General features: G+C 52.3%; 1 protein-coding gene across 1 annotated transcript; it reads right to left on the bottom strand.

Moving 5' to 3' along the window:
- Window positions 1-37,664: 37,664 nt before the first annotated feature.
- MB21D2 (Mab-21 domain containing 2) lies at window positions 37,665-64,360 on the bottom strand. The gene is made up of 2 exons (XM_081329563.1): window positions 64,100-64,360; window positions 37,665-39,571 (listed from the first exon to the last, which is right to left on the bottom strand). Exons 1-2 carry the CDS (start codon window positions 64,347-64,349, stop codon window positions 38,307-38,309), a joined length of 1,515 nt encoding a protein of 504 aa, XP_081185689.1. The 5' UTR covers window positions 64,350-64,360; the 3' UTR covers window positions 37,665-38,306.
- Window positions 64,361-70,612: the final 6,252 nt, after the last annotated feature.

The raw sequence follows: 70,612 nt of genomic DNA, 5'->3' as shown, positions 1-70,612 counted from the left end.
TTCTTAAAAACCTCCAGGGACGGAGCACCCACAACTTCTGGAGGCAAGTCGTTCCACTGGTTAATTGTTCCCCCTGTCAGGAAGTTTCTCACTGTCTGGGCTGAAGGGAGCCCAGCAGTGCGAGATGTGAAGCTCCCCAAGGGAACAAGCACATCCAACGTGCAATAAGGCACCCCTGTGCAAATCAGGGAAGAACACAAACCATTAAGGAACTGTAAAAAATCTCCGCATAGAGACGCACGCTGGGCAAAGCCTCTTATGCTAAGGCCACTGCAGAAGATAGAAGAAGCACGTAGTTACTTTTTTAAAAAGATCCTGTGACAATAAACATCACTGTATCTTTAAAACACAGCGCGGTGGTCTAAAAATCCTTGTCTCTTTTCTAGCCTCCAAGGATTGAGGGCTTTCCAACTTTGCTGAAAGTGGAGACTAAGAATCTTGACTCCTTTCTCTAAGCCAAAGCTTGCTAGATGGATTGGACTACAGCACCCATCATCTCTAGCCAGCATGGTCAAAGGGTGGGTGGGTAGGACTCATAAACCAGCTGAAATCCTTTGGGTCAGAAGAGTGTTGTATTCAGCTGGCCCAGCCTTAAGCCATTCGTGGTGCACAACGGCCAGATTGGGTTGATCCCAAAGCAAAAGACCCAAGAGAAGACCCCTCTCCACTCATGGGGGGGCCGTGTGGGACCATCCAAGCTTGCAGGCAGGTTTCAAAGCCAGCTCTTGGTTCTGGGAACCCCTTCAATTAAAGCTCTGTGCTATTCTTGGACTGGATAAAATGTTAGCGACTTCACACAACAGGCTGAAACAAACCTCAACTAGCCCTGTCAAGGTTTAGCAGGAGCCGTGGAGTCAATCCCTGGGAATCTTGCAATTCTCAGGGTTTGGAGCCTGGTCATTGGCGGTTCAGCCAGCAGAGCAATTTTACTTGGACTGTGGACACTTTGCATTTGTGTGTTTTTATCGTTGATGGCTCCGTTCGTGAAAATGCTTCTAACTCAATTAGGAAAGGTTTAAGAAGCACATTTGCATGACGCGCTGATCTTAATGCACCTCATCCGTAGTTGTTTATTGATCTGGCTTAATATGCTGGGAAACCCATCCCATTTCTCAGCCTGTCCCAAAGATGCTTTTTCACGAGACAACTGGACTGTCTTGAACGGGACAAGAAAGTCCAGTTGCCTGGTGAAAAAGCATCTTTGGGAGGACAACAACGAGCAGGACGGCTGAGAATCTCCATAGCCATTCTCAGCTTGTAGTCAAATGTGTCACGTGAACCCCTCACATTGGGCTCATCCAGAAAGCAGGCTAAGCCTAAGGTCAGCCTATTCTCCAAGGCCCCTGAAAAGGCAGGACAAGAAGCCAAGGATGGCAACTCATCAAGGAGAGAAGCGACCTGGAACCAAGGAGGAATTTCCTATGAGTGAGAACAATCAACCAGTGGAACAGAAGTTGCCTCCAGAAGTTGTGTGGGTGCTGCAAGAAGAAATTGGACAACCATTTGTCTGGAATGGTTTCCTCCCACAGGAAGTGGTACAAGGCCTCCCCAGGTCTCTTCCAACTTGGTTCTTCTGTTATTTTCGTTATCTCGGGGAAGTTCTTTGGATGTAAGATCAGAACGTAAAATATAAGCTCAGAAAGGAAATGGGCTAACATTTGAGGGAGCAGACACGGATTGCGCCAAGAGATGGGCTGAGATTTAGGAGGGGAATACATTGCTCCTGTTCCTTGGCCACCGTTCATTAGCTGAGGACTTTTCACGATGCCACCATGCCTGGGTCTCGTGGACGGAAAGACGGTGTTTCTCTCAAAGGTCAAAAGTGGAATCAGTAGAATATTTTTTTTTCATTCCTCCAGAGAGGTCAAGCTTTCTCCTAGCCTGGGCCATCTTGGAGGGAGGGAGAGACGCTCCGCTTATGTCCATGTCCTCATCAAGGCCCAGGTGGTGGGACGGCTCTTCCTTTGGCCAGGAAGGCCAAATCGATGAAGGCCACTCTTGCAAAAAAGGTCAGGTTGGCGCAAGGCAGGAGTGCTGCATACACAGAAAATGCAGCCCGGGAGGGGAAAAAAAAGAATTGGCTTGAGACCTCACCACCTGCAGTGGACTCTGGGACTGACCTTGGGAGATGGGAGCCACCACAGCAAAAAATATCTTGGCCTCAGAAGGAAAGGGGGCGTGGGAAGCACCTCAGAAGGGATCAGTCAGGCACAAGTAGCCGCCCTTAAATAGCTAAACTAAGCAACTTTAGCACTCTCTACCTATTTGGAACAAAAGTTTATAAAGATGGTGCCGCCGCCTCCTCCTCCTCCTTTGGAAGGCTACATTGGGGGAAGAGTGTCAGGCGCAAAGAGCCAGATCCACTCGTGAAAGGCCCAATCCAACCACTTTATTGATGTCTGCCTATGTTACAAGAATCTTCCCGGATGCCTGCCCTTCTGGGAACAACCAGATAAGGCTTCATGGATCTTGGGGGAAGTCAGGCTTATGCTGCTCATGGCTGCACAAAGATTCCAAGCTAGGTTCCTGCTTAACCCCTCCTTCTAGCCAACCTGGAAGTTTCCCAACAAGAAACACACACACACACACAAACACACACACACACACACACACACACACCCTAGTTTTCTGGCAAATAAAAGAAAAGGAGGGGAGGAATAGTTTCAAGATTCTGTTAGAACATCTTGGAACAAAAATCACATTAGCACGCAGGGTTTTGGTTTCCTGTCTGGACGTCCTAGATGGGCCGACACCTCTTCACCTCAGCTCCCCACCTTGACCCCGCTTGCCACACCAAAGGCAAACCAGCAGCCCTTTAAGGGTGGTGTGATCAGAGAGTTTGAAGGCGACTTGAATGCTCTGTCCAGCGAAGGACCAATTCCCTGGGCAACTCAGCCAGGATCTTGGCCCACCTGGTGGGCTTTCAGGCCCGTTTGGAAAGAAACGTTCTGCTGGAGCCCGAAAGATTTCCCTGTGGGAATCCTCAGTCTGAGGCTGGAGAGTCACCAGCCACATCAGAAGAAGCCAACCGATGGAGTAGGGGCTGGAGGATAAAACATGTGAAGAACAGTTGCAGGAACTGGGCATGTATAGTCTAACAAGAGAAGGACCAAATAGTCTTCCACTATTTGAGGGGCTGCCCCAAAGAAGAAGGGGGTCCTGCTCTTCTCCAAAGCACCTGAAGGCAGGACACGAAGCAAAGGACGAATCAAGGAGAAACAACCTAGAATTAAGGGGAAATTTCCTGACAATCAGTGGAACTACCTGCCACCAGAAGTTGTAGGTGCTCCAACCCTGGAAGTTTTTAAGAGGAGACTGGACAGCCGTTTGTCTGGAACGATCGGTTGGACTGGAGGTCCTCGGGGTTCCTTCCAACTCTATTATTCTCTTCTGTTATTGTTTCTGTGACTGTGTGTATCCAGCCCGTCGAGTCCAAAGAAAGCCTAGAACTGTATAGGATCTCTTGGCATGGGCAGAGGGTTGGACTAGAAGACCTCCAAGGTCCCTTCCAGCCCTATGATTCTTCATTCCACTGGCAGAGCCTCGCCAGGGCTGGCCAGGGGTCAGCCAGGATTTGTGCCCTGCAGCTTCTAATAGCAGCAGCAGCAGCAGAATGCCACCAGCATTACGAGTTCTCCCCCTCCCCAGAATACCCCACCCCGACATACTGAGAGACCCCTCTTTGCTCTGCTTGAGTCGAGAAAACCTTTGAGGAGACATGGATCTGATGCACGAGGAGGGACTTTATACCCCACTCTGCTGCAGAGATCCATTTCAAACCCTTTGATCAGGATTGGCCTGCTTTCCCTCGCGAGGCTGGGCTGGGGGACATAGAACAACAAAGCTGGCAGGAACCCTGGAGGTCTTCTACTCCAACCCCCTGCCCAAGCAGGAGACCCTCTACCATTCCGGACAGTCTCTTCTTAAAAGCCTCCAGTGATGGAGCAGCCAGAACTTCTGGAGGCAAGGCAGCTTCTCGCCTCTGTTTTCAAAATGGACGTGCTCCACAGCTTCTTTAACGTCAGGGCTTGTCCTCAAGTAGGGTGGTGATCCGTCTCCCACTCGACCGAGACATAACCCATGTTGCACTGCCATTCTGGCGGTTATGGCTTCGGCTGTATATTGCTGGGGAGTCGAAGCCAATTCTGCTACCCTTCCCCTGATCTGAAGGCTTGAGCAAAAGCTCCCCTCTTCCAGGTTTGCTTGGAGTCATCTCGAACAGTTTCTAAATCCCACACGGTCCCTGACCTGATAGCCAGTGACGGCGCCTCAGGCACCCACCTCAGCTTGCGCTCTGTGGGGAGGGCGAGACAAGCTTTGGATGACTGACTTGGGAGACTTGGAAGTTTCAGAAGCAGAAGAGAGCTGGAAGGGACCTTGGAGGTCTTCTAGTCCACCCCCCTGCTCAAGCAGGAGAGCCTAACCGTACACCATTCCAGAAAAAATGGCTGCCCAGTCTCTTCTTGAAAGTCTCTAGTGATGGAGCACCCACAACTTCTGGAGGGAACAAATAGTTGTAACTTTCAGGAAATTCTTCCTTAGTTCCAAGTTGCTTCCCTCTTTGATTAGTTTCCATCTGTTGTTTCTTGTCCTGCCGTCTGGTGCTTTGGAGAAGACGTGGGACCCCCCCCTCTCTTCTTTGGGGCAGCCCCTCAAATAATGGAAGACTGCTATCATGTCTCCCCTAGTCCTTCTTTTCATTGCATTAGACATACCCCATTCCTGCAACCGTTCTTCTTATCTTTTAGCCTCCAGTCCTTTAATCAAGAGTAACAGAAAAACAGAGTTGAAAGGGATCTTGGAGATCTTCTAGTCCAACCCCCTGCTCAAGCAGGAGATCTATACCATTTCAGACTGGTGGCTGTCCAGTCTCTTCCTGAAAGTCTCCAGTGATGGAGCACCCACAACTTCAGGAGGGAAGCCATTCCACTGGTTTAATTGTTGTAACTTTCAGGAAATTCTTCCTTAGCTCCAGGTTGCTTCTCTCCTTGATTAGTTTCCATCTGTTGTTTCTTGTCCTGCCTTCTGGTGCTTTGGAGAAGAGGTGGACCCCCACCCACCCCTTCTTCTTTGGGGCAGCCCCTCAAATTCTGGAAGGCTATCCCCCATAGTCCTTCTTTTCTCTGGATTGGCCAAACCCAAATCCTGCAACCGTCCCTTCCTATGTTTTTTTGTCTCCTGGCCTTCAATCATCTTAGTTGCTCTTCTTTGTACTTTTTCCAAAGTCACAACATCGTTTTTGGAGTGTGGTGACCAAAACTGGATGCAGCATTCCGGGTCTGGCCTTACTAAGGCTTTACAAAGCCTTCACGTGATTTTGATATTAAGCGGCACCCGTTTACACGGGAATGACAGTGCAACCAAACCCTCAGCAATTTTAGCTGGGGGGAGGAAAGCTGGGTTTCTTGCTCCTCGCCTCCTGCTGAATGTGCTTATCCCTTTGTGAAAACTCAGCAGGATGGGCGCCTCGGGCAAAGGCGAGTCCGTTTCTCCAAAGAGTCACCCCAGTTGGTCACCAAAGTCCACCAGCACCCAAAGGAAAAAGGTCAGCGGTCTTTGTGAAAATTGCTGGCAGGTACGAAACCGCTGAGGAAAGCTGAGTGGCAAGTAGAAGACCACGGTGGGAATGGCGTTGGCTCCCCAGGGGCCGTCCTGTGAGGTGCAGCTGCCCCAGAAACACCAGGCTGCTTTATGCTGCTGCTTCAGCCCCATCGACATTTCACAGGCCCTCCCAGATTCCAGATTCCAGGGCAGGAGAAGAAGCAACGGATGGAAACTCATCCAGGAGAGAAGCAACCTGGAATTAAGGAGAAACTTCCTGACAGTGAGAACCATTAACCAGCGGAACAACCTGCCTCCAGAAGTCGTGGGTGCTCCATCACTGGAAGTTTTTCAGAAGAGATTGGACAGTCACTTGTCTGAAATGATCTAGGTTCTGCTGCTTGAGCAGGAGGTTGGACTAGAAGACCTCCAAGGTCCCTTTCAACTCTAGTCTATTCTAAATTCTTCCCAAAGAAATATGCTTCCTCTTTGCCTGCCCAGCCATGCCTGGCTGCCCTCTGACTCTCAACGTCCTGCTCTGCGCCAACTCCCAGCCTTGGCTGCAGCTCCTCCGGACTGGGACTGGGGCAACCTCACCCACAAATCCCTGCCCCCAAAGGAGCAGAGCCCCCCCCCATTTGCAACCCTGGTGGGAGTTAACGGAGGATGGTTTGCAATCTGTTTAGGAAGTCCCTCTGACATTTTAGAACCCAAATGAAGTGTTAGTACCGCTTTATAAAGCCTCGGTAAGGCCACACCTGGAATATGGCATCCTGTTTTGGTCATCACGTTACAAAATGTTGAGACTCTGGGAGAAATGCAGAGAAGAGCAACTAAGATGATCGAAGGCCTGGAGACTAAAAGATACAAAGAGCACTTGCAGGGCTTGGGTATGGCCAATCTAGAGAAAAGGAGTAGGGGGGGACAGGATAGCAGTCTTCCGGGATTTCAGGGGCTGCCCCAAAGAGAAGGGGGTGAACTTATTCTCCAAAGCACCAGAAGGCAGGACAAGAAACAACAGATGGAAACTGATCAGAGAGAGAAGCAACCGGGAATTAAGGAGAAACTTCCTAACAGTGAGGACAATGAACCAGTGGAACAGAAGTTGTCTCCAGACGTTGTGAGTGCTTAACATCAATGGAGGTTTTTAAGAAGAGGCTGGACATCCATTTGTCTGAAATGGTCTGGGGTCTGCTGTTTGAGCAGGGGGTTGCACTAGACTGGAAGACCTCCCACGGCCCTTCCAGTTCTCTTCTGATGGATAGATGCAGGCTTCTTAATGGGAAAAGAGCATATTGGTTCTGCTTTGATAGCCCCTAGCACTGTGGGGAGGTCGCAGGAAGAAACGGGCTAACCCTACAGAATCTCTTTGCAGCCCCCCCCATCCCCTCCCGGTTTGGCATTTGCAAATCATTTCGAAGAACATTCCGGAGCCTTCCTGCACATCAATCTCTCTTCTGTGCAAGTTCTCTGCACCGGGAGGAAGCTTCTAACTTGTGATCCGAGCAGACAATGGGAACCGTTCTGCCTAATTGGCAGCTAGACACCCCAGGCTGTGTCTCTCTCGGCAGGGACTCTCTATTGTAAAGATGGGCGAGTCCAGCCAATTATTAGCTAAACCTGTGAAAGGCTGGATAATTAGGGGAAGGCGATCCAGAGAGGAAGGGTAAAAGGAGCCGGGCCCAATCCACTTCCTGCCATGGAAATCGGCACCACAGCTGCTTAGCCAGCAATTCCAATAAAGGAGAATACTTGTAGCTCAGGGTTGAAAGGAGGGGTCCTGGAGGCTCTCTGAGCTTGGTGGGTGCCTTGCAGACATTTCATGACTAGGCAGGAGGAGGAGGAGGAGGAGGAGGAGGAGGTGGTGGTTCTTGGTGTTCTGAGTTTGGTTGTTTTCTTGTGGACATTTCATGAACCAACTAGGGAACATCTTCAGTGCTAGAAGGTTTTGTGGAGAGGAGGAGGAGGAGGAGGAGGAGGAGGAGGAGGAGGAGGAGGAGGAGGAGGAAGAAGAAGAAAAGGACTATGAGGTTCTTGGTGTTCTGAGTTTGGTTCTTTTCTTGTGGACATTTCATGAACCAACTAAGGAACATCATCAGTGCTAGGAGGGAGGGAGGGAGGGAGGGAGGGAGGGAGGGAGGGAGGGAGGGAGGGAGGGAGGGAGGGAGGGAGGGGAGGACGGTGCAGTCCTTGTTGCTCTCTGAGCTTGGCTGTTTTCTTGCAGATGTTTCATGACCCAACTAGGGAACCTCTTCAGTGCTAGAAGGGAAAGGGGTTATATTGTACATACACAAAGAGCAACCCCCCCTCCCTTCTGGCACTGATGATGTTGCCTAGTTGGGTCGTGAAACATCTGCAAGAAAACAACCAGACTCAGAGAGCACCAGGGACCCTTCATATATAAATCTATTTTCTCTGTTTGCTTTTCAGAAAAACACAAAACAAACTTGAGATATGTAGCCTAAATTACTGCAGAGCAGCCATTAAATATGATGTTGCCTTTTCCCCCTCTTTCTCTAAATACAACTACGATAGATTTGCAAAACATTTTCCACTAAAAAACCCGACCTTGGACCCCTCGCTTATATCTGAACTAGATGCCAAACCTTCCTGCTGACATGCTAAAAAAACAAAAATGGCTAAATGCAATAATAATAAAATAAAATAAAAATAAAATAATAAAGTAAAATAAAGTAATAAATAAAATAAAATAATAAAGTAAAATGAAATAATAAAATAATAAATAAAAAATAAAGTAAGAACATGAAATGAAAGAATAAAATAAAATAAAATAAAATAATAAAATAAAATAAAATAATAAAATAAAAAAATAAAATAAGATAAATAAAATAAAATAAAATAAAATAAAATAAAATAAAAAAATAAAATAAAATAATAAAATAAAATAAAATAAAATAAAATAAAATAAAATAAAATAAAATAAAATAAAATAAAATAAAATAAAATAAAATAAAATATATCACTATCCAGATGCAGCTTTTTGCCAGGGGTTGCTTCCGTTTGATTTCAATCCTGATGGCATCAGAGGGTCTCCTGCCTGAGCACGGGGCTGGACTAGAAGACCTCCAAGGCCCCTTCCAACTCTGTTATTCTGGTCAAAAGACAAAAATGCAGAGAGGAACCATGTCTGACCTTGCTTGGTTTTTCCCCAGAGCAGGCAAGTTCAGCCAGGCTCCATCTCCCAACTGGGCTAATTTGTCCGAAATGGTATAGGGTTTCCCTGCCTGAGCAGGGGGTTGGACTAGATGACCTCCAAGGTCCCCTCCAACTTTATATAACTTTTATTCATAAAACACTGAGCACTCAAATTGACTGGCACTAATGGTTGACACAGGCTGCTGCCAGCATCCTAGGTATCAACCAGGTTGTTGTTGTTGTTGTTATTATTATTAGCCACTTTCACCCAGCTCAACCTTAGGGAGACTCCCTAAGCATGTCTTCATAACAACAGGAATGGTGTCTCTCCACCTTCTGCCAGATGTTGGCTGTTTGTTTGGCAATTTAATTTAATCTCTCATCCTGGAGATTTCCCGGTAGTCTCCTCCAAGTAGTAACCAGCTCAGGCCCTGCTTATTTCAAGTCAGCCAAGAAAACACATGAACACAACGCAGAAGTAGAAAGCAAAGTCCTGCGTCTAAAAGCTGAGCCACTGTATGTCACGGAGCAGGGCACAGGGCAGAATAGCAGAGGTGGAAGGGACCTTGGAGGTCTTCTAGTCCAACCCCCTGCTCAGGGAAGGAGTCCTTATTCCTTCCCAGACAAATGGCTGCCCCATCTCTTCTTTGAAAAGCTCCAGTGTTAGAGCACCCGGAGGCAAGGTAACCTGAGTGGTTGTGGCCTGACAATCCTCCAGCCCAGGGGTTTTCACACTTTGCAAATTTAAGACTCGTGGACTTCAACTGTGCTGGCTGAGGAACTCTGGGAGTTTGGTCGCATTATCACAGAAAAGAGGTTGAGAGTTTGGAAAAAGTTCAGAGAAGAGCAACTAACATGATCAAAGGCCTGGAGAGTAAAAATTTTACCTACCTCCTTCCGAGGTAGGTAAAATGAGGACCCAGATTGTTGGAGGCAATAAGCTGACTTTGTAATAATGCCGCTTGGGGTGTGTGTGAAAGCCCTAATAAGCAGGCATATACATAGAATGTAGGCTATTGCTAAGCTTGTAAGCCGCCCTGAGTCTTCGGAGAAGGGCGGGATATAAATGGAATAAAAAAAAACATATGAAGAACGGCTGCGGGACTTGGGTTTGGCTAGTCTAGGGGAAAAAAGAAATAGGGGAGACAGGATAGCAGCGTTCCAGTATCTGAGGGGTTATCACAAAGAAGTGGGGGTCATATTGTTCACCAAAGCACCAGAGGGCAGGACGAGAAACAATGGTTGGAAACTGATCAGGGAGAGAAGCAACCTGGAATTAAGGAGAAACCTCCTGACAGTGAGGACAATCAACCAGTGGAACAGCTTGCCACCAGAAGTCGTGGGCGCTCCATCACTGGGGGTTTTTAAGAAGAGACTAGACAGTCACTTGTCTGAGATGGTATAGGTTCTCCTGCTTGAGCAGGGGGGCTGGACTAGAAGACCTCCAAGGTCCCTTCCTCCTCTCCTCTTCTCTGTCTTAAAGTTGCCAAGTTTGGGGACCCCTGCCCCAGCCCAAGGGCCTTTCAGTTGGGTCTCCTCGTGCAGCCTCTTGGCTTTTCAATGTTTAGAGGACGAGGAGCTGCAGTGAAGGACGCCAGGTGGCAGAGAGCCGACTGGGCAAAGAGCTCCGGCAGGACTCCTTAGCGGCCAGCCGGTGACCTCGTCACTCCTGCCCTTTGCCAAGCACAGAAGAAGGCCCCCTCTCGGCCTTTCTTGAAGGGGGGAGGCTTTGAGGTGAGCCAGAGACAAGCCAACCCGCGTGGAAGCGCTGGGCGTCCATGACTCCAACGGAGAGCCTTCGTCTTTCCTGGATCTGCCCCCAAGGCCTTCCCAGTCACCATCCTCTGGGCTCTCAACCCTGCTTGGCTCTGTACAATCACAGTGCCCGATGCCAGGGAAGGCAGCAAAGTCCCTCTCGTCAGCTCACGGGGCCTCCATCCCAGCAACCCATGAAGCAGCTTTTCCTGAGGGACACCTTTGGCCTGGCCTACAGCCCTTCGGGAAGCTTCCACGCCCAAGACACAGAAGGGCCCACGTCTCCCACTCTTGATCCACAACTCAAAACACCAGGCCCTCACTAAGGGCCACCCCATGCCGAATGGCCCAGGAATGCTGGAACTGGTGTCCTCTGAGCTGGGTGGTTTTCTTGCAGACGTTCCATTGCCCAAAGTAGGTAACATCATCAATGCAAACCTTTCCCCCTTCTAGCACTGATGATGTTCCCTAGTTGGGTCATGAAACATCTGCAAGAAAGCCACCCAGCTCAGAGAGCACCAAGGACCCTGCTGTCTATCTAATCCTTGTCTGTCTGTCTGTCTCTGTCTGTCTACCTACCTACCTATCTGTCTAATCAGCTATCTATCTCTATCTACCTATCTATCTAATTTTCCTTTTCCTCCTCCTGCTCTGCTGCGCATGCACCCCTCCCTTCTAGCCCTGATGATGTTCCCTAGTTGGGTCATGAAACGTCTGCAAGGAAACCACTCAGCTCAGAGAGCATCCAGGACCTTGCTGTCTATCTAATCCTTGTCTGTCTACTTACCTACCTACCTACCTACCTGTTTAATCAGCTATCTATCTCTATCATCTATCGATCTATCTATCTATATCTATCTAATTAGCTATATCTAGCTATCTAGCTATCTACCTATCTACCTATCTACCTATCTATCTACCTATCTATCTATCTAATTTTCCTTTCCCTCCTCCTGCTCGGCTGCGCATGCACCCCTCCCTTCTACCACTGATAATGTTCCCTAGTTGGGTCATGAAACGTTTGCCGGAAAACCACCCAGCTCAGAGAGCCTCAAGGACCCCACAGCCTTTCTCTTCCTCCTCCCTTCCTCCTTCCTCCACTCCGTGAATCCTCCTCCCTTCCAGCACTGACGATGTTCCCTAGTTGGGTCACGAAACATCTGCAAGAAAACAACCAAGCTCAGAGAGCACCAAGGGCCCCTCATGTTTTAACCAACCACGAGTTCCAAATATTCTGCTTTATCAGTGTGGGAACTGTAGTCCAAAACTTCGGAAGAGGCTCAAATGACCTCCCTCCCACCTCTAAATTCTTCTCCTGTCCAGGGGGAGGCAACCTTGGCTCTTTTGTGACTCATGGACTTCAACTCCCAGAATTCCTGAGCCAGCATGGCTCATCTTGGAAGACTCTCCCTTTCCCCTCAGCATGGCTGGCTCAGGAATTCTGGGAGTTGAAGTCCACGAGTCATAAAAGAGCCCAGGTTGCCTACCCCTGGCCTAGTCATTCAGTCCAAAGAAAAATGTTTTCCCATTCATTGTGTACCGCTAATGATTCAGCACCAGAAACCCTCTCTCCCCTACACACACATCGCAGCATGCATGCTTGCACAACACCGTTGTGTAAGCACACCACTTAATGCCAGGGACAGCTCTTCATCCATCCTCTGGACAGGAAACTTCCCTAACCGAAGCTTTCCCAATCAAACGGAGGTCAAGAAAGAAGACGACACCATAACAGGGATTGTGGGAACGGAGAGATCTTCCCGGACTTCCAGGTCCCCAAACCTTGGCGGACCAGAGAAGGTGAGAAGGATGGGGAGATGCCCTCTGGGGAAACCTCCTCCACCTCAGAAGGGGTCCCTCTCTCCAGCCCTGGATCAGCCTCCGATCGGCTGCCTTTCTTGGGTCTCCCAGCTCTCTTGAGGCAACCCGTCCTTTCCTCTCGGCCGCAAACAGGCTGCCCCTTTGGTGGGTCGTCATCTCTTGGCAGCCAGCTGGCTCAGCCCAGGAGAAGACCACCTGGAGAAGGCCGGGGAGGGGGGAAATGATGAGTCATGGGGCAAAGGAGGAGGAGGAGGAGGGCGGGAAGCCACAGAACAGCTGTGAACTTCCAAAATGGCAAAAAAAAAAACCAGGGTCCAAGAACTTGCAAGGGAGAAGAGGCGGACACAAGGCCTGGTAGGGTGCCGGTCCATTCTGCCCTTCCCGACTCAAAAGGCCTGGGGGAGCAGGATGAGCTGAGCGTTCTGGCACACCCCCCCCCAAGGCCACGACTCTCCGGGTGAGGAGCCAAGAGGCCCTGGGCAGCCAGTCTGAAGAGAAGGATGGAAGAGAGCCTGGGCCTCTTCTGAGGGCCGGGGGGGGCAGCATCTCCCCTCCTCCCGTAAAGGCAAAGAGGGCAGGCAGTGGGGTGACAAAGCAGAAGCATCCAGGAAGTGTTGGGAAGTGGCTCCAGTCATTCTCCAGTTCTGGATCCCTCCTGCAGAGAATTGCCGCTAGGATATGAACAGAGAGCAACACCCCCACACACACTCCGCTCCTAGCACGGCTGATGTTCCCTGGTTGGGTCATGAAATGTCCGCAGGAAATAAACCGAGATCGGAGAGCGCCCAGGACTCCATTGTTGTAGTCTTTCCCCTCCTCTTCCTCCTCTCTGCAGACCCTCCCCCTTTTAGCACTGATGATATTATGTGAGTAGTTAAACCTCTGCGAGGAAACAACCCAGCTCAGAGAGCATCACATCCCCCACAGTCCACCTCCTCCTCCTCCCGCTCCTCCCCCGCCCCCTGCAAACACCCCCCCTCCTTCCACCACTGATGAAGTTACCTACTTGGGTCATGAAAGGTCTGCAAGGAAACCACTAAGGTCAGAGAGCATCAAAGACCCCACAGTCCTTTCCTCCTCCTCCCTTCCAGCACTGATGAAGTTACCTAGTGGGGTTATGAAATGTCCGCTAGAAAACAACCAAGCTCAGAGCACCTAGGACCTCATAGTGCTCCTCCTCCTCCTCCTCCTGCTTCTCCTCAAACCCCCCTCCCTTCTAGCACTGATGGTGTTTCCTAGTTGGGTCATGAAACGTCCACGAGAAAGCCACCAGGCCCAGAGAGCACCAGGGACCCCACAGAGTGATGGAGGCAACCTTATCTAATCAGAGCAGGGATGATGCGGTGGCTGCAGACGCCCACATAGGAAGATCAGGGGCTTCAGGCTTGGCTGCCTGGTTGTGGCTGAGCATGTTGGGCAAAGCTAGTTCTCAGATTAGGTCACGGCACCATAACCAGGTTAAGCGCCCTGTACAAACTCAGGCTGTTGGTGGAGCGTGTGGCTCAACCCACCGGGCAGCCAGACCACGGCTTCAACGCCACCCGATTAGGAAGTTGTCGGAAGGCGGCCACCGTCTTTTGAGGAGGCCCCGGACCCGTTTCCTTCTGTGGCTTTTTCTGACGGTAAAGAAAAGGCAGCTGCTAAACTCCTCTTTAGCCAGGATTTCAGGCAGTCATGCAGCTCCTCGGCCTCCTGCTCTTCCCCATGGGCTTCTCCGAGCTCAGCAGAAAGCAGAGGAACCCCCTCCCCCCCCCCTTGATCTTGGCTTGACCCCTGAGGGCCCTGGTCAAGTCAGGCCTCAGGAAGGGCAGATGGAAGTTACGTTTTCTGACAGGCCAGCAAAGGCTGCTGAAGGACGCCAGACTCAGCTGAGGAGTGTCAGGAGATCTGGTTTTATTTCTTTTTTCCCTCTGGGGCTCTTGAGGTCAGGAGGACAGCACGTGCCCAGAAGGTGGGTGACCTTGCAGGTCACACACACACACACACACACACACACTCGCACACGCACGCACACGCACACACCGGCCTTGCCTCCCAGGCCACCCTCTCTGCTCAGATAAAGTGCCTCACTTCCCTTTAACGCTCCCATCTCTTTTAAAGAGTGTTTTGTGAAATGGCTCCGACAGAAACTTCCCACTTTGGGCCTCTTGGGAAGAGGCTGGACGATGAAGCTGACCCCCCCCCGACACCCCCCTCCCCAAAGTCGTGGCTGCTCCATCACTGGGGGTTTTTAAGAAGAGACTGGAGAGCCCTTTGTCTGGAAAGGTATAAGGTCTCTTGCTTGAGCAGGGGGCTGGACTAGAAGACCTCCAGGGTCCCCTCCAACTCTGTTATTCTGGTTTCCGGGTGCAGGTTACAAAACCTCTGAGGCTCCTGCCGTTCACCCTTCTGGACCACTAGGGGGGGTTCCACTGGAAGAAAACAACCTGCACCCCCCCAAAATACCCCATGCTCTCAAGAGATTCTTCTCAGGTGCCCAAATTCGGCCCTTCTCCTGAAACGCCTTAAATCCGAGTGGGCGAAGGCACAGAAGCAAAAGGCAAGCTGGGAAATTCCTTCTTTTCAAGGCTCTGAAAAGCTGCACTCAAATCAGCCGCCTCTGTCCCTCAACAAAACTAGGCCAGGCGACGGTCAAATCTTGGGTGCAGTTAGCATGCGACTCCCCGGGGATGACCTGAACCGCCAACCTGCACAGGTCCCTGGGGCCAAGGCCTCCCTGTGGAAGAACAGCAGGAGTGACCCAGGCCCTAGGGCTGCCCCGGCCCCCTCGGCCAGAAGGAACTTTGCAGCCCAGATGAGCTTTGAAATATGCAGAACAGATGCAAGGAGGGCGGGCGCTGTTCTTGCGAAGAGCAAGCCGAACGGGGACGGGACTTCCAGAACTGCCCAGAGATGGACAAGCAGGGAACTGGCCTGAATCTGAGGCGTGACAAGGCCCTGGAGGTCCGAAAGAGAGAGGCTGGCTCTGGGTCACACTGAATTGCTGCTCTATCCGGTTACTAGTCCTCATGGCTGCAGAGAGGCAGCCGAGAGTACAGGAGAGGGCAACCCAAATTGTCAGGGGAGTTTGGAAAAAGCTGTAGAGTTTGGGATGCTTTCGTGGGCCGAAGGAGGGGGGGAATCGATCATGGGGGGCAAGGAGGAAGCTTCCCCCCAATACCAGGGAATTCTGGGGGTATTCAGAGGAGCTGGCTGGAAGGAGACAGAGATACTGCCGCTAGGGCTGTTACCTTCAAACAGGGGGCACGGCACCCCCAGTTCCACCAGCAGGAGAGAGGAAGTTTGCTCCTGCTTGCCAGAGACAGCTGACCCGCCACCTTGGGAGACAAGCTGGGCCTGGGGGGGGGGGGTCTGTTCTTACGTGCTTGTGAATGTAGGGCCACAAAAGGCCTAACTGGATGGCTGATTGTGGACAGCCCAACCATCTCCCACAGATCGTCCCCAAACCAGGAGGGCTTGCAAGCCCCTCAGGCACAGAGGGAGGCCCCCTCCTTGGGGACCCATTCCCTGAGGGTCTCCCTGCCCCAGCCTGGCCCGGAGGCTCTGGCCGAGGGCTCCCCAGCCTCTCCCCACCCAAAACCATCTCTCTCCCCCCCACCCTTCTCCCAAGCGAAGCCCACGGAGCTCTGCGGGGCTCCGCTGCGCCCAGTCAGCCGGCCAGACCATTCGGCGGCACCGGCACCCCGCACCTGCCCAGCCGGCCCTTCCCTTCCCCAGGTCCGGAGACCCACCCAGCCGGAATCGTGACTGTGCAGATCGCGGGCTATTATTATGCCGCTCCACTCCCGGCTCCCCCATTAAAGGGGCAGACGGCATCTCCGCCACGCCGCGGGGACACGCCGGCCGGCCAGCTCGGGCAACTCCACGGCGGGAGCCTCCGTGTCCCCGGGAAACCTCACCAAAACGGCGACGGGACCGGGCGCACCCCCACCCCGGACCGGCGCTCGGCCCCGGCCCCCGTTCGCCGTTCCGGGCCCGACGGCAGGAACGCCCGCCCCCCCCCCCGCCCGGGAAATTTCCCACGTCCACAGGTTTCGCGGCACGAAAGTCAGAGGCGCCACGCCGAGCCCCGCGGGAGAGGCGCGCCAGCTGCTCCCTCGGAGCCCCCGCCCGGGTCAGACGGCAGCCGGGTCCACCTGCAGCCCCTTCGACTGGAGATGCCGTTCACGTCCGGCAGGAATCCCCGCTCGGAGTCCAGCAGTGATAACGGCGCGGAATTGCCACTCGGGCGCGGGGACGCCCCCTCGACCCCCGGGGCAGAGGGCCGGAGGGAGACGGGCGGCTCAAGCACCGGGCGGCGGCGGCGGCTTCGGGGCTCCCCCGGCGGGCCAGGCTGCCCCGACGCTCCGCGCTCCCTTCCGCAGGCAGCCGCGGCGCGACCCAGCGGGGAAGGCGGACGCCCCGCGCCTGCCGAGCCGCCGCGCAGCGCCCGGCCGCGGGAAGGGGCCTACGGCTCGGGGCCTGCCGCCTCCTCCTCCTCCTCGGGCGCAGCTGCGGGGGCGAGGTCGCCGCGGCTGCCGCTGCTGCAACGGCCGTCCGCGGGCCCCGACGGGCCGGGCTCGCTGCAGTCCCCCTCCCCGCTGCAGCCCCCCCCCCGCGCCTACCTTTGCCTTCCATGGCGGGGCGCCGGGAAGTTGCCGCGAAGTTTCAGCCTGGGTCCTGCGGGGCGGTCCCGGGACGAGCGCCCTGCTGCGGGGCTGGCGGCGGGGGCGCCTCCGGGCTGCTGGGCGGGCGGGACGCGGCGGGCTCTGCTCGCGACTCCGGAGGCTGCAAGCGAAGCACCGGCGCGGGGCGTGAGAAGCGGCGCCCGCAAGGCGGGGGAGGGGAGGGAGGGAGGGGGGAGGGAGGGGGCGGCGGGGGCCGGAGCTGCGCCACGGGGGCGGGGCCGGGCGGGAGGGAGGGAGGGAGGGAGGGGTTACCTGCGGGAGGCGGGCCGAGCGCCGAGGAGCTGTCCGCCGCCGCCGGGGCTGCAGGTAGGACTCGCCGCGCAGCCCCTCGCCTGCCGCGCCGCTTCGCAGGAGAGGCGCCAGAGCGCATGCGCCGCCGACGCCCTGCCTCCGCCCGCAGCTCTCGTGGGAGTCCCGCCGCCGGGAGCCCCCCCCCCCGCGGAGGAGGACCCGGCCCAGCCGCCGAGCCCACCCGCCCCCGCGCCCGCCGCAGGGCTCGCAGGATCGCGGCGGAGGCGCGTGTCCGCTTCGCGCGTGCCCGCAGAGGCGCGCCTGGCCGCCCGCCCTCTCCTTGCTCCGCCGGCCTCCCCCGGGTCCGCCGGCCGCTCGGTCAGCGACCCCCCCCCGTGGCGCGGGGACCTCCTGCGCAAAGGGAGCGGCGGGGGGGGGGCGGGGAAGGAAGGAAGGAAGGGCTGGGACCCTCCCCGTTTTCTGCCCAGCCGCTCTCCCACCTGGCCTGCCCCCCCCAGCCCTGCTCGCTCCGTCCCTGCCCGGCCAAAGCGAGCCAGGGCCCTGTTCACACGACCCCTCTTGCAATCCAGGTCTTCATTTGCCCTCCGAAGCCTCTGAAAAGCGGCCGAGTTCTGCCGGCGGAAGGGGTGGCCCGGGGGGGGGCCTTGAGCCCTTTCCTCTGGCGGACGCCAGCCCAGGCCTGCCAAAGCCCCTCCCGCTCTGGGGAAGCCCCACGTTGGGGGAGGCTGGCCACCCAACCGGGCCTCCTCTGAGCCGGAGGAAGCAGCGTATTCTGGAGGTTGGAACCCTCCGTTCTTCCATTCGGCTTCGCTTCCTCGTCTTGCACAAGAAGGGAGGGGATGCCCAAAATATTTGATGGACTTTTCCACACTGTGACCCTGCTGGGAGAGAGGGAGGGGGGAGAGGGGGAGGCAGAGGGAGGGGGGAGAGAGGGAGGGGGAGATCCATCTATGAGCCCAGAGACTGAAGGACATCCCCCCTAACATCAGAGGAAACATAACCATCCCTCCGTCCTCAACTTTACAACTGTTCTTTTAATGACCATTGGGAGTTACAACGGCACTGAAAAAAGTGAGTTATGACCTTTTCTCACACTTAACGACCGTTGCAGCATCCCCAGGGGGGGTGTCACGTGATCAAAATTCAGAGGCTTGGCATCTGACTCTTATTTATGACGGTTGCCGTGTCCCCCAGAGGGGTCACGTGATCCCCTTTTGTAACCAGACGGGCAAAATCAACGGGAAAGCCAGATTCACTTATCAACCGTTTTAGCAACTTAGCAACCGCAGGGATTCTCTCAATGACCGTGGACGAGAAAAGTCGTAAAACGGGGCAAAACTCACTTAACTTTTCACTGAGCAACGGACATTTTAAAAGACTCCATTGTGGTCGCAGAACGCTCTTCGTAATCCTCTTTTTTCAGTGCTGCAAAGGCCGGTTTTTTTGCAGGGAGGCGTCTCACGGCCGTCTACAGGGAGGGAGGGCCGTTTCCCCTTCTTCCTGCCCTGAAGGTTAAGACAGGATCCCGGCAGGATAGACACCTTTGCCCACCCTGCTGAACTGGCGTGAAAGGGCCTATTGAGGTAATCAGGAAGGTGGCTCCTGATTCTGCACCGGGGTACCTTCCTAGGGTCCCAAGGAGGAAACGGATGCACCAGTTCGTTCCTTTATGCACCCCAAAAATACAGTCTTGCCCAAGGACTGTCTGATATCTTTCAGCTTCTGACGGAACGTCGTCTGGCAACAAGGAGCCAGCCGTGTGTGGCAGCTGCCCAAAAGGCCGAGGCGGCCCTAGGCTGCCTTAACGGAAGGGTAGACTCAGGATCACGTGAAATGTTAACAAGGCCTTGGGAAATGGCATAGGTCCGTGTGTGAATCTAGCCAATGATAGTTTAGTGACCAGGGGTAGGCAACCTTGGCTCTTTTATGACTGGTGGACTTCAACTCCCAGAATTCCTGAGCCAGCCATGCTGAGGGGAAAGGGAGAGGCTTCCAAGCTGAGCCAGGCTGGCTGAGGAATTCTGGGAGTTGAAGTCCACGAGTCATAAAAGAGCCATGGTTCCCCCATGCTGGCTGAGGAATTCTGGGAGTTGAAGTCCACCACTCATAAAAGAGCCAAGGTTGCCTACCCCTGGTTTAGTCAGTAAATCACGATTAAGCAAATAATAGCTTATGTAAGGAATAATTCCAGTTGTGTACCAGCCCAGTCAGGGAATTCTGGAAAATAGCTCTTCTGGAGCTCCTTGCAGGGAACCAGGAATGTGCTAGCCAGACACCCAGCGTAAATCATCCACTTTGGGCAATTCTTGACCAATTGGCTGCAGATTGAAAATATACATTTTATGGCCCCTTGGAGGACAGTTAATCCTAATCAATGTTAAGGGCACATTTCTGGGGGGAAAGGGAAGAATTTTGTTGGGCCTCCCCCCTCCTGAGCACTTTCTAACTCTCAGGAAGGCCTGGAGTGAACACAGCTGAACACGAGAGATAGCCCAGCTTCACTCCTATATTGTGGCGATACAGGTGGCAGGAATTTGTTATTTCTGCGCCCCGATTGTGTCCTGGTCTAGGCTGTCCTCCTCCGTCTGGGGAAGGAAGGGCCATGCGGAAGAGCATTCGTGCCCTTTGGCAGATCAAGTCCTAGGCAAGTCAACACAAGTTATTCTGTGATATTCTGTGTCTCCTGACGAGGTGGGCAGGCCTTGCGCAGAGCACGTTTATCCACCTGTCTGTTAGATCCAGGCCCTTCCTGAGTTGTGTGTGAAGAGTCACCTGTGTGTGACTCCATGCAGTGGTGCCCGCCTCTTTCAGGGAGGGGGGTCTTAAGGGGGTAAGAGTACAACCCTTCTTCAAGGCATCATCGCTTCTTGGAGAAGAGAGGCAGAGTTGGGGATGGAGTTAAGTGCATCATCAGCTCGGAATCCTTGCACAGCCACAAACGGTCTCCTCTTAAAGTCCATTGACTGTTATCTACAGCAGGGATCCCCAGCTTATGGTCCACGTCCCACTTGCGGTAGCACCGGCTATATTCCTGTGTATGTGCTTGAGCAGGGGTCTTTAAACCTGGCAACTTTAAGACTGGCTGGCTGAGGAATTCTGGGAGTTGAAGTCCACGAGTCTTAAAGTTGCCAAGTTTGAAGACTCTTGTGCTTGAGCAATAAATCTATGGAACTGCGACTCCACGTACGATCCTGATCCTTTGAGCCTGGCATTGCTGGACCCTCCATCTTGGACAATTATTCCCCGGGCTCCAATCTACTCCTTGGGGGAAAGTTGGTCAAGAAGGCAGCTGGAAAGGAGCTACGGAGGATCCTGGAGGAAACGGGTTCTCTGGACCCAGTTTGGAAACAGTGCTGGTAGAGCTGGGGCAGGGGTGGTGCATCCACCCAGGTTCTCCTTGATCTCTCAGTGACTCTGAATGCCAACGAACACGGGATCCTCTGGACCCTAACCCAGCCAGCGAGTTCTTATTCGCAAGGCAGAGGTCCGCAGAGTCTCAAGCCATCCTGAAGCAGAGTTATGGGTCGGACCTTGCAATAATAGATTTAAAAGAACTGTCAGGCCTCTTCCTTTGGAGAAAGAGCATTGCAAATTTCACAGGGAAGCAGATTCCCCAGGGCAGCGGAACCTCTGAGGAGACTGCAAACAATTTGTCCACAAAGGAATCCATTTCCCAGAATGCAGCAGGGAGATCGAGGCCTTCTGGAGGTCTGCTGGAAGGGGGTGCATTGCATTAGAGCAGAAAGCTCCCATTAAACCTGGAAGGTCTGGCTTAATGGCAGCTGGATCTAGTCCACCCCCAGTAAGTTTTGGATCTTTGCCGGGAAATACTGAGCAATCTCTCTCTCTCTCTCACACACACACACACATCCTGATGTGAGATTGTCAGGCATCCAAATCATCGTTATCCCAAAGGTGCTTTTTTCAGGAGGCAACTGGACTTTCTTGATTTTCTTTGAAGATGTTTCGCTTCTCCTCCAAGAAGCTTCTTCAGCTCTGACTGGAGGGTGGGGAAGGGAAGGATTTATACTCCTTGCAGACAGCTGGTTGTTTGAATTCTTTTAGAGAGTCCTTGAGGCCGCTTGGAGGTTTTTATCTGTGTCCTCAGGGTCACCGGAGTGGTGCACATGGGTGTTCCAACAAAGCTCCACACCCATTTGCACCACTCAGGTGACCCTGAAGACACAGATAAAACCTCCAAGCAGCCTCAACGACCCTCTAAAAAGAATGCAGACAATGAATTCTGGTGGCAAGCTGTTCCCCTGGTTAATTGTCCTCCCTGTCAGGAAGTTTCTCCTTAGTTCCAGGTTGCTTCTCTCTTTGGTTAGTTTCCAACCATCCTTTCTCGTCCTTCCCTCTGGTGCTCTGGTGAATAATGCGACCCCCTCCCCTTCTTTGTGGCAGCCCCTCAAATACTGGAACGCTGCCATTATGTCTCCCCCATTTCTTCTTTCCTTCAGACTGGCCAAACCCAAGTCCTGCAGCTGTTCTTCGTATGTTTAAGACTTACGGCTCTCAACCCCCAGAATTTTTTTTAAGACTGGTGTACTTTAAGACTTATGGATTCTGGGGAATTCTGAGTTGCCAAGATTGGACACCCCTGACCTATAGGATGCTTTAATAAGGGCAAGATAGATGCCCACAGAGACACTGAGGGACGCTAACACTCTTCCAGGCCACATAGCGTATAAAAAGCACTGCTTTCCTGAATCCAGCAAAAATTGGGAAATGGGATTATAACAACTGTTTCTGCTCGCTGAGCCAGCAAAAACTAGTACTTTTTTTTAAAACAACCGCAATGAAGAGGAGTTTTTAAATTGGCATAGAGATATCTCAGGAGAAAAAAAGAATCTAGCAGATACCTATATTCAGTGACTGAGTGTAAGGATCACAGATAGGCCCTGATAGAACCATCCTAGTCTTAACAGAATAACACGAGTTGGAGGGGACCTTGGAGGTCATCTAGTCCAACCCCCTGTTCAAGCAGGAGACGCTGTACCATTTCAGAAAAATGGCTGTCCACTCTCTTCTTGGAAACATCCAGTGACGGAGCATCCAAAAGCAAGGAAGGGAAACTCTTCCATTGATTGATTGTTCTGTCAGGAAATTCCTCCTCAGTTCCAGGTTGCTTCTCCCCTTGATGAGTTTCCATCCGTTGCTTCTTGTCCTGCCCTCGGGGGCTTTGGTGAAGAGCTCGACCCCCCCCCCTCTTCTTCTTCGGGGCAGCCCCTCAAGTCCTGGAAGACGGCAGTCCTACACCTCTAAGCCTTCTCTTTGTTAGGCCAGACATGCCTAGTGCCCTTAACCATTCCTCATACAAGTTATCCTGAAGACCCGGTGTATCATCTTAGCTGATCTTCTAAGCCTGTTAAGCTTAGTCAGTGTTTGTTTACTAAATTTCTTTGCCACCCATTTCGCTGGGTGGCAAATAACATCAAAATGTTAACCTTGATCCAGTCTTTTGTGGCTTACCGTACAAGACAAATCCCGGCTGCTTGGTTGATTGACTCTTTCAAGGATGGGTCCCACCCCAAAACGGCTTAATTCAACAAGCAGGTTGAGCGTGTTGTGTGAATTGCCACCAGTATGAATAACTAGCAGCAGGCTAAGGAAGACGTGAGGATGAGCAACAGCAAAGAAGGGCCTGGGAGACAAAGGGAAAGAAATCCTCTTTCTGGAAGCTGCTGAAGGAATTGATAAGCAGCGGAGAACAGCAGAACAGCGGTGCTGAAATATTTAAGAGGCTGCGAGAGAGCCGAGGGAGGCCTGCCCTTGGCTGCCCAGCACCTGGAGACCGAAGCCAAAGTGCTGGGAAGATGCTTTGACTCAGAGGGGAAGGGGGCTGGGAGGACGCCCCCACACACACACACACCCCACCCCCTTTGGCAAGCTGGCTCCAGGGGTCTCCCCTCTTCTTGCGAAGGAAGGGAGCCCAAGGGGAGAGGAAGTGGGATAGGTTTAGACATGTTGTGGAAGGGAGGGAGGGAGGGAAGAGAGGGAAGCAGGGCTTTTTTTGTAAAAGAAAAAGGTGCTGGAACTCACACGTGTCATACAACGTGCCTTGCCTACCCTACAAGGTTCCATCCAAAAAAGGTGCCGGAACTCCTATGACAAAAGAAAGCCCTGGAGGGAGGGAAGGAAGGAAGGAAGGAAGGAAGGAAGGAGGGAGGGAGGGAGGGAGGGAGATGGGAATGAAAAAGGGAGAAAAAGAAAAGGAAGGGAAGGGAGAGGAGAAAGGAAGGAAGGATGGAAGGAAGGAAGGAAGAAAAAGAAAGAAAGAAAGAAAGAAAGAAAGAAAGAAAGAAAGAAAGAAGGAAGGAAAAGCGTGGGTGGGCGACAAGTGCTCAGCCTGTCCTCCAGCACCCAGCAGCGCAGATGCTCACACAAGACGCCGTAGGAGGAAAGCATCAAGCATTGGCGAGAGAGAAGAAAAAGATCTGGCTGGCTGCAGACAGACATTGGTATTCCAAAACCCTCTGCACATCTGGAATTTCCCCCATTCCCCCTCCCCATTCCACGGGGGGGGGAGGACAACCGGAGGAGCATAAATGGACTTTTCTCTTGCCTCCTTAGAAACCCGATAGGAGGGTGGTAAAAACTGGATTGGGTGAAGAAATCCATTGATTGGGGGGGAGGGGGGGGAGAGAAATGAATGTCTGGGATTGTTGTTTTTCATTTTGTTTCTCCAGATGGGGCTGCCCAGAAAGTCTGGAAGGTGGAGGCTACTAGCAAATAAGTGTTGAGGGGGCTGGGAGGATGGGCAGGGGGCTCCCTTGCATAGTTGAAAAAACGGGGTTCAAGTCCAAGGAGATCCCTGCTCCCCTCCTACCCCCATCCCACCCCCAGTCATCCCAGCTGAGCCCCGGTGTGGTGCTTGGATATATCTGATTGATGGGGGGTGGGGTGGAGGAAGAGAGGGCAGGGATCTCCTTGGACCTGAACCCCATATCTTCAACCTTTCCGCCATGCACAGAGTCCCACTGAGGGCTGCCTTTGCAAAGCAGCCCCCACCCTCCCCTTCTCCCGCCTGATTGCAGGCCTTGAGTAATGGCCGAGTAACGGCCTGCCTGCCCTTTGTCCAGCTCGGCCTTCTGCTCGGCTGATAAAGGAGAGGAGCCTCTGAAACCCGATCTGGGGCTGCTGATTGTTGCTCTGAAGGACAAAAGCCGCTGGGCTAAGAAAGCGGCCGTTCTGGTTTTGCAGCTGGGATCCATCAGCCCAGGCGGGTGGCGGAGTGCCCAGGACAACCTGATCCCTCATCGGGTGGGGGAGGGGGAGGGGGGGGAGGAAAAGGAGATCCGGGCAGAAACTCTCCTTAAAGTTAGGCTGGTTAGGCTGCCCCCTTCCAGGCTGCAGCCACAGCTGCCTTTGCCGAAAGCCTTCCGAGCAAGAGGGGGAGGTGGCTCTGCTCGGGGTCTTCCTCTCAGTCAGAGATAAAAATATTCCCTCCCAGCCGTTGTGGGGCCATTAGAGGTCATCTTTAAGTGGCGTAAAGAGGTATCTTTGCTTGCGATGGTGGTGAATATCTGTAGCGCGGGTGAAGGAGGAGGGTGGAGGCTCACCCGCCGGTTTTGTGGGTAGGTTTCCGAACATTTTGTTACCAAGCTAGGTAACCTCTTCGGCGGAGTTTAAGGATGTCCCAGTCAGTGTCCTTCTGCTTATAAAGGCTTCCTGGGGTCAGGAGGTCTTGTGGGAGGGTCCCGTCAGGTGAGGGTCTAGTTTGGGTCTTGTGAGGGGTCAGGGATAGGTCATCTCAGGTGAGGGTAACTGGGAGGTGCTGTGGGTGCATGGCTTGGTTGTGGGCCGTTGCTGTTGCTGGTTGGCTGCGCGGTTGATTTGAACCCAACCCACAAGCTCGGAGCACTAGCCCCCACCCTCAGATCTCTGCTTGTGAAAGAGAGATCCAGTCTAGAACCAAGGAGGGATTTCTTGGCAGGGAAAACAATTAGTCAGTGAAACAGTTCACCTCCGAGCGCTGTTGGTGCTTCATCACTGGAGGCTTCCAAGAGGAGACCGGACAGCCATTTGTCCAGGATGGTGCAAGGTCTCCTGCCTTAGGCAGGGGCTGGAGTAGAAGTCCTCCAAGGTTCCTTCAAGCCCTATAATTCTAGGATTCCATGAGATCTTATTTCTAAGGATATAAGGAGGAATTTCCCAAGAGTGAGAAAGATTAACCTACGGAATATGGTGCCTCTAGGGGTAGGCAACCTTGGCTCTTTCATGACTGGTGGACTTCAACTCCCAGAATTCCTGAGCCAGCCATGCTGAGGGGAAAGGGAGAGGTTTCCAAGCTGAGCCATGGTGGCTCAGGAATTCTGGGAGTTGAAGTCCAAGAGTCATAAAAGAGCCAAGGTTGCCTACCCCTGCACTAGACGTTGTGGGTGCTCCATCAATAGAGGTTTTCAAAAATAGGCTGGACAACCCTTTGACCAGGATGGTGTAAGGTCTCCTGTCTTGGACAAGAGGTTGGACCAGAAGACCTCCAAGGTCCCTTCCAGCCCGATGAGTCTATGGTCAATGTTCTGTGTTGACCCTTCAGCTAAAATGGCATGTCCATGTAACATGCTTCAATTCAATTCACTTCAGGCAACATTCAACTCTGAATCAGCTGTGGGCAGCCAAGACATTTTCAAAAAAACAAGCTAGAAATAATGTAATTGGAATAAAAAAAATTCTAAGCATGAATCAGGGTGGCAAATCTGACCAATAACCATAAAAAAAGTAATAGGCGCTTGACTGGAGAATCCATTCCCCCTCCCCCAGGCCTTGGAAAGCAGCCAGATCTTTCGGGGCTGTGCAGGATGCCCCCTGAGGGAGACCCCCCCCTGGGCTCTTTGGGAGAGGCTCCGTCCAAAGGGCAGGTGCCCATACCGAAAAGACTGTGCTCCCAAGATGGCGCCAGGTGGTTGAAGGAAGCTGGAGAACATCAGCTCTGTTGGATTACATTGGCCACGCAGACACCATGGCAGACGAGCAGACCGCAGCTAACACACACACACACCCTCCATGCCTTGTAGGGTTTTGTGGGTCATAACCAGCACCTTGAATGGCAGTCAGAAGCAAACCAACAACTGGGCACAAGGAGCCATGTGCCACAAAAGCTATTCTCAAGCTATTCTCCAAAGCACCAGAAGGCAAGACAAGGAACAATGGTTGGAAACTGACCAAGGAGAGAAGCAACCTGGAATTGAGGAGAAACTTCCTAAACAGTGAGGACAATCAACCAGTGGAACAGCTTGCCACCAGAAGTTGTGGGCGCTCCCTCCCTGGAGGATTTTAAGAAAAGACTAGACAGTCACCTGTCTGAGGTGGTGCAGGTTCTCCTGCTTGAGGGGGGGGCTGGACCATGGTCGTAAGTGTGAAAAGTCCTTTTTCTCAATGCTGTTGTAACTTTGAACGGTCATTAAATGAATGGAGGTAAGTTGAGGATGGCTGGTATTTGGGAATTCCCATTTTCCAAAGGGCGTCAGTCAACGCAGCCAAAGGCTTTTCTGTAAGTAAGGAAGCACAGACTGACTTCTTTGGGGTGTGTTTTTGGCTGTCTCAATTATCCAGAGTGCACCAACAATAATATTTCTTGTTCCTTGGCCTTTTGTAAAGAGAGCCTGGACATCTGGCATCTCCTTCTCCATGCCGGACTCTAGGCTGGCCAGCCCTAAATATTTATCTTGCTAGCAAATGAAATTAAGGGGGTTGCAGAATAGTTAACACAGTCTATCACATCTCCTTTATTTGGCACATGGAATAATCTGTTGGCCATTGGTCATTCTCCAGAGAGGCTTTGCTACTCCTCCTTCTGCGGTGAGCCATCTTTCCAGAGATATTTCTTGCGTTCCTGTTGTTTTCTGATTTGGTAATGTCCAGGTCGTCAATCTAATGTCACCTTTCAGAGGTGTAAATCGGGAATTATCTTCTAAAAGTCTCCTGGATCTCCACACGTCTCCTGAAGAGAAAGTTCTCATCTGCATCTCCTTTGAAATGAAGTTACTATCTGCCTATTGGTGGCCTTTAGCACAGGGGTCTCCAAACTCGGCCTCTTTATGACTTGTGGAGTTCAATTCCCAGAATTCAATTCCCAGCTGGCTGGGGAATTCTGGGAGTTGAAGTCCACAAGTCTTGAAGTGGCCGAGTATGGAGAGAACCTGCTTTAGCGTATCAGAGATTGAAACCAACCAAATAGGGAGAACTTGTAGAAGACTTTATTCATGCTCGATTGTCCTCCAATGTTTTGTAATAGTTCTCTCAACTTCGTGGTTAATTCATTCCTGAAGTGTTTTTCTTGGCTTTGACTTCTCTTCTTGGCCAATTCCACCATTTCTTCTGACATTTTCTCTCTTTCTTTCTTTCTTTCTTTCTTTCTTTCTTTCTTTCTTTTTCTTTCTTTCTCTTTCTTTCTTTCATTTTATTTAGTTCGAGCATTTAATCTCTGTTGGGGTCCAGAATAGTGAATCCCCTTCCTTCCTTCCTTCCTTCCTTCCTTCCTTCCTTCCTTCCTTCCTTCCTTCCTTCCTTCCTTCCTTCCTTCCTCTTTCTTTCTCTTTCTTTCTTTCTTTCTTTCTTTCTTTCTTTCTTCTTTCTGTCTTTTTTCTTTCAATTTTTTCTCTTGTCTTTCTTTTTTCTTTTCTTTTATCTCTTGTCTTTTTTCTTTTTTCTTTCTTTTTTCTATTTCTTTCTTTCTTTCTTTCTTTCTTCCTTTCTTTTTCTTTTATTTTATATTACTAAATCATCCATCTGCCTCAAAGAAGTGCTCTGGGCAATGTCCAGTATAATACAGCTGATAAACAAATCAACATATAAAAGTGAACGTTAAAATTAAAAAATAAATGAAGGTTCAAATTTTAAAAATTATAGAATAAGGGCAATTAAACATCAAAAGGAATGGAAATCCTGAGATGGACATTTAAGGTTGGATCGTTACAGGCGTGGGGGGGGGAGTTGGGGGACTAGCCAGCCCCCTGCTTGTGTGGCTCTCTGTGCCCCCACGCGTGGCTGCAAAGCTCAGTTTTCACCCTTTGTGGGATGCCCAGAGACTGGGGGCTTTCCTCACCTCTGGGGGCAGAATATTCCTCAAAGCAGGGGCAGCGGCAGAGAAGACCCCCTTCCTAGGCCCGGCCAGTTGAAATCCTTTGTCCGAGGGGCTCTGCAGCTCCCCTTCCCTGCTTGGCCAAGTGGGATGGGCTGGTGGGAGGGGGCAAAGCCGGTTCTGACCCGTGCCATGTAGGGCTTCGCAGGGGATGGCCAACCGCTTGAATTGGACCCAGTGCCACTCACAGTGCAAAGGGGTTATATAGGCAGTCCTCAGCTTACAACATTCATTCATTTAGTGACAACGGCGCTATAAAAAAGGGACTTATGACTTGTTTTTCACGCTTACAACCATCGGCTCATCCCCATGGTCACAGAACGCTTGGCAACTGGTCCACACTTACGACCGTTGCAGCATCCTGGGGTCACGTGATCCCCTCTTGTGACCCCCCTGACAAGCAAAGTCAAGGGGGACGCCAAGGTCACTTAACAGCCGTCTTGCTAACTTAACAACCGCAACGATCCCCTCATCAACTGTGGCAAGAAAGAAAGGGCGTAGAGTGGGGCAAAGCTCAATTTTGGGCCAGTAGGTGCCCTTCTTCTTATTCCTCCTTCTATTGTCTCATGCGAAGCAAGTTGCCTGGCACAAAAGCCTTTTTTGTGTTCTAATGGTGCGCCTTCGCCCCGAGTGCCAAGGATGCCCACCGCTTCCACCTGGCCCTCCCGTGTCAGGAGGGCAGGTTTCCTCCCTGCTCGCTTCCTGCCTTCTGGGTGTCGCTGTAGAAGCGTCTGAGGTGGGGAGTGGCTCTCCTTCCTGGCACCCCTCCTTCCATTTCCTGCCAGCCTCTGCCTCCACCCGCTTGCTTGTCCCTTTGTCTCCCGTGGCGTTGGCCTCCGTCCAGGGCTGCATATTCGGTTCTGGGCATTTGCCATCCTTCTCGTCTTGCACCAGCTTAATGCCTTCTTGATGAGATTGGCAGGGTGCCCGCCGAATACATCCTCGCCGGGCTTGGTGAGAGAGGGCCTGTCTCTTGCCAGGAATGCTTTACAGAGACGATGCAGGCCATGATGAGGAAAACGCAGCTTTCTCAACAGCCCCATATAAGCCAGGGGTCTTCCAACCTGGCCCTTTGATGACTTGTGGACTTCAGCTCCTGGAATTCTGGGAGTTGAAGTCCACAAGTCATCAAAGGGCCAAGTTGGAAGACCCCTGATCTAAGCAGACAGTTGTCCACTTCTAGAGACTTGTTCTCTCTTCTCAAAGATGGAGCAAAAAAAAATCCCTTTTCCTTCTTGCCCAGGGCTTCCTAGACTCTGGAGATCCAGTCGGTCAACCTTTGGATAGAAATGGTTCCTGCTGCTTTTTAGGGGATGCCGGAAGACTTTCCACCAATAAAGGAGAATATTTGTAGCTCACGGTTGAAATGAGAGACCCTCGCTGCTCTCTGAGCTTGGTGTTTTTTGTAGACATTTCATGACCAAACTAGGTAACATCATCAATGCTAGAAGGAAGGGGGGGGGGGTTTGCAGGGGAAGAAGAGGAGGAGGACTGTGGGGTCCTTGGGGCTCTCTGAGCTGGGTGGTTTCCTTGAAAATGTTTCATGACCCAACTAGGGAACATAATCAATGCTGGAGGGAGGGAGGTTTGCAGAGGAGGAGGAGGAGGACAACTATGGGATCCTTGGTGCTGTCTGAGCTTGATTATTTTCTTGCAGACGTTTCATGACCCAAACTAGGTAACACCCTAGACCGAGCCAAGTCCAAGAATGCTAGGGCCGGTCGCAGTGGGGTGAGATGACGCAAGGGGTGAAAGCCGACCACAGGAGCAGCCAGCTTCTTCTCCATTGGTGCACTTACTCTCCTTTTACTTGTCAGTAGCTGCTTCGCTTCAGGGCAGAACACAGACCCAAAGATGGTGTGGTAGGAATCTTTTGAACAATCAGAGTTTGGAATGTCCACACTAGCCAAGGACAGGACAGGCAAGGCCAGGCAACCCGTTGCCCAGGCTCCCAGCACCAGATGTGGCAGCCCAGTTGAGACCACATGGCTAATCAAGGAGTGGGCCGGTGGCCACTGCCCACTGAAACCATGGCAGTCCCCCTCCCACTCCCCAAGTTACAGGTATGGCTGTGGATTAAGGCAGCTTTTGGACAGGAGCTGAAGGTGACCCCAAAAGAGTTTGGATGGTGGAAAGCAGGGCCTCGTGCAACTGGGCTCTCCTCCTCTGGGGAGGTTTAGGACCACCCACCACGACCAACTTGCTGTGGGAGAATTCGCCACAGGACAAGATTTATACTAATATCAAGAAATGGTGGAATTGGATCATTAAAGAAAGGATGCCAAAGGAGAGACAAAATGAAATGGGAATGTCAAAAATTAAAATATTTTTTAAAATTATTTTAAATAATTAAGTTGAATTGTTGAATTGTCCTGTGGTCATTTGTCCCATGGCGAGCTGGCCGTGGGGAGTGGGGTCCCATTCCATCTGGGGGAGGCGTCTGCATTTGACCGGGTGTTCTGAACCAGCCTGCTACCGGCCTTGCAGAAAGGCAACCCCTGTACAAACGGCAGAGGCTGGAGAGCGTCTGAAGCTGGAAGGCGTCTGCCAAGATTTATTACACAAACAACAGAACAAGAAACAAAACACTGGAACTGTGATCCTCAAACGGAGCGGTTGCTTTCAGCAACCAGCCCTTCCCCAAACACTCCTTTTATTAGAGATCAGGGCGTGGCCTCCCTGTGCCTCCTTCCGAGGAGTCCCACAGCCTTTCTCTGCTTGTTCCTGCTTGACTGCCTCCTGCGTCGGGCGTCCTTGAACAGGGCCAGCTGTGGGTCATCATCATCCGCACTGTCGGGCTCGCGCAGCTGAGAAGAGGGCCCTGGCTGGGGGCTCTGCGAAGCCTCCAAGCCATCATCAGCAAGTTCGTCTTCAACACCCTCCTCCTCCCCCTCGTCTGAGTCATCCGAGACATCCGAGCCGGCTGCCGGACCCACAGGCTGGCCCTGAATCACAACACTGGGGAAGAAACTTCCCATCCAGAGCACTCGTGGTTTCTGAAAATGGCAGGCTAAGGAAAGAAGCGAAAGTTGCAAGCTGTGTTTTCCCCCAGAGTTATCCGGGCTGACGGCTGGCCACTGGGCTGCTGGACTTCTTCATGTAAAGCTATCCACACACACCGTGGAAGAGTTAGGCTGTGTAATCACAGGACTTTGCATGTCTCTAGAATGACTCCATTTCCTGGCTTGCACAAAACACGGAACTACAGACTAGCTACATTGGCGTGAAAAGGTGAGTCACCACAAACCAATCAGGCGTAGCACTAATTACGGTTAAGATGCAAACACAGCGAGTAGGATTTCCCCAGATTAAGTTTGTTCTGTGATTTCCACAATGGAAGAGGCAGTGACAAAGGTGACGGTGTTAGTGGAGGTGACAGAAATGATTTCATTTATTAGATTTTTATCTCACCTTTATTACTTTATAAGTAACTCAAAGACAGTGAAAATACCTAATAGTCCCGACAACCTTGTGAGGTGGGCTGACAGAAATTAAAGTCACCCAACTGGCTTTCATGCCTAAGGTGGGACTAGAACTCCCTGTCTTCTGATGATTGGCCCAAGGCAGGATTAGAACTCAGAATCTCCTAGTTTCTAGGCCAGCACTTTTAAACAATAGCCCAAATTGGCTCTCGATTTAATTTATTAATCACTTAATTAAAAGGAAGAATTTAACTAGTTTTGCTCCTACTTGGAAACCGCTCCTAGACTTTTTGCTCAAAACTGGGGGGAAAAAATGAAGTTTTGATTTTAGGTAGTGATGATTAGAATGCTTTTGTTATTGTAGAAACGTCCTGAAAGGTTGTGATTTTAAAAGGTAAAGAGTGAGGCTGAATTATTTATTGTATTTTACTGCAGTGGAGAAGGTCAGACGTCACCCCGTTTCTCTCTTCCTCCCCCCTCCTTTTGCATTTTCCTCTTTCTTTCACTTGGTTTGCTATCTTCCGCTTCCTCTGTATTTTTATTGTGTAACAAAACTTAATTTAAAAAGAGCAAACTTCTTAGCCAAGAACGGGGTGCCTGGAGGAAGCTGCTGTCCTTGGTGCTGAAATGGCCCGGGCAGCCTCTCCGCCTCCCCGGAGCCCCGCCCCCTTCTGCGGGATTGAAGTGACCCCTAAGAAAGAAGGGATGAGAGAGCGGAGGAGGCTCAGGTGGAGGACGAGGGAAGCCAACTGAGACTTTTCCTGTGAGGAGGGTTTTCCATGAGTCACTGCTTGGAGAAGCCGAGATATCCGCTGAGCCAGCCCGATGCAGTCGCTCCTCGACACCTTCTTGAAGACGGGCCACCGATGCTGGAGGCTTCGCCAAAATCCCACCAAAATCTTCCTGCCTCTTAGATTTTATTTTTTCCCCATCCAGAACTGGATTTCGCCTCTCCGTGCTCCATCCAAGCAGGATGCAGCTTTCCAAAAGCGAGGCCAAACGCCCATCGAGCTCTCGGTGAGGATAGGACAAAGCAGAAGGAACATAGAAAGCCGATGGCAGAAAAAGACCCAGGGGCCCATGAAGTCTGCCCTTTTTGAGTTTTTGCTTATTTTTGTTTTTCTTTTAATTTATTTCTAATTATTAATTTCTATTTATTTCAAAATTTTCGTTGGGTAATAGATCTGTTTACCCCAAGCGTGTTTAAGTTCAGTCAATCCGAATAGAGCTGGAAGGGACCCTGCAGGTCTTCTAAACTCAAATCAATTCTAGTCCAACCCCCTCAAGCTGGAGACACTGAGCCTCGCCAGGTCTGTTTTTCTTGCCAGACACAGCCGAACTAGACTTGTGTTGTTTCTCTGTGTCATGTTATTATAGGTGGGTGTATGTGTAATTCTGTATGTATGTATTTATTTTTGTCATATTTACGCAGTGTCTCTCGGAGGTGGGGGTGACCCTTTGAGAGCTCAATGCAACAAAATTTCATTTTAACATATGCCGATTAGTGTACATTCAAAGTAAGACAATAAAGTTATTATTCTATTCTATTCTATTTTACCGTTTGAGACAAATGGCTGTCCTCTCCTCTTAGGATCATAATTGAGCTCAAAATTTGGGTTGCTAAGTGAGAAATTTGTTAAGTGAGTTTTGCCCCATTTTACGACAGTTGTTAAGTGAATCACTGCAAGTTGGTAAGTTAACAAAATAGTTGTTAATTGACTCTGGCTTCCCCATTGACTTTGCTTGTCAGAAGGTCACAAAAAAGGACCACGTGACCCCGGGGACACTGTGCGAACCATCATAAATGTGAGTTTTCAAGCATCCGAATGTAAATCACGTGACCCTGGGGATGCTGCCATGGTCTCAAGTGTGAAAAATGGTCATAAATCCCTACTTTAAGTGCCGTCGTAACTCACTAAATGAGCTGTTGTAAGTCAAGGACTATCTGGGCTCTGCTACGCACATCCTAAGACATAAATATTCCTGCAACCATTCCAGTGAGGAAGCCAGATTCTCTTAACAACCGTGTTACTAACTTAATAACTGTGACGATTAACTTAATGACTGTGGCAAGTAAGGTCGCAGAATGGGGTAAAACTCACTTAACTGCCTCATTTAGCAACAGAAACGTTGGGCCCAATTGTGGTTATAAGTCGGGGACTGCCTGGGATGGCGGCTGCAAATAAATACATAGACATCTCTCTTTGTGGCCCCTTCAGATTCTCGTCTCTGTTCATTGATGGGTTCACACAACTCAGCAGCTAACACTCAGAGGTGGGGAGCAGCTTGTCTGAACCCCAGGAGTGAAATTTAGCCTCATTAACCCATTTTAAAGACCTGAGGAGTCACGGATAAATCTTCATGGAGCCACCGGAGTTAATTTCATCACGATCCTGATTGACGCTCTCCTCGTAAGAGTTGTGTTGGTTATGGGTGGTGGCTGGAGGCCGGTGTGTGTGCGTGTGTATGTTGCTGTTGGTCAGGTTGTTTGTTTTGTTTTATAATAATAAAGTTGGAAGGACCTTGAGAGGTCATCTAGTCCAACCCCCTGCTCAGGCAGGAAACCCTATATCATTTCAGACAAATGGCTGTCCGGTCTCTTCTTAAAGACTTCCAGTGTTGGAGCATTCACAGTTTCTGGAGGCAGGTGGTTCCACTGGTTAATTGTTCTCCCTGTCAGGAAATTCCTCCTTAATTCCACGTTGCTTTTCTCCTTTCAGGTGCTTTGGAGAATAGCTTGACTCCCTCTTCTTTGTGGCAGCCCCTGAGAGGTTGGAAACACTGCTATGTCACCCCTCATCCTTCTCTTCCTTAAACTAGACATACCCAAATCCTGCAACTGTTCCCTATATGTTTCAGCCCCCTTTTTAATCTTTTTGTTCGTTTTGTTGGTTCGGTTTTCAACAGTACATTTAATCTCCTTACAGGGTGAGCCGCCCAATTAAATTAAATTAAATTAAACTAAATGGAGCATCCCACCTGAGCAGGTGAATAAGGTCACTTCACTGGGTCAGGCTCAATGCCCGGAGTGAGTAGGGAGAAACGTGTGGTCACTTTTGAGCATTACAAAACTCACAAAGGAAACCAGAGAGTGGGGGGGGGACAGAGATCGACAAAATCAAGACCACAGGCAGACCTCGACTTACCACAACGGAGCCCAGAATTTCTGTTGCTAAGCAGGGAAGTGAGTTTTGCTCCTTTTTACGACCTTTTTGCCATAGTTGTTGTTAGTAACAGGGTTGTTAAATGAATCTGGCTTCCCCTTTGCTTGTCAGGTCGCAAAAGGGGAATCACGTGACCCCCAGCACACTGCAACGGTTATAAATATGAGTCAGTTGCCAAGCGTCCGAATGCTGATGTCATCGTGGGGATGCTGCAATGGTCATTAAATGTGAAAAACAGTCAATGGAATGGAATGGAATAATAAGTTGGAAGGGACCTTGGAGGTCATCTAGTCCAACCCCCTGCTCAGTCAGGAAACCCTATACCATTTCAGGCAAATGGCTGTCCAGTCATTTAGAATGGAATGGAATGGAATGGAATGGAATGGAATGGAATAGAATAGAATAGAATAGAATAGAATAGAATAGAATAGAATAGAATAGAATAGAATAGAATAGAATAGAATAGAATAGAATAGAATAGAATAGAATAATAGAATAGAATAGAATAGAATAGAATAGAATAGAATAGAATAGAATAGAATAGAATAGAATAGAATAGCATAGCATAGCATAGCATAGCATAGCATAGAATAGAATGGAATGGAATGGAATGGAATGGAATGGAATAATAAGTTGGAAGGGACCTTGGAGGTCATCTAGTCCAACCCCCTGCTCAGTCAGGAAACCCTATACCATTTCAGGCAAATGGCTGTCCAGTCATTTAGAATGGAATGGAATGGAATAGAATAGAATAGAATAGAATAGAATAGAATAGAATAGAATAGAATAGAATAGAATAGAATAGCATAGCATAGCATAGCATAGCATAGCATAGCATAGCATAGCATGGAATGGAATGGAATGGAATGGAATGGAATATAGTAGAGTAGAACAGAACAGAATAGAATAAAATAACAGTTGGAAGGGACCTTGGAGGTCTTCTAGTCCCTCAACTCATAAATCACTTTTTTCAGTGTGGTTATAACTTCGGTCACTAAACGAACTGTTGACTTAATCTCCTAGTTCCAGAACACTCACCTTAGGCTTCTTTGGTCCTTCTAAGGATCATTTGTCTGTCCAACTTTGTCCTGCATGCTTCCTTACGTATTTTCATTCCTTCGGATGAGACAAAGTTCCCCTTTGGCTCCTTTCCCCGTTGATTCAATAACAGCAGCGTTAATTGCCCCAGGGGCCCTTGGCCCAAACGCCACCACCTGGTGGGGCTGCCCTGTGACGTTTGACCGGGTTTTGCTCCTCGGGCCGCGTTTCTTTCCAACGGTCCCTGGGTGCCATCTAGTGGCATCGAACACCCTGCTGCTGCCAACCGCCCTAAGCAGATGATGGTGTACCAGAATGTGCGAACCCAGATACTTGGTCTCTGTTGCGGGAGGCGTCTGGCTGGGCTACTATTTTTTCTGGAAAACACTCAGCCATCAATTGACCTAGCGATCCAGGTGGCTTCTCTACACTTAGCAAAGAACTGTCTAGCCCACGTTCACACTACTCGAACCTAATTAAGGAGAAACTCCCTGACGGTGAGGACAATTAACCATTTCTTTGGGACCATCCGAGTCCAGGGGTCTCCTCCAGCCAACCCGGCTGAGGAATCCTAGGAGTTGAAGTCCACAGATCTTAAAAGTTGCCAAGTTTGGAGACCCCGGATCGAGAATCCATCTAGCACAAACCTGGTTGAAGAGGGCGGCTGGCTCAGCTGACGGGCTCCCAGGGCTCCTGGCCGGCCAACTGCCCAGTCCCCCTTCAGCCAGACCAGCCCATCGAGAAGGCGAGCAGGCAGATTCCTCAGGGCTTCAGAGAAGGGGGCAGCCCTGCAAAGCCCCACAGGCTCCTCCCAGAAATGGGGAAACCCTAACCCCCCCCCCCAAAGTGCCTGGGGTTCCAGCAGGTCAGAAGCGGTCAGAGGATGGCCTGACCGAAAGGGAGGCGAGGGCCGGGGTGCAATCAAGAGAATCCACCAGGAAGGAACACACACACACACCTCGGTGCTCAGGAAACCACCCAAGACTGAAGCCCCCCCCCTCCCCAGATTCTAAGCACAATGGCCTTGGAGCCCCTCCCCCCACCGGACCCTTCCTCTCCTTGGCAACTTCGGGGTTGCCCTGTTGGATGCTTGCCAGCTCTACCATCCTGCCTGGAAGGATGGCAGGAGACCTGGGTTGGCTCTGCCAGGCTCACCCACACAAGGCCAGAGAGGCCTGCCAAATGTGGCCCCAACACCAAAAATCCCCTTTCATACATAGTCAGTTTGGCCTGCTGGTTAAGGCGCCAGGCTAGAAAGCTGGAGACGGGGAGTTCTAGTCCCGCCTTAGGCATGAAAGCCGGCTGGGTGACTTTGGGCCAATCACCAGGCAACAGGGAGTTCTAGTCCCGTCTTAGGTTAGAGATGAAGTCAGTTGGGTGACTTTGGGCCAATCACCAGGAGAATGTGAGTTCTAGTCCCGCCTTAGGCATGAAAGCCATCTGCGTGACTTTGGGCCAATCACTCTCTCTCAATCCAACCCACCTCGCAGGATTTTTGTTGTGGGGAAAATATGAAAAGGAGAAGGAGTATTAGGTATGCTCACCACTTGAGTTACTTATAAAAATAGTAAAAGCAGAATATAAATAGAGAGGATAGAAGATAGATAGATAGATAGATAGATAGATAGATAGATAGATAGATAGATAGATAGATAGATAGATAGATGTGTGTGTGTGTGTGAGAGAGAGAGAGAGAGAGGAAGAAAAAGCCACAGCAGGCCAGGCCAGGGGTGAGTGCACAGGGACCGTTCTCACGGCCCGTCCTTTAATCGCTTGGAAGTAAGGCGTTGACTAAGGACACGTGCTCAGACCTACTGTCCCAGGGTCTCACTTGCAGGACCTTCGGCAGAAAGAGCCTCCTGCTTCTGCCCAGCCCTGATGCGGATCAATTACATTCAAGAACAGGCGATCAGGGGAAGGAAACGGCCTCAGTCCAGAGGCATCAGTGGGATCATCGCTCCTGGCCTCGCTTTGGTCCCCCTGGGTGAGCCCCGGGAACAGACGGGCCAAATGGCCGAGCGGCAGGAAACAGCTCACTCTTCCGCCGGGCGTTTCCCACAGTCACCCTCGGAAAGCAGGTGGGGAAAGGGGGGGTTAGGAAGCCAATTATACGAAGAGGACCCAGCCCACCAGAGAAGGGGATGTGCTAAAGGTAGAGGGGGATTCTTGCTGAAGGAGGCCGCCAGATGTGCAGACAGTCACGGTAGTCTGGGAGGAAGCTGGACTGGCCAGCCTCAAAGTCAGCGTAGCAGCCAATCCAAGCCCAGAACCTGCCCCCCCTCATGCTGACCCCCCCCTTGGCCTGATATGTTGACCACGGAAACAGACCCAGGAAAACCCGGGTGAGCGAAGGGGTCCCACAGTCCGAGGTGGGGCAGGAGGCCATGGGGGGGGGACAGAGGGAGTCTCAGAAGAATTTGTCGTCAATTCGGAAGTGGGGCCGCGTGACGTCGTCGGGGTTGATGAAGACCGAAATGGACTTTCCCGGGTTCTCAGTCACCAGCTGCTGCAGCTTTTTGGCCAGCCGGTCGTCGGGCTGGTTGGGGTCCCCTCCGTCCGACTGGGGGGAGGGGATGCTGGTGGCGCTGCCCCTCCGCTGGAGCTCCAGCGTCAGCCGGTTGGCAGCCTTGACGTGCTCGATGGCCATCTGGAGGTGCTCGGCCGGGTCGGAGCGCACGGAGGAGAGCTTCCGCGCGTGGAGCATGACCGTCTCCTCGGAGAGGTGCTCCAGCATGTTGCACTGGGGGATGAAGTAGTTGGGGCAGGTCTTGTTGACCAGGCAGTGCTGCAGGTCGTCGATCAGGCCCAGCAGGAAATGGGCGGCGTAATCCTCCTGCAGCAGGTAGCTGGCGGGCAGCCGGTCGCAGGCCCAGAGCATGACGCTGCGCAGGTGGTAGGGGCTGATGGCCTTGGGGCGCGAGAGCAGCTTGATGATGATGGCCTTGCAGGCCTGGTAGGCCTGCATGAGGCTGCTGGAGATGCACTTCTTCAGCTGCACCTCGCTGCGGGCAAAGGAGAGGCGCCACTCGTTGTCCTTCCGGCCCTTGTACGAGCAAGCCGGGACCAGGTAGAAGCCGCTGATGACCTCCTCCTCCGTGATCTTCCCGTCCCAGAAGTGGTTCTCCATCAGCCAGCTCTGGGCCACGGCCGGCCAGCCCTTGAAGGACACCACCGGCACGATGTCGTACAGCATGCGGCTGCTGCCCACCCCTAAGATGATGGAGATGAGGGTGCCGTTCTTCTCCACCTTCTCCACCTTGGGCATCCCCCGCTGGGGCTTCTTCTGGATCTCGGAGAGGACCACGCTGATGGACTCGTAGAACCAGTCGGCCACGCGGGTGGGGGAGAAGAAGTAGTTGGTGGCCCCGTTGAGATGGTCCACGATGGTGCAGCAGTCCTTCCACTTGCTGATGGTCCCTTCGTCAAAGAGCCTCAAGCTCAGCCAGGAGTGACACAAGGCGGAGTGGCGCATGTCCAGGGTGACCGGCTGGTTTCGGTCGTGCAGCTTCAGGGCCGGCACAAGCAGGGTGAAGTCCATGTCGTAGTCAGTGCCACGAGCATAGAAGTTCAGTTCGTCCAGGTCAAGGTCCACCACGCCTTCTCGGACCCCTCCGGAAAGCAGCAAGTATTCATTGGCGACTGGAAGTTTTTGGTCAAGTTTTTGCACCATGCCTGGAAGGAAGAGAGAAAGAGGTTGAGAGGTAGGCTAGAGCCTGGGTGCTTTCAGAGCCTGCCCCCAAACAAGGGAGCAGCTGGGCCTTTCCCTCCAGGGGGGCCTTCTGGAGCCAAAGCTTTCTGGAGGCCGCGGGGTCAGGACCAAAACCAAGAAGGACACAGGGTGGTTCTTCCAAGTTGAGCCCTTTATTGTAACTCCTACAGACAGAATCTTGCCAGATTGAGGATCTGTATCTACCTTATACTCCCGGGAACCATTAAGGAGGCACTGTCCTCACCCTCTTTCTCACACACAATATATCTGGGCTGAGTTGCCTCTTCCTCCTTTATTTATTTATTTATTTATTTATTCACATTTATATACCGCCCTATTCCCTGAGGACTCAGGGCGGTTTACAGGAAATTAAAAAATCCACCATACAAAAGTTAAAAAACCAAATTAAAAAATATTAAATTGACCGTGTATGCTTAAAACCCCAATTAAAATTTCTCCTCAGCCTGGGCCCGAGAGCTCAAAGAGCCAGGTCTTCAGGCCCCGGCGGAATGATCGGAGGTCGGGGGCAGTCCTCAGCTCCACCGGCAGCTGGTTCCAGAGGGCAGGCGCTCCCACTGAGAAGGCCCTATCCCTGGGTGTCACCCGCCGGCAATCTCTCACCGGCGGCACCCTGAGCAGACCCTCCCTGTGGGAGCGCACTGGGCGAAGGGCGTTTGATGCCGGCAGCAGGTGTTCCCTCAAATAGCCCGGACCCAGGCCATGTAGGGCTTTATAGGTAATAACCAGCACCTTGAATTTCACCCGGAGGGCAACCGGAAGCCAATGCAGCTCACGGAGTAGAGGTGTTACATGGGAGTATCGGGAGACCCCCATTACAACTCGCGCGGCCGCATTCTGCACCAGTTGAAGCCTCCGAGTGGTCTTCAAGGGCAGCCCCATGTAGAGAGCGTTACAGTAGTCCAGACGGGAGGTAACAAGCGCATGAGTAACTGTGCGTAGGGCGTCTCGGTCCAGATAGGGACGCAACTGGCGCACCAGGCGAACCTGTGCAAAAGCCCCCCTGGTCACGGCTCCTATGTGGTCTTCAAAATTGAGCCGTGAGTCCAGGAGGACGCCCAAGTTGCGAGCCCTATCAACGGGGGGTAACACCTCACCCCCCATCGTTAGAGGTGGAATAAGTTGGTTAACCCGAGATGCCGATATGCACAGCCACTCAGTCTTGGCGGGATTGAGACGAAGCCTGTTTCTCCCCATCCAGACCTGAACCGCCTCCAGGCACCGGGACATCACGGAGAGGGCATCGCTGGGTTGGTTCGGGGTGGAAAGAAAAAGTTGGGTATCATCAGCGTACTGGTGATACCCCACCCCGAAACCACGAATGATCTCGCCCAGCGGCTTCATATAGATGTTGAACAGGAGAGGCGAGAGGACCGACCCCTGAGGAACTCCACAAATGAGAGACCTCGGGGCGGATCTCTGCCCTCCTGTCAACACCGACTGCGAGCGGCCCTGGAGGTAGGAGGAGAACCACCGTAGAACGGTGCCTCCCACTCCCAACCCCCTGAGACGCCGCAGCAGGATACCATGGTCGATGGTATCGAAAGCCGCTGAGAGATCTAATAGGACCAGGACAGAGGAGCAACCCCTGTCCCTAGCCCTCCAGAGATCATTCACCAGCGCGACCAATGCCGTCTCCGTGCTGTGTCCGGGCCTGAAGCCCGATTGGTACGGGTCCAGATAATCAGTTTCCTCCAGGAACAGAGGGAGCTGATGCGCCACCACACTCTCAACAACCTTCGCCAGAAAGCGAAGGTTGGAGACTGGACGATAGTTGTTTAAAACAGCCGGGTCCAAAGCAGGCTTCTTGAGAAGGGGCCTCACCACCGCCTCCTTCAAGGCGGCAGGGAAGACACCCTCCTTCAAAGAAGCAGTTATTACTGCATGGAACCAGCCTCGTGTTCCCTCCCGAGCCGCATAAGCTAGCCAGGAGGGGCACGGATCCAACAAACAGGTGGTGGTGCTCAGTCTCCCCATGATCCTGTCCACATCATCAGGGGAAACAGGGTCGAACTCAGTCCAGATAACATGCTCAAGACCGCCTGATTCCTCCACGTCAGACTCTGCCCAGTCAGAGTCCAGACCGGTCCGGATCGAACTCTTTCTCACACACAATATATCTGGGCTGAGTTGCCTCTTCCTCCTTCCTGGAAAGCACCCCCTCCTCACTACATCCCATCCCACGTATAGGTAGACTTGCAACAGTTCATTTACTGATGGTTCAAAGTTACAACGGCATTGAAGAAAGCGACTTATGACCGTTTTTTTTTCACACTTATGACCGTCGCAGCATCCCCGCGGTCACGTGATTTACATTTGGAGGCTTAACCAACTGAATTCATATATATGACGGTTGCAGGGTGTCAGTATCACCTGATCCCCTTTTGCGGCCTTCCCACAATGGGGAAGCCGGGTTCACTTAACAACCATGCTACCCCCTTAAAAACTGCAGTGATTCACTTAACAACTCTGGCAAAGAAAGGATGCAAAATGCAGCAAAATTTGGTTGACGACCGTCTTGCTTAGCAACAGAAATTTTGGGCTCCAGTGTGGTCACCATTCAAGGACTGCCTGTAGGCACAACCCAGCCTGAGCCGGGCTCTGCTCAGGTACGAAATATGAAAGGGAGGTATAAAGGTATAAAAAGAAAGGGAATCTAAAGCAATACAGACTTGTGATAAAGGGAATTGGGGTTATTTAAAACTTGGAAATTATAAATATCAAACGTTAAATATAAATATTAATGGGAAAGCAAATATTGGAAAAAATTAACCAGGACATTGATTGTCTAAAAAGATTGAATGTTAAAATAGCTAGGATATGTATAAACTAAAAACTATTGATAAATGCAAGAAAGTTATTTTTTTATTTCATTGATATAATAAGAATGGTACTCATTTAAAGAGGAGACAGTAAATACAAAGGGGGAAAAGGGGAAACATGTAACCTAATAGTCTGAGAGCTCTACTAAAGATATTCATATGTTATTGAACTATTGACCAACTCAGCCACCACGTTGCTTTTCCAATATTTAAATGCAAAACTAGAAAACCAACAAAATTTTCTAAAGCAATGCAGACTTCAGCTTGGCAGCCAACAAACAACGCACGGTCGGCCACTTTCCGGCGAGCAGAGTCTCGGAGGACGAAGAGAGAATCTCCTACAGCTGAACGGGCCCTACAGCAAAGGATGGCTGAAAAAGCTGCCTTCGAAAAAGGGGATTTAGGCTGGCATCTCCCACAAAGCGAGCGGACGGTGCCAGGGCCCCATCGGAGGCCAGTTCAGAGGACGTGGAAGTGGGACCGTCCAACAGGGATTGTGCGTCTCCCTCGGCCTGTGAGGACAATGCTGTCCCGGGCCCTTCGGGCCTTGACGGAGATGGTCGACCACCGGACGGGGAACTGCCTGCCTGCCTTCGCAGTCACAGGGAAGGATCAGCTGCTGACAGGCGGTGGGGCTGACAGGCAACAGATCCCCTCTGATGTGGAACAGCTGCTTACTCCGCTGATCCGAGGGCACGGAGAGCAAAGCACGGAGAGCAGAGCGCAGGCCAGCCCAGGGAAGGAATGCAAGGCTACCCACAAGGAACACCTGGAGGGGAGGGATGTAAGGAGAAGCCGTGAGGAGCTCAGTCGTTGCCAGGAACAAGGGTTTGCTTTGGCTTGCACTCCCCCCCCCCTGCCTTTGACACCTGCCTGTTGCCGTTTGCCTTGCCTGGCTGGGAAGACGCCTCTTCGCCTTTGGCCTTGGACCTGGCCCTCGTCCAGAGGACTGCCCTGGTCTTGGGCCTGGACTCTGCCTCATGGACCCCGGACCTCGCCCTGTGAGGGGGCTCCTCCTCTGGGGGCTTTCTTGGTACTGTAGGGGCTGAGGGTGGGCTGCCTTCAAGGTAGCGTGGGGGTGGGAAGCCTTACCGGTCATTGGGGGGGTGTTCACTGGGCCATCTGTGGGGAGGAATAAAGGAGTCTCTAGAGCAGGGGTCTTCAAACTTGGCCACTTGAAGACTTGTGGACTTCAACTCCCAGAATACCTCAGCCAGCCCTCAACTTGGCCACTTGAAGACTTGTGGACTTCAACTCCCAGAATTCCTCAGCCAGCCCTCAACTTGGCAACTTTTAAGACTTGTGGACTTCAACTCCCAGAATTCCTCAGCCAGCCCTCAACTTGGCAACTTTTAAGACTTGTGGACTTCAACTCCCAGAATTCCTCAGCCAGCCCTGAGTTGAAGTCCACAAGTCTTAAAGATGCCAAGTTTGAAGACCCCTGCTCTGGAGGCCTGCCTTGCCTTGACCACCTAAGTCATAGCTTAATTGTGCAATTCCCTTAACAACATCTCAGCATTATGGTTAACATTATGGCCCCTTTCCCCCTTTTATCTTTGGTGGTTTAAATTGGCAATTTCTAGTTCAAATGCTAGAAATGCCAGCGTGCCCAGCTAATATCTGCAAGACTGCTTAAATATTCAGAGTTTTAGGAGCAACTGTACGAAGCAGAGAAGCATCTGATATAACATTACTAAACAAAATCCATATGAGAGCAATTTTTCTTCCTCTTGCTAGCTTTAATTTTATTGGCCTCCTAAGAAATTCATTTTTAACTCAGGACTTAAAAATTTGCAAGTATTTCCGTTTCTGTTTACAACTCCCATTGTTTCTATTTGTTGCTTCATTTTACTTAGAGAAGCCATTTTAATTCTGGAGATTAACATTTGGAAAATCAGGGATTTTACAAATATAGATTAGCTCGGGGGGGGGGAAACACCAATTGTAACACATGGGAAGTTTTTTCCCCTGCCTTTTAATGTGGGGGCAAATGACTTCATATGGGATATGCTACTGCATATATGTTTTTTGTGTTACGTTAGTTTTCACTGTGTTACCACTATGCCTTGAAACCATATTTTCTAAAACCTGAAGCTGGAATTAGACGTTTTCACATTCTCTAAAAACGTGGCATCAAACGGAAGTACGTAGAGACACACTATGTATGAACCCTGTCAGGAAACGGGAATCTACGAGTTGAGTGACGGTTGTGCCATTGTGGGAATGTGTCCAGAGGGCTCCATGGTGGATGGGGCCATTTTTAATTCTCCCTTCACCTACTGAATTATTTTGTAGTAAGAGGAATTTCATACAGGCACAGAGGAAGCTAAGCTAGCTCTGAGGTTTTAGCACAAAAAACAGCATTATTACCCCCTTTTTCCCCATTTGGGCCACAATCCAACACGTTAGTATTTTGGGAAAACAGCCTATGCCTTCGAAAAGTTCCCATTGCACGGCCTTGAAGTATCAGGATTGTCTCAGGCTGTGAACAGCTCACATACATTCCTCACCTTCCCAGCTCCCAATACATTCCAAGCATTCCCCTCCCCCTTAGTTTCTGTTCTCAAGTTGCGAGTAGGGGTGTGTTACGAGTTCAACCTTGACAGGTTCTTGTATTCACAGTTCCCCTTTTTGTATGCCGTTTTATCCACAGTTGTGCACTGCTCCGAGTTGGTGATGATGGTGCCCTGCATCCCTTAGGACTTCTCCTAGCCAGCCCAGCTAGGAGTAGCCCCTCAAAGCCAAGCAACAAAGCAGCCAGGTGTGGTGCGTGTCATTGTGATGGAACTGTGGTGGAACTGTGGTGTTGATGTTTTGGGAAAGAGAGGAGGTGGGCTTCTGTTAACTTTGTGGAAATAAAACGACTGGGGGCAGCGCAGTCAATACTGTAGAAAAAAAACACTGCTTCTTTTAGCAGTAGGGCTCACAAATTGTAGTGGTCAAGTACTAGGACCAGAAGCAGTAGTAGAAGGGAAAGTGGGAGCAGGGTGCTGCGTTGTCAAGAACCCCAACTCTACACAACACCCCCAGGAATGGCCCTCCACCCTGTGTGCCATCTCTCCCCCTCCCCCTGCTCCTTTCAGGGACATGGTTGTGAGGGGAAAAAGGGGAGTTTGTGGATTCTGCCTTGGATTTTGGAGGACAGACGGGCTACGTATCTTCTACCTGCAAGCACACTCCCAAATTTAACAATCAAGGTCAGCCGTGGAGAAGCTCCTGAAATCAATCATAAGGATGGGGAAGGAGAGGGTGAACCTCTGTGAACATCTGCCCTCATTGATTTTTGTTTTTCTCTGCAGAACCATTTATCCCACACAAAGGATGCTTTGGACCGAGGCAGCTTCGCCGGATATTATAACCCTGGTAGGAGAATCCTGAACTTTGTTTCAAGACATGAAACCATCTCCCAAGTTGCAAAGGGGCAGATGAGTGAGCGGAAGGGGAGGGGGCAAATCCACCCCCCCTTCCTCCTTCTGTCAACCGCAGGGAGGAGGCTGTGCCCGACCGACACCCGAACAGCAGATAGGAGAATGATTGCGTATCTTGCTTTGCCCTCAATGGTGGTGGTGGTGGAGAACCCAACCCCGACAGACAGCCTGCTTGCTCCCCTGATTTAAAGGCATCGCTCAGGGGGGTGGTCGCATCCTTGAAAAGAAGAGGTTCCTTCTGCACGTTCCCCAAATTCAAAGTTCACCCAGATATCCTTTGTTGCGTTAAAGTCAGGGCGACGCACAGCTTGCATCTGCGAGAAAACACAATGCCTTCACAAGAAAACCTTGGAGAACCGAGATTCTTCATAGATGGGTGTGTGGAGGTCCATGGGGGGGGTGTTGAAGACGTCCACATGAAATGTTGGGGCGAGGAACTGGAAAAATATTTCATGCTGCATCATGTCTGGTGGCGGAATTTCAGCTACTGCGTTTCTTGAACTTCGGGGCTGCTTTTCTGCAGACTGGCAAAAATGGTTTCTTTTTTTTTAACCATCTGTGCATCACCGAGGCAACGCTGAAGCCTATGTTGGTTTGTCCAGCAGGTCCCCCTACTGGTGGCCAGTGAAGCCGTTTTTGGCAGAGGGAAGGATTATCTGAACCCCCTTCCAAGGTTGGGGTGGAGGATGGGAGGACCACAACTAACCTCAAGGTTTCTCCTCGCCTCCCCCCTTCAGAGTCCGCACCCACCTCCCCTTTCAAGCAGGGAAGGGACCACAGAGGCCCCAACGGTCTGAAAATGGCACCAACAAGCACAAACCTCCAGCCAGATTTATGATTTTAAAAAATAAATAGTAACATGCAGACTGTTTGAATTTAATGTTTTCCACTATTCCATAATTTTTTTTTTAAGAAATATGGGATCGATCCATTTAAATTTTATGCCGCTTCCTTGCTTTCCCATCCCACGTATATTCCTGAGTGTAGGACAGTTGCTTTTTATTTTAAAGTTGGGTAGCAAATTGTGTAAATTGAGATCTGCCGCCCTGAGTTTTTCTGCTTTTCTCCTGAGGTTTCTTAAGACCTGTGGACTTCAATTCCCAGAATTTTCAGAGAAGTTGGGTCGGTTGTGTGACCGATCTGCTTTACGACCGTCACGAGTCACACAACCATGATGGGCAGGCTCCATTAGAGTCGTAACTCAAGGAGTCTGATATTTACTTTTCTAAGCATGTTATTAAATCAACCTGCCTCTGACATCCCTAGGGATGGCAGAAGTTATTTTGGGGGAACTATTTTTAAAATCACATGTTGGCTGAGCGTGATGCTCTGCTCTCTCTTTCAGGGACTCCGAGAGGGAATAAAAGGAACCCAAACTTCTTTGGGGGGGAGGAGAGGAGGGAAAAATCTCCCTGACTTCTTTCCCCCTCCCAGTCCAATCTCTACTAAATTATCCCCAAAAGGTGTCCAGACTTTTGCACCAGACTTTTCCACAAATAGCAAGCATTGCTCAAGAGCAGCCCATGAAATATCCTTATTTACCTTCGTAAATTATAATGTCTATCCCACTGCAATTCTACGGTTCCACATTATGGTGATTTTATTATGGTTTTATCTTAATTTAATATTTTATCTCCCATATTGTATTGTCCACAAGATAGGTAGACAGACAGACAGATAGGCAGACAGATATATAGATAAATATAGATAGATAGATAATAGACATACAGATATAGATACAGATAGATATAGAGATATAGACAGATATAGATAAGATAGATATAGATGACAGACAGATAGACCGAGAGACAGTTATATAGACAGATAGACAGAGATAGATAGTAGATAGATTTGCTGACTCTTTATTTAAACTATAAATAAATAAATAAATAAATAAATAACAACAACAACAACAACAACCCTCAGCACCCCTCAATCAGGCCAGGGAGCCAAGGCTGGGCCTGTAAAGGGGGGAGCAGTCAGGTTGAAGCCCTCCCCTTTTGAAAGAGCGCCATTTCCTTGGCTCAAGGGAGCCAGGTTTACCAAGCCTTTGGGCCATCTGGAGCAGCCTTGCCAGCCCAGATGCCCTCCAGATTGCCCCAAGGCGGCACACCCACCAGGGAGAACCCCCACTTCTTCAAAGCCCCCCAAGGCCAGAAGTCAATCAGGCTGTTTTTACTGCTTGAAAATGTCCTTAAGGTTTTAATTGTAGTATGTGCTTTTGAATTGTGAGCCGCCCAGAATTTGCTGATGGCTATAGAAATCAAGGGACGCGGTGGCTCAGTGGGTTAGGACACTGAGCTTGTCGATCAGAAGGTCGGCAGTTTGGCGGGTCGAATCCCGAGTGCCGCGTAACAGAGTAAGCGCCTGTTACTCGTCCCAGCTTCTGCCAACCTAGCAGTTCGAAAGCACGTAAAAATGCAAGTAGAAAAATAGGGACCACTACGATGGGAAGGTAACAGCGTTCCGTGCGCCTATGGTGTCTAGTCATGCCGGCCACATGACCACGGAGACGTCCTCGGACAAGCGCTGGCTCTTTGGCTTTGAAACGGAGATGAGCACTGGCCCCTAGAGTTGGAAACGACTAGCACGCATGTGTGGGGGAACCTTTACCTTTACCTATAGAAATCAAAAAGCAAATCAAAATCTGACAGTCCTCCCCCAAAGCCCCCAATGAGCCTGACACACACACACACACACACACACACACACACACACACACACACACACACACCACAATCTCTGCCTGCCAGGAGTGTGAAGCTTCCTGGATCCACCACTAGAGGGAGACAGTCCCCCACCTCCTTTGCTCATGGTTCCGACAGATGAAACTCTTCAAAGAACTTCGAGGCATTGTTTGCCTTAAAGGATCTTTATTGGAATAGCAGAATATCGGCAAAGCCAAAATCTGAATTCCCCTCCCCTGAGCACATGGTATCAAAGCACAATTCCCTCCTCCAGTTAACAAATCTAAATCACATTCCCCAATTAGTTTAAAGTGTGGGCTTCCCCTCCAGCTCTCCAGCCTGCCCATTTTTATCATCTCTTATTTCAACACCCTTGGTTCTCACGCTAGGTTCAGTATTATTATGTCTAGCTAGACTCTCGTGCACATTCCTTCCCCCTCTCCCAGCATCATCTAACTCAAGGGTAGGCTTGGCTCGTTTATGACTCGTGGACTTTAACTCCTAGAATTCCTGAGCCAGCTAAAAGCAAAAAGAAGAAAATGGCTGCATCTCCATCTGTTGTCAATGCAAAAATATCCGATGTTAGCAGCATTGACAGTTTCAGGGATTTTCTGCTTTCATTTTGGGGCTATTGTGAAGATGCCTCCCTACATACACACACCGCCACCCTTGTCAACCAGGGGCCAGAGAATGCCAGTTTGGGAAGTCAGGAAAAACTAGATCAAGCCCCACGTGGCTACGACCGTTCCTCTGGGTTGCCCAGGGGTGGGAGAGCAGCCACAGAGACCCAGCCTCCTGCTCTCCCCCCTCCCTTCATGTCCTGCTCCAGTAATAAATCCTAACTTCTTCCCCCCTCCCCCCCTCTCCAGGCAGGCCTTGCCTGTCTCTTCAGAAGCCCCTCTTTGCACCTGAAAGAATCACTTAAAGGATAGCCTGCAATTGTTCCTTAAGTGCGAAATTCCTAGAATATCACCATTTATCCTGCAGGCCACAACCACGTTCTTGTCTAGGAAGAGAACAAGCCAGCCAGTGTCGCCACTTGGCTGACCACGAGGCCAAGTTGGCTCAGCGGCCGGAGAAAGGATCTGGAGAAGTCCAGCTGCAACAAGACAAGCCTTCTCTTTGTTGGTGGGCAAACGCCCAGCACACAGCTTCCCTCTCCCCCACGCACACCTGCACAAAACCAGCAGTGTTCCCACAGCTGGCTGGAGACAGCATCTTTTGAACCTGCCTCACCTGGTCCCTGGTCCTTTGGGCTGGTGGCTGTCCCTCGGGGAGTGGGGCCCCTGGGCCCCTCTGTCAGGTCCCCAAATCTTTATTGTCTCCCTTCCGTACATATTCTTGTGCTCTTGCTTTGGGGCCTGCCATTGTGTTGGGGGGAGGGGGGATATTCGCTTCCATTTGGGATAACTTTGTTTTCTGCTTCCCTTCTTCCACCTCCACCCACTTGAGAAAGGGATGTGTCTCCTTTATCGGGGAGGCGGTTACGGAGAAACGAAAGCCGGAGAAGACCTTGTGATGTGCGCCAACGGTGCCAGTTACCTGCTCATTGTGCCACCTGTGGATTGGCTGGGAGGGGAATGAGCTGAACCGGTGGCAGCACCGCACAAGCCTGAGCGAGAGACGGCTGGAGCTGCAGGGCTGTCGGGGCTCAGCGGAAGCGCCAGGATCAGCGCCAGGATCCAGCTGGAGCTCGGCGCTGATCCTGGCGCTTCTGAGCCTAGAAGAAGCTCCGATCAGCTGGAATGCTGCAGCATCTCCAGGGTCTTGTGATGTACATCCAGATGCTTGGCAACTGATTCATATTTATGACGGTCACAGTGTCTCAGGGTCATGTGAAGTGACCAAAACCTGCTGCAACCACCCAGCAGATGGGGGGGGGAATAAAAACCAAACACCCCCCACCCCCGCTGCCAAAGGGACATGAGGACTTTGTTGGCAGGAGGAAGATTGCTGGTTTAATTATACCGTTCAAGCGGGATTGTCTCCAGATCTCCCTCCTGTCACTGACCCCTAATACAAGTTTCCTCTTGAGACAATGCCTGTTTCAAGAGTTCGGCTTCCTTAGCTGAGCTGGGCCCTGACACCCTCCCAGTGGAGGAGGGGAAGGAGGGTGCCAGAGCCCTCCTTGGTTAATTAAGGAGGAGAAGGCGGGACCCAGACGCAACCTGGTCTTGGAGGGGCTGCATCGGAAGACCCTGGTGGGGCACCCAGTGATGGGCCCTCCAGCCGCTGCCCATCCTTTCCGGCTGCTTCGGCCACTTCCAAGCCAAATACTCTGGATTTCTACCCACTTTATTTCCAAAGCACCAAAAGGAAAGACCAGAAGCAGCGGATGGAAACCTAACCAAGCAGAGAAGCAACCTGGACCTAAGGAGGGATTCCCTGACAGGGAGAAGAGGTTAACCCCCCCTCTTCTTTGTGGCAGCCCCTCAAATACCGGAAGAGTTTGAAAGAGGTGTTGTAAGGCGCAGAAGCTGCACGGAAGGCAGGGCGAGGAAGGCAGGCCCTGCACGTGTTCCCAAGGATCGCATCTGCACAACACAGCAGGCCCAGCGGGAAATCCACTCCTGCAGCCAGCTCCTCTGATCGATTCGCTTCAATTGCGCAGACTCCAGAAATGAACCCAGATTCGTTGCATTGTCTGAAAGCAGAGCACAGACACGCCACCCCGTCCAAAAGACGAAGAAGGGGAAAGGCCGTTGCATCCCCAGGCTGAGTCTCGGAACAGGCTGAGCCAGCTCCAGGCCTCCAGGGCAAGGAGGGCGGGGACCGAATTACTGGGCCCTGGGGCAGAAGGGCACGGCTGGGAAGCCTGTCGCCACTTGGAGGGTGCCCAAGTTGGCACCTCGCCCTGCTGGCTGCAAAGAAGTGGGGGAAACGTAAGCTAAGAAACTTCAGGGCAAAATCCTTCCTCCTCCTATTTCCTCCTCACAACAACAACCCTGTGAGGTGGGTTGGACTGAGCGTGTGACTGGCCCAAAGTGATCCAGCTGGGTTTCATGGCTATGGCAGGACTTGAACTCAGGGTCTTCTGCTTTCTAGCCTGGTGCCTCAGCCACTAGACCAAATTATGTGATTTGTTTTTTTCCCCCCCTATCAGATCACTTCACCCCATGGGTTCACCCACAGACAGCAGCAAAGCTGGACCTCAGACAGGCAGCACACAGCACGTGCGAAGCCAGCGGGCCCCCACCCATTCCACAAAGGCAAATCCAGCAGCCAAGTTCCCCACCCTTCTCAGCCAGATTACTGTAAGCAGCAAACGGGGCTTTGCAAACATTGGAGGAGCTTCCGAGTACACAGAGCGATTATGCTCCCGTGTCAGCGAGTCTCCTTCGGCAGCCTGCAGGGAGCAGATCAGAGGGGGGTTTCCACGGGGCCCAGGCACCAACGGCAGCCTGCAAAACAGCCGTGTGCCCTGAGAACGCCGAGCCTGGGCTCCCTTCTGAGTTGGCACAGATTGCGTGCTTGGCACATGCCCACCTCCCACCCTGCCCTGGCATGCTTCTCCCTCGCCTATCATTCTTGGCTACCTCCCCTACCTCTTTTCTCCTTCCCCATGGCAGGCCCTCTGCACTCTAGGGAAAAGAAGGACCAGGGGAGACACGATAGCAGCCTTCCAACATCTCAGGGGCTGCCCCATAGGGTGGGGGGGGGTTCCACCTGTTCTCCAAAGCCCCCGAAGGCAGGACAAGAAGCAATGGATGGAAACTAATCAAGGAGAGAAGCAACCTGGAACTAAGGAGGAACTTCCTGACAGGGAGAGCAATTAACCAGTGGAACTTCTTCAGCTCTGACTGGACGGTGGATAAATGGAAGGATTTATATTTTTTTACAGACAGCACTGGGAGTTTTTAAGAAGAGACTGGACAGCATTTGTCTGGGATGTTATAGGGTCTCCTGCTTGCGCAGGGGCTGGGCTTAGAACAGGAGTCTCCAACCTATGGGCCCGGGACCAGGAATGGCAGGCACCAGCGGCCCCGTTTGCACATGCGCAGAGGCGCTAGTTCCGCCACCAGTGTCACAGATAGATAGGAGAGAAAGAGGTAGGTAGGTAGGTAGATACGTAGACAGATGATGGTGATGATCAGATAGACAGACAGGTAGATGCAGGGAAGGAGGGAGAGGGAGAAAGAGAGATGCAGGTAGGTAGGCAGATGATAAGTAGATACCTACTGTGTTTCCCCAAAAATAAGACCGGGTCTTATGAATGAATGAATGAATGAGCCTTTATTGTCAAAGTACAACCATGTATACATTGAGATTGGCTGAGCCAATTATATTAATTTTCGCTCCAAAAGATGCATTAGAATTTATTTTCCGGTTAGGTCTTATTTGGGGGGAAATACAGTACTAAATGGGTCCATCTGGCTGACGGTCTTAACTGGAGTTTATTTTGGGAGTGAAGCTTATATTACTAGGGTCCTGAAAAATCACGCTAGAGCTTATTTGCCAGTTGGGTTTTGCTTATGGGGAAACACGGTAGATGATGATGATGACAGAGAGAGAGAGACAGACAGACAGACAGGCAGGCAGGTAGGTAAATTGTAGATTGTCAGGTGTGAACAACCAGGTCCACACACGAAGAATTCAGATTAGCTGATTTATTGCTTAAGTCTACACACAGGGACCTTCTGCCCTCGGGTGAAATTGGAGAAGGTTCAAGGGCCGACAAAGGGGGCTGGAGGTGGCCCTCTTATGACTACGCAGAGACGCTGAAACTAATGCCCCACTTGACCCCTCCCTCTGGCTCTGCCGGTCTCTCTGCGGCACGGCCAGGGGGGAGGGCAGGCCGCGTCCGCACTGTTGTGAAAAGAAGCCACCTGGACTTCCCCTTCGCAAGGGAGTGGTGGCCGTCCTGGGTCACTGAGATGGATCCGCACCGAGCCACAAGGCGCCTTGTTGGGCTCAGCAGGAAATCAGCCTGAAGCCAGGCCCCAGAGCTCTGAATGCACAAAGCCATCGACCAGAAGCCCCAGAGAGAACCCACAACGGTGGGTGATGACAACACCCTCGTCACACAAACGAGGCCAGCTCCATCATCCGCTCGGGCGGCTTCAACAAATGAGGACTTATTTTGAAAAGGCCGAGCATAACAGGTGAGCCGGTCGGAAGACGGCCAAAGGGCAGAAACGCTTTCCCAGAGATATGCCTGGAAATGGGTTGCCACCCCCACTCCGGTGGGATTCGCTCCCGCGTCTTCCAGATCTCCCCCCTCCCCCCCCTCCTCAGACAGCTCAGCCGTGAACTACTTTCCATTTTCCAAGCAGCCGGTCTGGCTCCCTTCGCGTGCAATCCCCTCCCCGAAGCAGCCGCGGCACGTGGCTGCCTCCTCTAATCCGCCTCCAGGGCCCGGGCAGCAGATGGCATCGCCCGGCAGGCTGCACGAAGGAGGCCAGAAGGCTGAGCAAACGAGACCAGCCAGGGAGAGGTGATGCCAGGCCAGCCAAACAACAATCTTCAGCACAATGTCCCAAAGGTGCTTTTCCAACAGGCTTTCTCGGGTTTTTTTTCCCCCCTTTGAAAACATTTCACTTCTCATCCAAGAAGCTTCCTCGGTTCTAACTGAATGGGGCAGAAGGGAAAGTTTGCAAAGAATATAAATATAAATCCTTCCATTTCCCACCGTTCAGTTTAGCATGGGAAAAGCAAAGACCCGGTGGGGGGAAGGGGGAGAATACGAGAAACCCCCTTCAGGCACCTCAAAAGGGGCAAAGACCTCACTCCTTTCGGGCTCCATAAACCAAGAAAAGCGTGTTGAGGTTCTCTAACCAGTATCCTTTGCTGTTCCTCACCTACAGACAGAAATCTTGCCAAACCAAAGCAGGCTATTTGCACCATAAAACATAAGGCTTGGGCAGGGGTAGGCAACCTCGGCTCTTTTATGACTCATGGACTTCAACTCCCAGAATTCCTGAGTCAGTCAGCCCTAATAAGCAGGCATATACATAGAATGAAGGCTACTGCTAAGCTTGTAAGCCGCCCTGAGTCTTCGGAGAAGGGCGGGATATAAATGGAATTTTAAAAAAAAAAGAGCCGAGGTTGCCTACCCCTGGGCTTGGGGAACTGTGAAGGAGGAGCTGTCTTCACCCTCATTCTCACACAGAAACTATCCAAACTGTGTTGTCTCTTGCTGCTCTGGAACATGATTCCCCTCCCTCCTGGGAATCCAGACCGCAATCCACCACAGGGACCTCTGGATCCTGGTCCAGAAAGGCAGAAACCCAAGGCGGGTCAGGAAGAGAGTCCCGAGAGCCAAGACATCTGGGGGCAGCTCCTGAGCCAAGAGAGATGGACACCCCCGGGCTGGGCAGCCATCTCCCAGGGGGGCTTCAGTCTGCAGCAGGCAGGACAGCTGGGTTCAAGATGTCAACGGCCTGTTTCCATCCTGGATTCTAGGATGACTAAAGACAGAACTGAGGGAAAGGTTCTGACACCATCACAGCAGCATCGAGCATGTACTGAGTGACCCAGAACTCTGCACCAATTACATTTTTAACCAGTATAGAGTCGTGGTGCCGCAGCGGTTAGAATGCAGCATTGCAGGCTGACTCTGCCCACTGCCGGCAGTTCGAGTCTCACTGGCTCAAGGTTGGCTCAGCCTTACGTCCTTCCGAGGCCGGTAAAACAAGGACCCAGATTGTTGGGGGTAAAGTAGGCCAACTCTGTAAACCGCTCAGAGAGGGCTGTAAAGCGGTATAGAAGTCTAAAAGTGCCAAATGCTATTTCCTGTGTTTTCCAAACTTTACAGATGATATTTGCAAATCACAGACTGCTTTGAAGGTAACCCAATGTTTCCCCGTGTCAATTATTCCCCAGGGTTCATCAGTGTAAAACCTAAAGGGGGAGTCCTCTGTCGGGAGCTGCATGGATACGTCCGCGTAATTTTCTGGGCAGTGATAATTTTTCAGTCTGTTAGGCCCTGCCAGCTTCTGAGGTTCTCTCAATCTGCCCCCGGGGCTAAAATCAATGTCCTTTTTCCAATGATTTGCTATTAAAGGTTTAAGAGCCCCATCCAACATTTAACTCTGAAGAAGTCCCACCGAGCCAGATGGACTTACTTCTGAGTAAGGTGAGTGCTGGTTGCCTCTCCGGAGCCTGGAAGGGGGTCCAGAGGTCAGCTAAGGGGGCGGAGGAGGCAAGGCAGGCTGGCCAGGCCCTCATCCGGGAGGGCTGTGCAGACTGTGGGCAGCCCTTCCAGAGTCACAGGATCAACCCCAGACAAAGACTGCAGGGGCAGGGGGGTGGGTGGAAACAGCTTTTCAAAGAGGAAAACCTTCTGCTCCACAAAGCAGATAAATCTTAAATCAAACAAAGCCGGAACACGAAGGAAAGCTGCGCTCTCTCGCTCTCTCTGCCATGCCCCGCCCCAGCCTTTCATCTCTCTCAACAGCAAGATCAAAAGAAAGGGGGGAGTGTCTCTCTCTCTCTCTCTCTCTCTCCCTCCCTCCCTTCTTCTTTCTCTCTCTCTCTTTCTCCCTCCCTCCCTCTCTCTTCCTAAATTGGCAGAATCTGCCCAAGTGGGGCTAGGGGGGGTCCACCTGTTATCCAAAGCACCAGAGGGCAGGACAAGAAGCCACGGAGGGAAACTCACCAAGGAGAGAAGCAACCTGGAACTAAGGAGAAACTTCCTGACAGTGAGAACAATTAACCACTGGAACAGCTTGCCACCATAAGTTGAGGGTGCTCCAACACTGGAGGTTTTCAAGAAGAGACTGGACAACCGTTTGTCTGAAATGGTATAGGGTTTCCTGCCTGAGCAGGGGGTTGGACTAGAAGACCTCCAAGGTCCCTTCCAACTCTGCCTTTCTATCTTCCGTTGTAATCTACTGCAGCCTTAAGTTCTGGGGTCTTCCCCACCCCCCGCCCCCACCCCACCGTGGCACAGCTCTTCGGCCACTCTCCTCCTGGGCTCCCAGCTGGCCCTCCCTCCAAAGGCAGGATCAGGCATTGGACTGGGGGAGGGTGTCCTGCGCCCCGCCATCCAGGCCATCCAGCCGTCTTGTCTTTCCAGGAGGTGCCCGTTCTCCAGCAGGCTTCGCAGCCCGAGGGCCCCCTCTGGAGAGGAGCAGGGCTGGTCCAAACGCTTTCTGGGGCTCCCGTGCCAGGCCCTCGCCTCCAGCACCGACAGCGGAGGGCGGAGCAGCCGGAAGGGCGGGCAAGTCACAAGGGCACAAGGCTGGCGACAGGAGGAGATCTCTCCACGGGCACTGAGCTGCTGCAAGCCAGGCAACAGCTGCAGCCGCCCCTGGATGGCTCAGGCAGCAGAACAGAACATCTGGAATCTAAGGGGAGATGGGAGAATCCATCCACAGATGCCAAGGGCAATGCCACCATCACACCGGGGAGGCCGGGCTGCAGAGACACTCCTCCCCGTGGCTTCCTGCAAGAGTCAGACTGGTGCCCCCGCTTGGCATCAAAGCCCTGGGGAAAAGACAAAGCCTGGCAGTGCCCCCTAATACCTGGAGAACCCCCAAACCCAATGGAGGCACAATGGAGGACGGTTACCCAGAGGAGATTTGAGTCCTTCCCGGGAGAGAGGAGGGGGTTCAAGGACCCCTCCCCACACTCACAACCAGAAGGTCCCACTTTCAAAGGGGCAGGCCTGCCTCTGGAATGCTGCAAGGAAGCCCTCTGGGGTCTTCCTTCCCCTTGAGGGAGCCAGGAAAAACAGGGACCCCCCCCCAAAAGACAAAAGGAAGGAACCGGCAATACAGTTCCTGGAGGGGGGGCAGGGAGGTGAGGAACTCTGCCAACCATCCCAAGGAAGGCATTTGCCCAGGATGGGGTAAGGTCTTCTGGCTTGGGCGGGGGGGGGGTGGACTAGAAGACCTCAAGGGGCCCTTCCAGCCCTGTGACTCTGTTTCAGCACCCTGAGCCAGGTCAGGGGAAGCTGCAGCCACCTGCTGAGCTTGGTTAATGCGTTAACCTTGATTTGCTTGCACGGTGCATTCGGATAATCAAAACACGGGGCCAAAAGTCCAGGCCAGAGCTAGGTTCTCAAACAAGGATGGCCCTGCCAGTTTGCCCCTTCTGGGTCTGTGGTGCAGATGTGTCTGAATGTGCACGACAGTGTGTGTGTGTGTGTTACTGAGTGTGAGAGGGGGGGAGGGAGGGAGAGACACAAAAAGAGAGAGAAAGAAAAAGGAAGAGAGACAGAGAATTGGAGAGTGAAAGAGAAAGAGGGAGAGAAAAATTGAGAGACAGAGAGAGACAGAGAGACAGCAACAGAAAGAAAGAGAGAGAGAAAGAGGGAAAGAGAGAGAGAGAAAGAGAGGGAGAGAGAGAGAGAGAGAGAAGGAGAGAGAGAAGCCAGGAGCTGCTTTTTCAACTCCCCAGGGCTCCCTTTGCCTGTTGTTTGCTACAACCAGCCTGGCAATGATTCACCTGGCCTTTTTTCCCCCAGAGGTTGCAGATGTGCGGCTGGCAACGGCTTCCTCTCTGGCTGGGGAGGGGCGGGAAGGCAGAGTGCCAAATTAGGGGGGAGGGGAGGGAGGCTTTCCTCGATTGGAAGCAACTGGATTACTCTGTAGGGGGGGGCAACCACTGTACCACCCTGACCTAGGATTGCCTAGGCTGGCAGCGCCAACATCCGCCCTTCTCGTGCCAGCCCAGCCGCAGCACCAGCTGGAGGTGGAGATTTTTAGCACTTTGGTGGAAACGAACGGCTGGAAAAACACTCGTTTAAGGCAGAAGGCCCCTCCGGCTTTTATCCCTTTCATTTGTTTAATTTTTCACACTTTTGAACCGCCCGCCTTCCCCAGAGTAGGCTGCAATAACCTATCGAAATATAAACACCGTCTACTTAGTCCTCAACGTACGGCTGCAGATTCAGCCCCAAATTTCTGTTGCTAAGCAAGACAGCGCCCCGTTTGACGACCTTCCTTGCCACAGGGGTTAAGCGAATCACTGCAGTTGCTAAATTGGTAAGACAGTCGTTAAGTGAATCTCGCTTCCCACTTTGACTGTGCTTGTCGGAAGGTCGCAAAAGGGGACCGGCCCCTCACCCCGGGACGCTGCGACCGTCAGAAACACGAGTCAGTTGCCCACGTGTCTGAATTTTGATCACAGGACCGTGGGGCTGCTGCCACGGCCGTTAAGTGGGAAAACTGGTCCTACGTCACTTTTTCCAGCACTGCTGTAACTCCAAAGGGTCACCAAATGAACGGTCGTAAGTCAAGGACTACCTGCATATAAAATTTTGGGGAAAAATTAGAAAAAGGCCAGGAGGATTAAACACGGCTGAAATCAGTCAAAAGGCGAAGGGGGGGGGGCTTTCAGGGCACCAGCTCCTCTGGGCTCCCCACGCCAGGAGGGGGGGCCTGCCTCACCTGTGGGGCAGGGGGAGTATTCCAGAGCTGCTTCCTCCGGCTGCAGAGGTGCATGGCTGGCGGGGGGAGAGATGTGGGGACGCCCACCCCTTCTCTCCTAGGGCCCAACTCACCCGGGAAGGCGTCTTTTTTTGGGGCCTGGGCAGCCTCACCCCTCACACATACACACACCCCAGCTTCCCCACCCCAGAGGAAGCCCTGGCATTGGCCTCTCCCATTCGGGGCAGAGCTGCCGTGGCTGGCTGTGCCGTTTCCTTTAGCAAACCATTGTTCCTTGTGATGACCGTTGTGCGGTTGTGGCTCTTTAAAATGTTATCTTTGTTTAATCTTAACGGGTTTGTGGGTCCCATCACGAACCACGATTTATGGGCTGACAGGCTTCTGGGTGCTCTGTTCAAAGGCTGCTTTGCAAACGGCCACTAACAAGCAAGGATTACCGCTTATCTCCCCCCCACCTGCCCCCCCCCAATTTTATTTTCATTGGAGCTTTTGCAAGGACGGTCTCTAAGGGGCCCACTGGCCGTATCTTGGTTATGTAGCAAACCCAGTTTTCTTCCTTTTTGAAGAGGCTCTCCTAGACCGAGGGATAGAACGCGGGCACACCTGGGCTACGCAGATGTTGTGCAGCTGGAGTCCAAGAAGGAGCTGCTCTAGTAGCACAAATCATACACACAGATCAACCCTGCGAATTTGCAGAATCACCGCAACCAAAAGAAAGACTCCGTCAACAGCCAGTTTGGCCTGGTGACTAAGGCAAGGCTTTTCAACCAGTGGTGCGCATACCACCTGTGGTACCTTGGCACCTGGCAGGTGGTACGCGACCATCCTAGGAAAGTGGCAGCAGGGGAGGGGAATGAGCTGAACCAGTGGAAGCACCGCACAAGCCTGAGCGAGAGACGGCTGGAGCTGCAGGGCTGTCGGGGCTCAGCGGAAGTGCCAGGATCAGCGCCAGGATCCAGCTGGAGTTCGGCGCTGATCCTGGTTCTTCTGCTGAGCCCAGAAGAAGCGCCGATCAGCTGGAATGTGGCAGCATCTTTCAGGGTCTTGTGACTTACATTCAGATCCTTGGCAACCGATTCCTATTTATGACGGTCACAGTGTCCCAGGGTCATGTGAAGTGACCAAAACCTGCTGCAACCACCCAGCAGATGGAGGGGGGGAAATAAAAACCAAACACCCACCCCACCCCACCCCTGCTGCCAATCCTCAACAGAAATGCTCACGACAATGAAAACCTCAGACAGGAGGAAGAGCGCCACCGGGCGGGCAGGCAGGTGTCTTGCTCGGCTGTGGCTTGGGGGGGCACTTTTTCCAGTGCCATTGTAACTTCGAACAGTCACTAAGCAAACTGTTGTAAGTCGAGGACTACCTGTACTTCATCACTTTTTTTTTTTTGGTCATCATGTTTTTGACCCCTCGCTAGGCGACTGGTAGTCCTCGGATGTCGCCATATCCTAAAAGTGGTGCAATGGGTGAAAAGGTTGAAAAGCCCTGGACTAAGGCACCAGACTAGAAAGCAGGAAAGGGTGAGTTCTAGTCCAGCCTTAGCCATGAAAGCCAGCTGGGTGACTTCGAGCTAATTACCAGGAGCCAGTGAGTTCTAGTTCCATCTTAGCCGTGAAAACCAGCTGGGTGACTAAGCCAATCACAAGGCGACAGTGAATTACAGTCCTACCTTAAGCATAAAAGCCCACTAGGTGACTTTGGGCCAATCACCAGATGACGAGTTCTAGTCCCGCCTTAGGCACCAAAGACAGCCAGGTGACTTTCAGCCAATTACTAGGAGACGGTGAGTTCTAGTTCCACCTTAGGCACCAAAGACAGCCGGGTGACTTTCAGCCAATTACTAGGAGACGGTGAGTTCTAGTTCCACCTTAGGCACCAAAGACAGCCGGGTGACTTTCAGCCTATTACTAGGAGACGGTGAGTTCTAGTTCCACCTTAGGCACCAAAGACAGCCGGGTGACTTTCAGCCAATTACTAGGAGACGGTGAGTTCTAGTCTCAACTTAGGCACCAAAGACAGCCGGGTGACTTTCAGCCTATTACTAGGAGACGGTGAGTTCTAGTTCCACCTTAGGCACCAAAGACAGCCGGGTAACTTTCAGCCTATTACTAGGAGATGGTGAGTTCTAGTTCCACCTTAGGCACCAAAGACAGCCGGGTGACTTTCAGCCAATTACTAGGAGACGTTGAGTTCTAGTCCCACCTTAGGCATGCAAGCCAGCTGGGTGACTTTAGCCAGTCCCTCGCTCTCTCAGCCCCTCCCATCCCGAAGGGTGGTGGTTGTGGGAAAAATAGGAGGAGCAAGGTGTGTTGGGTATATTCAGAGCCTTCAGGTATTGGTAAAAATAATAAAGGCAGTATAGAAATTAAAATAAAGTGAATAGACAAGGACACGCCCACTCCCCAGCCGCACTGTATTATACCTCTGGGGAGACAGAACGAGGCGCCAGAACCCCGTCTTTTCAAACAAATCCAGAGGCGTCCAATCCGGCGGGTACGTTAAGGCATCTTTCCTGGGATGCCCCCACCCCTTTTAGGATCTGGCTGCACTGGGTCCTCTTGAGGCCAAAGCACTGGAAGACCAAAAACCACTTGGCACCCCAGACCCGCTGGTGAGACAAGCTGAAAGGCACCTAGAGGGCATCCAGCCCACCCCTTGTGCCCATATTCACGGAGCCATTCCTGACAGGGGAACGTCTGGCCTTGTTGGGGAAGTTCGTGCACGGGAAGGAAAGCCCACCCACCCACCCCCACCCCATAGGCACCCGGGAATATTTTTATGTATCGGTTATGACCTGGAGGGGCTGTTCTGGGGTGGGGCTTTCGGATGAAGCCTCTCTAGCATTTGAGGAAGCTTCGGGCCCTTTCAGAAAAACGGCTGAAATTTCTTCTCTAAAGACCCCCAGATTGGGCAAAGCGCTTTCCAACTTTTCCTCAGGGGGGGGAGGAAACCCCTCAAGCCCCCCCTCCAAAAAATTCCATAGTAAATGTAGCTTTCTGGCGACAGTCCAGACCTCTGGCTAGCTGCCAACTCCAGGAAAGCAGCTTTGGATTCCAAGATGGATTTATTCAAAAATATAGGTTTTCTCCCGTTTGCCCCCCAAAGGCAGCTTTTCCTGAAATAGGCGGGAATGGTGTAAAAACTCAGAAAAAGGGGGACCTGTGAGGATCCGAAGGGGGGGGTGGTGGTAAAATGTCCTAAGCAGCTTTTCCAACCATTAAAAAGTGGATATTTCTGAACGTATCAAAAATCCTCGATTTACCAGAGTTCATTTATTGACCCTTCAAAGTTACAATGGGACTGGGGGGAAAAACAGACTTAGGAATGTTTCTCACACTTACGACCGTCGCAGCATCCCCCATGGTCACGTAATAATCAAACACTTGGCAACGGACTCATACTTATGACGGTCACATAGTCCCGAGGTCATGTGATCCCCCTTTGGTGACCTTCTGACAAGCAAAGCCAATGGGGAAGCCAGATTCACTTACCGACTGCTGTGATTTACTTAATTGCAAAACAAGGACATAAAGTGAGGCGCAACTGTCCTAACAACTGTCTCGTTTAACAAGAGAAATTTTGGACTCAATTGTGCTCGTATCTTGAGGACCATCTGTAATTGGTTGGTTGGAAAAGATGCCCCAGACACTTCCAGATCCCTCCCTCCCTCCCCCCCCTTTCTCTTTCTTTCTTTCTTTCTTTCTTTCTTTCTTTCTTTCTTTCTTTCTTTCTTTCTTTCTTTCTTAAATTGAGGAGGGAGGAGGAGGAGGAGGATGACGACGACTGTGGGGTCCTCTGAGGTTGGTTGTTTTCCGGCAAATGTTTCAGGATCCAACGAGGCAACATCATCAGTGCTCAGAGAGCACCAAGGACAGGATTCAGAAACACAAGGTTCACAGGACCTGGGACGCCCAGATGAAACAGATTCAAGGATGACTGACCCGGGTAGTCCAGTTCACACAACCTGCTCAATAAAAGCTGAACCACAAACGACCCAGTCGGAGCCGGCATCTCTGATCCAACAACAAAAGATGGACAGAATCAGGGCGAGCCCTCCGCCACCTTGCCCAGAGTGACGCATCCCGGGCCCACCCATTCAGGATCCCCTCACACAAAGAGGGTCCTGAAAAGTCACCCGGGGCATCCAGCCAAGCAGGCAAAGATCGCAACCACAGGTTGTCGCCCTGCAAAGTCTGCCAGACTTTCTTCCTGTTCCAGCTTGGAGTTTTTCTGAATCGTCAGCTACAGTTAATCAGTGGATAAAGCCCACCCACCTCCTTCGCCTGTGGCAGATTAAAGACCACCACCCCGCCCCCATTTTGGAAAACAGGAGCCAGGACAGCCAACTACAGAACCCCCATTTCTGGTTTTCCAAAACTGGAAGGCAACCGATCCACTCTGCACCGTGCGGGCGGATCCCCACAGCTTCTTCGCTGCCCCCATTAAATTGCCGGTTCGATTCCCACCCCAACGCAGCCAGTTGCACACATCTACAAAACCGCGGGCGACAAGGCAGCTTTGGCAGAATCCACGCAGGGGCGGGGCGGGGCACAGAGGCTTGGAAGGGTTCCCGGTGGGCTGCGAGGTGGGGGGGGGGTTGGAGACGGCGAGGAACCCGGCGGCGCGACTCAACCTGCGGCTGGCTCCCCGCGAGTCTCCGCCCGGACCGCCGCGCCGCGCCCGGCCACCCAGGAAGCCGCCAGGCAGTGACAGCGCGGGCGGGGTCGGAGCTTCCCCCACCGCGGGCAACCGGGGGTCTCCATCCCCCTTTCCCCCCCCCAGGTCAGCAGGGGACCTGTTTGAAGTGCAGGAATGTCCTCCCCCTCCCCTCCCCTCCCCTCCCGCCGCGGCGCTGCCTTTGTCTGCGGCGCATCGGGCCAGCCGGGCGGGGCGGAGGCGGCCCCCGCCGACCGCAGCCCGGGGCGGGGCGGGTGCAGGCAGGGACCGGGGGGGGGGGGCGGCCGGTGCCGGGCGCCGCCAGGCGAGAAGGGTCCCCGCGCTGCCCCCCGCCGCCAGCCCCGGCGAGCCCGGCCCCGCAGGCTGCAGCTGGGCCGGCGGGGAGGGCTGGAGCTCGGCGGCGCGCAACAGGCCGGCCGGAGCCTCTCTGGGGCGGCGGCGGCGGCGGCGAGGCCGGGCTCCGGCCCGGGAAGCCCCCGCCGGCAGCCGAGGAGGGAGGCCGGGGCGGGCGCGGCTCACCCAGCATGGAGAAGATGAAGTCCTTGGCGGTGTGGATCTCCAGGGCGCGCTGGTCGTCGTACTCGCGCTGGTCCTGCCGGGCGAAGTCCTGGATCAGCCGGTTCAGCTCCTCCAGGCGGGCGCCCGAGCGGAAGTCCAGCTCCGGGAAGGCGGCGGCCGCCCGCGCCGGCCCCAGCGACCCCCCGGCCCCGCCGCCGCCGGCGTTGGCGGCCGAGCAGCCGGCCTTGGAGGCGAGAGGCGGAGCGGCCATCTTCGCGCGAAGCCCAGCCGCCCCCGCCCGCCCGCCTCCCCCTGCCCGCCCTTCCGCCCGCCCGCCTGCCTGCTTGCTGCCTCCGCCGGCGAGGGCGGCGCCGCCGGGCCGGGCGGGGAGGAGGGAGCGAGCCGGCTCAGCCTGGATGCCCGCCAGGGAGCGGCCGGGGCGGCGCGCGGGTCCCGCGGCGGGCCGGGCGGGGCCCCTCGGAGGAAGCGCGCGGCCGGCGGCTGCGGGAGGGGGGGCACTGCTGGAGCGGGGCCGCGCGGGGCGAGGCCGTCCCGGGAGCCGCTCCCTCCCGAGAGGACCGACCCGGCGAGGGGGGCGGCGGCGGCGGAGGTCTCGCCTGGCCCGGGATCCCTTTGGGGGCCCACCTGGCCAGCTCGGGCTCTGGGCCGGCGGAGGAGGGGGCTACCTCGCTCTCCAGGTGCGCCGTGTGAATGTGGGGTTCGGTGCGGACGCCCCTTTTTTGAGCCGGGGAGCCCCACGCCCCACCGACCCCCTCTGGCCCTTTGTTCCTCGTTTTTCTCCAACAATGGGGCAAGAGGGGGGTGCGTTGCAGAAGCTCCCCTGCGCGCCAGCCCTGGGACAACCCCAGGTGTGTGGCCACCGCTGGGTCAGTCCTTATGGGGGGAGGGTTGCAGAGTGCAAAGTGCTCACCTTGAACAGGGAAGGGGGATAGCCCCCCTTGGGCCCATCAGCACTGTGGTCCATCATCTGCTCTCCAGGTGAACAGCGGCCTTCAAAATGGGATGACTCACCAGTCATAACTAGATAAGATAAGATAAGATAACCTTTATTGTCATTTTTTTTTACTGCGGGCACAACGGCACACATCAAAAATGAAATTTAGTTGCCCGCTCTCAAAGTGGAACACATACATGACGCACACCTAACCTTACTATAGACAACCTCTTATGGCGACGGCGTCTTCGGACCGCTTTGGTGGCGAAGAGGACGACCGGGGGTTATCTTACCGGAGCAAGGATGACATGGGGCTCCTGCATCTTGTATCATCTTCGAACTGTTTTTGCAGTGACGCCGGTGGTTCAGACTATCTTTTTACTTTGGCCTGCCTTCCCTCTTTGCCTTGGACACACTTTTTACCATCTGCCTGCCTACCCTCCCCCCTCTCCCTTTGGATTTTTGACACACCTGGGTTTCGGCCACGGTGGGAGAGTGGCTGGACTTCTCCATTTGCAACCTCATAAAGGTGGGAGCTCTATGGGGTTTGCCTACCCAGAGGATACCTGGTCCACCCCCAGGAACGGAGTCTCAACCCGTCGTGAGAGGGCGGGGAGCGGCCTGTCTCTGGGGGCACCCAACTGAGTGGCAGTGAAGTTGGGTGGGGATCCAGTCATCTGTCTTTATGTTCAATCCTCCCATGGACAATTAAGGGATGCCTATCCTGGACTGACTGGACTTTTTTAGACTCATGCGGCAGTATACGAGCACGGACTTGTACGCCCTCAGGGGTGCCCCCCTCTCCTGGGTGCGACCCGCCTCCTTAAACATTTCTAACCTCGATGACGGGCCCGAGTTTTGGGTCTCTGAGAGATGGCTGGGCAGGGGCAGGGGCCATCAATGTAAATCTAGAAAGCCTCTGATTATCTTTTTATCAAAAAATTTTATAGGGCTAGGGAGTGGGGTGGGAGATAGGGGTTGTCTGGCTATGGGGGGTGGCCAATCAACCATGGTTCAGGCCAGACTTGGGTCTGACTGCACGGGGGGAGAACAGGGTGGCGTTGTCGCCGGGGCTCATGAGCGGGTCGTGGGATTATCTATTCCCACGACGGGGAATGGCAGCAGGATAGACAGGGAATGGCAGCAGGATAGACAGGGGGCCGTATCGCTACCGGGAGGGCCGTCTCCACTACTTGCAAGCGGTGAGGCACTCCGACCCTCTGCTTCTTCCCCGAGATCCCGGGAGCGAGGATGTTCAGCCTCCTGAGCTCCGGCTGGTGTACCTGAACGCCAGGTCCGTGGTTAACAAAGCTCCCCTCGTTAGGGATTTAGTTGAGGGTGAGCATGCGGACCTGGCTTGCATCACGGAGACCTGGTTGGGCCCAGAGGGTGGGGTCCCTTTGGTTGACCTCTGCCCACCAGGCTTCCGGGTGCTACACCGGCCACGAGCTCATGGTAGGGGTGGGGGAGTGGCGGTTACCATTAGGGAGACCTTATGTCCGCGGGAGTCCACCGTTTCTCAGATAGTCGGGTGTGAGTCTCTCTTTGTGAGATTTGGTTCTGGGGCGCAGTTGGGCTTGCTACTGGTGTACATTTCGCCTAGTCGCACAGCGGCAGCCCTGCCCGAGCTGCTCGATATCCTCTCGGGTTTGGTGGTTGAGTTTCCCAAACTTATAGTTTTGGGAGACTTCAATCTACCATCCCTGGGAGGTGCATCGGAGCTAGCTCGGGAGTTCATGGCTTCCATGACGGCCATGGACCTGACGCAAGTAATTTCAGAACCAACTCATGAGGGAGGCCACACCCTTGACCTGATTTTTTTTATCTAGACGGTGGTTGGATGATCTTGGTGGGGGCTCTCCATTTATTATGCCCCTGTCATGGACCGATCATCATCTCCTGCGGCTGGTCTTCCGTTTTGCCACCCCCCGCCGTGGGGACACGGAACCAATTAGATGGTACCGCCCCAGACGCTTAATGGATCTTGATAGATTCCAAGCGGCGCTGGGGTCCCCACCTGCCTCCATTGCTCACAGCTCGGCGGATGCCTTAGTGGAAGCCTGGGAAAGGGCAGCCACTGAGGCACTTGACCGGGTTGTACCCTTGCGGCCCCTGACCCGGCGCAGATCCCAGCGAGCTCCATGGTTCTCCGCGGAGCTCCGGGAGATGAAGCGTCGGAAACGGGGCCTAGAGAGCTGTTGGAGGTCTAGCCGATCCGAACCCGACCGGTTGCGGTTAAGAACCTATATTAGGTCTTATCTCGCAGCGATGAGGGTGGCGAGGTGTAATTACTTCTCCACCCTCATCGCGTCCGCAGATAATCGCCCGGCCGCCCTGTTCAGGGTGACTCGCTCACTTCTTAATCAGGAGGTGAGGGAGGACCCCTTGCAGGGTCGTGCCGAGGAATTTAGTCAACATCTGTCGGATAAAATCGCTCGGATTCGGACCGGTTTGGACTCCAACTGGGCGGAGTCAGGCGATCAGGACACGGGCGGTCTTGTCAACGTTATCTGGGAAGAGTTTGACTCTGTGACCCCTGATGAAGTGGACAGGATTATGGGGAGGCTGAGCTCCTCCACATGTTTGTTGGACCCGTGCCCTTCCTGGCTGGTTTATGCAGCTAGGGAGAGGACACGAGGCTGGCTCCAGGCGGTTATATCTGCTTCCTTGAGTGAGGGCTATTTCCCCACCGTCTTGAAGGAGGCGGTGGTGAGACCTCTCCTCAAGAAGCCAGCCTTGGACCCGGCTGTTTTGAACAACTTTCGTCCAGTCTCCAACCTTCGCTTTCTTGCGAAGGTTGTTGAGAGTGTGGTGGCGCATCAGCTCCCTCTGGTCCTGGATGAAGCGGATTATCTGGACCCCTACCAATCGGGTTTCAGGCCCGGGTACAGCACGGAGACGGCATTGGTCGCTCTGGTGAATGATCTCTGGAGGGCTCGGGACAGGGGATATTCCTCTGTCCTAGTCCTATTAGACCTCTCGGCGGCTTTCGATACCATCGACCATGGTATCTTGCTGCGGCGTCTTAGGGGATTGGGAGTGGGAGGCACAGTTCTTCAGTGGTTCTCCTCCTATCTCCTGGGACGCTCGCAGTCGGTGTTGGCAGGGGGGCAGAGATCGGCCCCTAGGTCTCTCGTTTGTGGAGTTCCTCAGGGGTCGGTTCTCTCGCCTCTCCTGTTCAACATCTATATGAAACCGCTGTGTGAGATCATTCGTGGTTTTGGAGTTGGGTATCATCAATATGCCGATGATACCCAACTTTTCTTTTCGACCCCAAACCACCCCAGTGATGCCCTCGCTGTGATGTCCCGTTGCCTGGAGGCGGTTCGGGTCTGGATGGGGAGGAACAGACTTCAACTCAACCCTGACAAGACTGAGTGGCTGTGCATTCCGGCATCCCGGGACATTCCAAATGTTCCATCTCTTTCTATGGGGGGTGAGCTCTTACCCCCCGTGGATAGGGCTCGCAACTTGGGAGTCCTCCTAGATTCACGGCTTACCCTGGAAGATCATATAGTGGCCGTGACTAGGGGGGCTTTCGCCCAGGTTCGCCTGGTGCGCCAGTTGCGGCCCTATCTGGACCGGGATGCCCTGTGCACGGTCACTCATGCGCTCGTGACCTCTCGCCTTGACTACTGTAATGCTCTCTACATGGGGCTTCCCTTGAAGACCACTCGGAGGCTCCAACTGGTACAGAATGCGGCCGCGAGAGTTGTCTTGGGAGTTTCCCGGTACTCCCATGTTACACCTTTGCTCCGCGAGCTGCATTGGCTACCAGTTGTCTTCCGGGTGAGGTTCAAGGTCTTGGTTATGATCTTTAAGTCCTTACATGGCTTGGGTCCGGAATACCTCGGGGACCACCTGCTGCCGGCGTCAACTCCCCTCCGCCCAGTACGTGCCCACAGAGAGGGCCTCCTCAGGGTGCCTCCGGTCAGGGAATGCCGACTGGCGGCCCCCAGGGGGAGAGCCTTCTCTGTGGGTGCCCCGGCATTATGGAACCAACTGCCGGTGGAGCTCCGGATGGCATCAGACCTCCGAACTTTCCGTCGTGGCCTGAAGACCCACTTATTTGAATTAGCTGGTCTGGCCTGACGGGGGATTTGGGTTTTAAATTGTTGTTTTAGAATTGTATTACTGTTTTAACTGGGCATTGATTTAATCTTTTTTTTAACTTTTGTATTGTATTGTATTGTTATTTATATATGCCCTGTGAACCGCCCTGAGTCCCTAGGGAGAAGGGCGGTATACAAATTAAATAAAACTAAACTAAACTAAACTAAACCTATGTATAGACCCACACCCCTACATGTACATGACAATAAAATATGAAATGCTGTCCATCTTGAATATATGACGGAAGGAGGAAGCTTGCGAGTTCACAAGGTTAATGCTGTACGGAATGAAACTATGGCTGAATCGGGATGTTCTGCTCCGGATACCACGGAGCCCCCTCCTCCCAGAAGGGAACAAGGAAAACAGGTTGTGGAGAGGATGCGAAGTGTCCCAGACAATCTTGCGGACCCTCCTCAAGCGTCGCTTCTGTGCTATGCCCATCCTCACCACTCTGCACCGCCTTCCTGTCCGAAGCAGGGATGCTCCCAAACCAGACTGATGCTGTGTGACGGGAGGCTACAGGTGGACATTGCGCAGGGTCAACAAGCTACAAAGCGGAGGAGGCCTGGGGAGTGTCAGAGGGAAGACCCCCGGGGAAGCCCACTTGGGGAACCACTGGCTGGACCGGGCAGTCACCCCTGAGAAGGAGGCTGGAGCCTGGTCAAGGAAGGGTGTCCTTAGTTGTTATTTTTATTTATTTATTATTCGTTTGTCTGCAAAATTTGTTAGCTGTCCATCTTGCCGCACAGTAACTCCGGGCGGCTTGCAATATTAAAAGGTAAATCTGTGCAATTTATAATAAATGAATACAATGTAGGTAGTCCTTGATTTACAACAGTTCATTTAATGACCATTTGAAGTTATAACAGCACTGGAAAAAGTGACATGGCCGTTTTTTACACTTATTCTATATACGTATGCATAATACAAATATTAATGAATAGAATAGAATAGAATAGAATAGAATAGAATAGAATAGAATAGAATAGAATAGAATAGAATAGAATAGAATAGAATAGAATAGAATAGAATAGAATATAGTAGAATTACAGAACAGAATAAAATTACAGAATAGAATTACAGAAAAGAGAAGAGAGGAGAGGAGAGAGGAGAATAGAATTACAGAATAGAATAGAATGGAATGGAATGGAATAGAACAGAATTACAGAATGGAATAGGAATAGAAATAGAAATAGAATAGAGTCGAGAGGGACCTTGGAGGTCTTCCGTTCCATTCCATTCCATTCTGTCTATTCTGTTCTGTTCTATATTCTATTCTGTTCTATATTCCATTCTATTCTACTGTATTCTAAAGTAATTAGGAAGTGAGGGCTTGGCAGCACAAGGAAACAGCAGCCATCAACTTAATAGCCATCCATCCACACCCCAATCAACAACTGAAAAGCCACATGCAGCCAGGGGGCACCCCATAAACGCTACGCGTGGAACAGCCCAAAGGACACAGG

This window comes from Vipera berus (assembly GCF_964194415.1).
Source record: "Vipera berus genome assembly, chromosome: 5".
Classification (NCBI taxonomy): domain Eukaryota; kingdom Metazoa; phylum Chordata; class Lepidosauria; order Squamata; family Viperidae; genus Vipera; species Vipera berus.
This window is presented reverse-complemented; position numbering and strand designations above follow the sequence as displayed.

Bases quoted from the DNA above. Each gene is read 5' to 3' on its own strand.
- MB21D2 (XM_081329563.1), bottom strand. From the start codon at position 64,349: ATGGCCGCTCCGCCTCTCGCCTCCAAGGCCGGCTGCTCGGCCGCCAAC. The intron at 39,572-64,099 runs GTGAGCCGCGCC...TCTTCCTTCCAG, and splicing joins CTTCATCTTCTCCATGCTGG to GCATGGTGCAAAAACTTGAC.